Source organism: Thunnus thynnus, chromosome 20, assembly GCF_963924715.1.
Source record: "Thunnus thynnus chromosome 20, fThuThy2.1, whole genome shotgun sequence".
Lineage (NCBI taxonomy): Eukaryota > Metazoa > Chordata > Actinopteri > Scombriformes > Scombridae > Thunnus > Thunnus thynnus.
The window spans coordinates 9,710,632-9,762,743 of record NC_089536.1 but is presented as its reverse complement, the minus strand read 5'-3'; the positions used below and the strand labels follow the sequence as shown (position 1 = coordinate 9,762,743).

Here is a 52,112-nt window from a genome sequence, read left to right as displayed (position 1 = left end):
AACTGCCAGGTAACCAAATGAACATTGAAACAGGTTTTTCTTGTCATAATCATTCCTCCTGTTCATACTGACCATTAGAAGATCTCTTCATAATGCACTTACAATGTAAGTGATGGGGGTCAAAATCCACTGTCTTCCTTCAGTGCAAAAATGTATTTAAAAGTTTATCTGAAGCTTTAGCCGTCCAAATTACTCAAATTATGTAGATATCTTTCAATGTTACATCACTCATAATAAAAGTGCATTTAAAGAGGATCTTTTAACCACCAGTATGAACAGGAGGAATCATTACAGTGAGGAAAACCTCTTTCAGTGTCCATATGGACACCTGACTGTTACTGTCACTACTGGTTACTGGGATTTTATCTCATCTACCTTTTGAAGAAATCAGTTTATCTCAGTGGTGTGTTGCATCATTCTGTTTATATATGTGTTTTAGACGTTAAGGGGGAAAAAATGAACAAATGAGTGGAGAAACATAATGAATACAGATGCCTCTGTTCAGGATACGATGAATCACAACGCTACATTCTCTGTGAATAAACCTGTTCAGGCACATACCATACAATTACTGTTGGTGAAAGTTAATTACTTTCGGTTATGTTTGTCTTTGTTCGCTCAACAGTCCGCCTTCATAGTTTACATTCTTCATTATTACAATTGGTTACGTGCATGGTTCAGTCCACATCTTCAGTCCACTTTACCAACACACTGCTGGGTACAGCAGTTCATTTTACACACAGAAGCAAATCCTTCCAGCAAACACTGACACTTGATTTCAATTGACAAACTGAAATAAAAAAAAAAAACACTAACAGGCAACACATGATGCATCTTTTTATGGCAGCCTTTAATTGTGTATATATATATATATATATATATATATATATTTAATCATTGACAGTGTAAGGAACAAGTCCTAGAAATGCAGCAGGAAACGTTTCAATGGGCTTTATTTTTGACAATTTTTCTTGTTTTTTTGGTTGAATATAGATATATTTCAGTGTGGTTCTGATGATGCTGTTCATATGAATACATGTTAGTTTTTGAACATAAACTGATGAGTTTTGAAGTTAATGTGCAAGTATTTGCAAAATGGGCAGCGCTGTCAATCAAATCTGATCAAGCCACACCCAAACAGTCCTGATGAAGCAGATTAGCTGAGTTTCGGAGTGTTAAACTCATAATAAATAACAGACTACTTAAGGATGTTTTTTAAAATTTGATTGTTGCTTATTTGGTCATGAACATTTAGTGTTACAGAAAAAAACATGAACACAATGAAATAACAATACTGTAAATATAATATCTAAACCATGAATGTGAAACCTAAAAAATAAGAAGAAAAATGTATTCATCAAATCAGGTAGATATCTTTCAACGTTATAGTATTTTTAGCGCCAGAGTCCCTCTTTTGGTTACTATACTTCCACCGCAGCTCAACAGGGAAACACAAGGAGGGAATTTGATGCTAAAAAGACAGTAAATGTGTCAGTAAATGTGTCAGATATCCACTTGATATGACTAACTCAGACTGCTGAAGCCTCATATAAGCTTCAGATCAACTTTTTAAATGCATTTTTGCGCTAAATGACTGTGTAGACACACTGGATTTTGGTCACCATCACTTACTTGAAAGCATATTTGAAGGGGATCTTTTAGCAACCAGTATGAACAGGAGGAATGATCACAGCGAGGAAAACCTCTTTCAGTGTTTATATGGACACCTGACTGTTGTTTTAGACCGAGCTGGCAGGCAAAGGAGACTCAGGTGGTTTCAAAAAAGAGGGTTTTTATTTTACCGAAAAAATGCAAAAAAAAAAGGTACAAATGACAAAATATGTAAATAAAGTTCAGGGCCCATAAAAGAGGTCAAATAAACAGAACTCAACTAAAGTGAACTTAACCCTACTAACAGACCTTCCAAAATGAACACAAAGGGGAACATATATACTGGCTGATCAGACCATAACACAACAGGGGTAACTGACAAATGACAAACACTACCAACTAAGCAATAAATAACAGAATTCCCCCCAAAACAGGTTAACTCAACTAAATCAACTAAACCAAAAATACACAACTAAACATTCAATAAAGAGAAACAAACAATATGACTAAACTTGAAATAAACAGTTCCTCCCTATGAGGTGGCAGGACTTGGTATGACCCAATTGGCCACTTCCTGTATTTAACCATTCCATGTCCTGGTGCACATCCTTTGCCCAGGCCTGGCCAGATGTCCTCCAGGAGCAGCACCCCAACACTGGTAACTCAAAAAAATGAAAATTAGAACAACTTAAACGAATGACTGTACAAAAGTTAACCAAATGTGCACGCTACAAATAGAAACTAATGTACTGACAAACTGTAAAATAAAATGAGTATGATGAAACAAAATCCAGTGTGTTGTTATTTATTTGTATGTAATGTGAACCATGCGGACCTCCCTGGGGAGAAGCTTCCGACTGATGTAGGCCACGGGGTGTTGGTCCCCTGCTGGTCCCTGCAAAAGCACAGCTCCAATGCCCCTCTCAGATGCATCAGTTTGTAAGACAAAAGGTTGATCAAAATCTGGGCTGTGAAGAACTGGTTCTTACTCAGAGATTGCTGAATGTCTTTGAAAGCTGCAGCTGCCTCTGCTGTCCACTGCACCTAATTGGGGCATCGTGATCCAGTTCTGTCAGTCAGTGGAGCCGCCCTGGCTGAGAAGTTGGGTATGAACTGATGGTAGAAGCCAGCCATCCCAAGGAATGGTCTGAGCTGCTTCCTGGTTTGTGGGAGAGGATATGATTCAATGGCATGGACTTTATGAACTTGTGGTTTTATTAACCCACCTCCGATGGTGAAACCCAGGTACTCAGTTTCCCCTCTGGCAAGGACACACTTGGCTGGGTTGACCGTCAAGCCTGCAGAATGCAGACTTCCCAGGACTTCATTCAGGTGTTCCAAGTGCCCCTCCCAGGTGGCGCTGTAGATGACAACATCATCAAGATATGCACATGCAAAATCAGAAATCCCATAGAGTACCTGGTCCATCAACCTCTGAAATGTGGCAGGGGCCCTGTGCAGCCCAAATGGCAAGACTGTAAACTCAAAGAGCCCCCAGGGAGTCAGCTCCCGAGACTGCTGGGTCAGGGGCACTTGCCAGTAGCCCTTACAAAGGTCAATGGTGGTCAGGTATTTTGCTTTTCCTAGGCGCTCCAGGAGATCATCAATCCGTGGAGTGGGATATGAGTCAAACTTTGAGATAGAATTCAGATATCTGAAATCAATACAAAAATCGTATTGTTCCGTCTTTTTTTTAGGGACCAACACCACTGGGTTACACCACTCACTTTTTGATGCTTGAATTATTCCCAGGGACAGCATGAGTTCCACCTCCTTCTTCAGTGACATAAGGAGGTGCTCTGGTATCCTGTAACTCATACACCTCACAGTTGCATCACGATTCAACACAATGTCATGTTCTACCAGATTTGTGCATCCTGGGTATTCTTGAAATATGTCCAGGTCAGTGGATATTGGTGAGGGCAGGTATTGGTTGTCCACCTCCTCTTCCTCCTTCACAGCCCAGATCAGCAACACCTCTGCTCCTTTCTCAGCCCTTGGCACCCACTCCTTGAGAAGGTTCACATGCAGCACATGACTGGACTGCTGATGGCCTGGGGTGGAGACCTGATAAGTGGTGGGTCCCAGCTTCCTCTGGACTTCAAAAAGCCCCTGCCACTTTGCCAGCAGCTTGTTGTCGCTGGTTGGAAGCATGACTAAGACCTTTTGACCAGGGTCAAAGCTTCGCTGTCTGGCTGACTGGTCATACCAGGTCTTCTGGTGCTGCTGGGCCTCCACCATGTGTGTCTGGGCCAATTCACTCATCCGCTGCAGTTTCACTCTCATCTGAATGACATAAGAAATGACATTAACAGGCTCCTCCCTCCCCTGATCCACCTCCCAGGTCTCCCTTAACAAGGTCAAGGGTCCCCTCACCTCACGACCATAGAGGAGTTTAAAGGGGGAGAAACCAGTGGAGGCCTGGGGTACCTCCCTATAGGCAAAGAATACGTAAGGAAGCCACTGATACCAGTCAGATCAAGTCTCATTGACAAACCTTCGGAGCATCTGTTTGAGGGTTTGGTTGAAACGCTCCGTCAGCCCATCTGTCTATGGATGATAAGGGGTGGTGCACACCCTCTTTATGCCCAGCAGCTGGTAGACCTGTTTCAAGAGAGTAGACATAAAGTTAGTGCCCTGGCCATTTAAAATTTCACGAGGGAAACACGCTCTGGAGAGGAAATGAACCAAGGAAAAAGCCACAGTTTTTGCTTTAATGGACTTCAGTGGGAAAACTTCTGGATATTTGGTGCCATAGTCTGTGATGACCAACATGAAGCAGTTTCCTGTTTTACTTTTTTCCACAGGGCCAACAATGTCCATCCCGAGGCGTTCAAAGGGAGTACTGATGATTGGGAGAGGTTGGAGAGGGGCTCTGGTGGGGCCTTTAATTGATGTCTTTTGGCACTGAGGGCAACTCCTGCAGAACTGGGCCACCTCTGAGCGCAAGCCTGGCCAGTGGAAATGGCGCTTATTGCGAGCAGTGGTCTTGTGTTTCCCTAGGTGGCCAGCCCAGGGAAAGTACTCTGTCTCGGGCTGCTTGTGGGACCACTAGCTGCTTAACCTGGCTGTGCTGATGGTAAAGAACACCATTTTGCAGGAAGTACTCCTCCCTCCTACCATCAGGCTCCATCCCTGGCTCCCTCTCTTCAGCTCTCTGTAACAAGTTGGATCATTATGCTGCATTTCGATTATGTTAGTGGGTACCTGAAACCCTAGGGGCATGTCTGGAGTGGCCTCAGCTGATGGTTGTATAGCAGTGCATTGGAATTTCTCTTGCCTTCTCTGGCTAAGGGGCTTCCAAGACTTCCCGGGTTGTGTCTCCAGCTCGACACCATAGAATGGCAAGGCACTGAGGGCTGGAGAATCCACATCTACATGCTTAGCTTGTGCTCTGGTGAGGGCAACATTACACCTTTGGGTTGGGTTTAACAGATCAAAAAGTACTGGCAGATCATCACCCAAAATCACCTGGAAAGGCAAGTTGTCCACAACACCAACATTTAACAGATAGGCCTGACCTTGCACTTCCATGTAAATGTCAGCCGTAGGGTAAGGCTTCTTCTCATCACCATGCACACAGCAAATAGGGATGGCCTCAAGAGTGCAGATAATGTTAACTGGTACATATTGTCTGTGCACAAGGGTCTGAGTACTGCCAGTATCAATAAGGGCTTTGAGGTTTTTCCCATTAATCTTGACATTTGTCATTTTCTGGGACTGGTTACTCCTAGGTGTAATGTCGATATTTTGGCGTGGGACATAACACATTTGAGTGAGCTTAGATGGATTCTTTGGACACATCGGTTTGGTATGGCCTTCCTGTCCACACAGGTAACATGTGGGTATTTTATTTGGAGATCTTAGTGGTACATGCTGATTCTCCCTTGCAGGAGGCTTACCCACACCTGGCGTTGACCTCTGGTGGTATTGAGGGGGTGCCTTACCAGTCAGCAATGGAATGAGCTGAAAAACCCAGTCAGATTTTGGCCATTGGCATGCTGCTGCAATTCTCTCAAATGTAATGAGAAAATGTTCAACATCGTCATTTTCTGTTAGTTCCTCTAGTCTTGGCTCATGGGAGACTTTAAAAATTGTGAACATTTCCTTTAAGTATCTGCTGGTTACTGGAATATTATCTTGTCCACCTTTTGAAGAAATCAAAATCTCTGTGGTGTGTTGTGTCACTCTGTTGATACAGATGTTTTAGACAATAAGGGAAAAAAATGAACAAATGAGTGGAGAAACATAATAAATGCATATACTTCCATTCAGGATACGATGAGCATGATGCTTCATGTATGTTATGCTCTGATATGTTAGACAGTGCTCTCCAACATCATCATAAAACCAACAAATTGAAGCAAATGGAGAGATGAACACAATGCTTCTTTTGAAAGGATGGTGGCATTGTCATCAGTTTTGCAGGTATGGTGTGAATGCTCCATTGGCTGATCTGGATGTGGATGTATTTGATTGGTTGGTTGTTGAAGTTGGTTTCTCTCTTAAACCTGTTCAGGCACATACCATACAATTACAGTTGGTGAAAGTTAATTACTTTCGGTTATGTTTGTCTTTGTTCACTCAACAGTCCGCCTTCATAGTTTACATTCTTCATTATTACAATTGGTTACGTGCATGGTTCAGTCCACATCTTCAATCTACTTTACCAACACACTGCTGGGCACAGCAGTTCATTTTACACACAGAAGCAAATCCTTCCAGCAAACACTGACACTTGATTTCAATTGACACACTGAAATAAAAAAAAACACTAACAGGCAACACATGATGCATCTTTTTATGGCAGCCTTTAATTGTGTATATATATATATATATATTTAATCATTGACAGTGTAAGAAATGTGTATATTGTGTAAAGAAACTTTTCCTCCCAAAATACAGTAAGATGTTTATCTCCCAATAGAAAGTAGTACAGTGTATTCTACAAGAACGAGTCCTTGAAATGCAGCAGGAAACGTTTCAATGGGCTTTATTTTTGACATTTTTTTTGTTTTTGTGGTTGAATACAGATATATTTCAGTGTGGTTATGATGATGCTGTTCATATGAATACATGTTAGTTTTTGAACAATCAAGTTTCAATCAAATCTGATCAAACCACACCCAAACAGTCCTCATGAAGCAGATTAGCTGATTTTTGGAGGATTAAACCCATAATAAATAAAACCCAAGGATGTTTTTTCCCCCTAACTTTAAATTTGATTGTTACTTATTTGGTCATGAATATCTAATGTTACAGAAAAAACATGAGCACAATGAAATAAAAATACTGTAAATATAATATCTAAAACATGAACATGAAACTAAAACAATAGGAGGAATAATTTGTTATAAAAAACAAAACAACAGTGTTTCCACAACAACTTTTTTCAGTGTCTCTTATTTCATAGAAACAGCAGTTTTTGCAGTAAAAAAGAAATTTAGTCAGAATAATTCTACACACAGAAGAGCGAGGACTGAACAACATATCTGAGGATGTGATGTTTCATCCTGCAGGACATGTACCTGAACGCTGGTGGTGTGACGGTGTCATATTTCAAGTGGCTGAAGAATCTCATATGAGAGAGACTCAAACTAACAACCTGCTCAGTGAGCACAAGACTGCTCTTTAATACCACCTTAACCTGCAGAAAGACAGGAGTCTGCCAGGGTCATAAAACATTTCCTTTACATTTGATATTACATTTTCAACTCTTTTGACACATTTCTAAAACAGTTGATAAAAACCAGAACCATAATTTACAAAGATATACGGTACATGACAATTGTATAGCAACAAATAATAAAAATATGCATTTAATTTTACAGGAACTAGCATTGCTAGTCAGTTATTTACAGTATAATCCATATTAAAAAAATCCATATTGTTTCTTTTTTTCCTGTCTGTTTCTACTTCTTCAACAGACAGCCTACTGAAGGCTCTTTCGCTCCCTCTTATTTCTATTTTTATTGTATTTTTTTTCAGGAAGAGGGATGTTAATGTCTTCCTGCATTGCCTATGTTCATTTGTTCCATCTGTCTGGTTTATCTTATAGCTCTCACATCGCTGCGTAGTTGTCCAAAATTTTCAGCAAACATTCTACGGTTGTTTTCTGAGGCTAGTATCACAACCTTTCCACTGGTATAAACACATACAGTGCCACTGTGGAGGTCAAGTTTGATTTGATTTCTCAGTTCAGTTTCATCAGTCCTAGGGTAGCGCTGCTTTATGGCAGCTATCCACTCTCTTTTTAAATTAGTAAAGAAAATTAGGTTGCATATTACATCATCTCTTTTAGTGTCATGATAAAGAGTATCAGGATGGTTTCTAAGGTATTCATCTTTGAATATTTTCCTTCCCTCTAATCCCATTCCTTCAGGGTATGGAATACGACGAGCAGACATCTATATAAAAACAAACAAAAATATTTTTGGTAAATTAACATGCTACTGATAAATGGTACAAAACATCCAGTAATTAGACTTGCTGTGGTGTTATACCTTGTATTTCTCTTGGCGTTGTGGTTCTCTGGTTTACTTGGTGTGAAGGCTGATACTCTGGTCCTACAGCTGCTTCCTTAACACACAAGACAAACATCAGATCAGAATTTGCATCACATCGGGGCGTTATACAGTTTAACATACCCATAATATATCAAGTCTACCTCCCCAGGTTCACCCTGTCCTGTGTGAAATGTTACTGCAACAAGTGTTTGAAATTGTTTCACTACCTGCTGTAGTTGATAATATTTTATAAACCTAAATTCTGACGTCTACAGCAATAAGTAACAGCCTTTATCTTTCAATCCTTGCCTTGCAGTACCTGACTAATTTACATCACTGACAAAGTTGCTAATGTATCTGTAAATGCAAGATTGATTAGTTTTTCATTTAACAGCAAGAAGTAGAAAAATCAAACCTGTCAACAAGAATTTGAAGGACAGATAAATGGAAGTATTCTTACAGAGTCTGCAGCAGTTCAGGCAGCGTCGGTGATGTTCTGGAGGAAACTAGTGTCAGCTGATGTGAAATCTCTGAAGATGTTGAGATGATCTGTCTGGGGAACGAATCGGTTCCTTTTTTATTTCTACTCCCTCTTGTTTACAAACATTACATTTGATCACAACCAGTCATTATGTGCCAACGTGAACAGCCAATCATAAAAGAGCAGAGTCATTGGTATTGTTACATATTTGCATGTGCCAGGTTTTCAAACTAGATAAACTAGATTAGTTATCAGAGTGAATCATTACTGATATGACATTGATGCAGAAACAAAGAACACCTCTGATGCCTCTTTTATTTCTCCTTTTGTGTTCCCATATGTTTTCCCTTCTAGTGTCTGCGCAGGAAATTTGGCAAGCAGGGAGGACCCATCTCCATCGTCTCTACTGCTGACTTCCAGGCCAGAGTTGCTGTGAGTATCATCTCCTGAAGCACACACATGTATACACAGGCACTGGATGTTTGTGTTTTTTAAAACAATTCTTCATGCTGGAAGGTTATCAAGGAGCCTTTTATCAACCTTGATTGACATGTCACAAGTTGTCTTGATACAGTGAAAACTGTCCATCTGGAATAACAAACAGGAATTATGGGAATGACAAACAAACAACAAGCAAACAATTGCATCAGTGCCGTAACCAGCTAATATTTCCATTACAGATTAATTTATCACTCTCCTGATTACTTGTTCAGCCAATGCACCATCAAAAGCAAAGAAAAATGTCCATCACAAGTTCCCAGAGTCAAGTTATGTCTACAAAAGTAAAAAAGTATTTAGTCTGGATTAATGTGAAGTGACAAAAAACACCAAATCGACAATTGTAAAAGCACTCAACAAAGCTAATGCTTGCTAATGTTTTTTTTATTTTCTGTTGATTGACTGAGTGATCAATCATTTCAGGACTACTGTTCATACACTTCTGTTTATAAGAATAGAATAATTACCGATTAATAATTTGATACCTATGCTCTCATTTTTTTCACCATATATAAAATCTTTATTGCTCTGCACTAAAAACTGATTCAGCAGAGTGTTTTAATGTAACTGATAGTGGGAACACTGACATTTGAAACCATATTTAATGTGGGTAGGTCAATACCTACCCATGCATCGGCTGATAACCCGATGCATATAATAAGGTTATTTTGGCCCCTAATCTGACAGTATTGTGGTCTTTGATTGTAGTCAAGATTGCTCAGATATAGTCGTCCAGTTAGTGAGGCCACATCATGCCACCAACAAACCAACACAGATATATCTATTTTTCTATATTTCAGTGTGGTTATGATGATGCTGTTCATATGAATATATGTTAGTTTTTGAACATAAACTGTATCAGTAAAGCCTTAAAGGCTCTGCATCAACTCCTTACTAAGAGTGATGGTGTCCTACATGAACACAGTTTGGTTTATTTCACACGACTGATTTCTGCATTCGTGTTTTAGTCTGGACTCTTTTCACTGGTTTGAAGCGTGCAGGGTTCACACACAGGATTCAGGTTCATGGGGCTGTTTGCATATGTTTCCAGCACTGTCAATCATATCTGATCAAACCAAACCCAAACAGTCCTGATGAAGCAGATTAGCTGAGTTTTGGAGTGTTAAACTCATAATAAATAATACATAAGGACGTTTTTTTTTTCCCTAAACCTGATTGTTATTTGGTCATGAATATTTAATATAAAAGGCACAATGAAATAACAATTTTGTAAATATAATATCTCAACCATGAAGATGAAACCCAAACAATAATGTACCTGAACGCTGGTGGTGTGACGGTGTCCTATTTTGAGTGGCTGAAGAATCTCAACCATGTCAGCTATGGAAGACTGACCTTCAAATATGAAAGAGACTCAAACTAACAACCTGCTCAGTGAGTACAAGACTGTTCTTTAATACCACCTTAACCTGCAGAAAGACAGGAGTCTGCCAGGGTCATAAGACACAATCAGAACATAAACCGTTGATTAAAACCAGAACCATAATTTACAAAGATATACGATACATGACAATTGTATAGCAACAAATAATAAAAATATGCATTTAATTTTACAGGAACTAGCATCGCTAGTCAGTTATTTACAGTATAATCCATATCAAAAATTCCATATTGTTTCTTTTTCTTCAACAGACAACCTACTGTAGGCTTTCTTGTTCCCTCTCATTTCTATTTTTATTGTATTTTATTCAGGAAGAGGGATCTTGATGTCCTCCTGCACTGCCTATGCTCATTTGTTTCATCTTCCACATTGCCATGCCAATTTTCAACAAACATTCTACGGTTGTTTTTTGAGGCTAGTATCACAAACTTTCCACTAGGATAAACACATACAGTGCCACTGTGGAGGTCAAGTTTGATTTGCTGTTCCAGTTCAGTTTTAATGGTCCCAAGGTAGCGCTGCATTATGGCAGCTATCCACTCTTCTTTAAAAGTCGTAAAGAAAATTAAGTTGCATATTACACCATCTTTTCTAGTATCATGATAAAGAGTATCAGGATTGTCTCTAAGGTATTGATTTTTGAATTCTTGATTCTTTGTCTTCCAGTCCTTCAGTGCAGTGGACTCTGTCCATCTGGAATAACAAACAGGAATTATAGGAATGACATGCAACAAAGGTCTCTCACATATTTGTTCATACATCCTCTGAGCGAACAGCTGCACCAGGGCTGTAACCAACTAATAATTCCATTACAGATTAATTTATCACTTTCTTGATTACTTGGTCAGCCAATGCACCATCAAAAAAAGGAGAAATGTCTGCCACAGGTTCCCAGAGCCAAGTTATGTCTAAAAAAGTAAAAAAATATCATTTTGGATTAATGTGAAGTAACAAAAAGCACCAAATAGTCAATTGTAAAAGCATGGGCTATAATACAGTCAAATCTCTTTTGTGAAAAAGTACCATATTATATTGTGTGGTAAACTGAGATGAAACATACAACTTGAACTTTGGAAATTCAGAAATGTTAGTGTAGTATTTGTGCGTTTTCTTTTCTTCCCTCTTCATGGCTGTATTTTCTCTGGTCAAATAAAAGAGTTTTATAGAATGATAAACAATTTTTAGTGTTAAACTGTTTTCAGGTCAGTTTATTTGACAAAGTAAAGTAGGACATCACAAGTTGATAGATTCTGATACCTTAACTCAGAATAATTACCAATTAATAATTTGATAGCTATGCTCTCATTTTTTTTCACCATATATAAAATCTTTATTGCTCTGCACTAAAAACTTATTCAGCAGCCTGTTTTAATGTAACTGATAGTGGGAACACTGACATTTGAAACGGTATTTAATGTGGGTCGGTCACATCTGGCCAATAACCCGATCCACATAATAAGGTTATTATGTCTCCTGATCTGACAGTATGTGTTGCACAACTTATTTCTATTGTAGTCTTTGATGTCAAGATTGGTCAGATACAGTTGTCCAGGTAGTGATGCCACATCACGCTATCAACAAACCAACACAACAAATACCTTTATCATCACTAAAATCACAAACATCTAAAAAATAAATGATACATAAACAATGATAGCATTTTCACTTATGAATAAAGTCTTTATTGCACGGTGTTCATACACCAAGAAAAGATACACCATATCCACTCAATAAAATTGAGGCAACAGGTTACATGCAATATTATTAATTAAATATAACTTTGTTTGGTATTGAATACATTGAAATTAAATGAGACCCTTTATAGTTATCCATTTAATATGAGTAGATTCAAATAGAAAACAAAAAGGAATTAATTAAAACCTAAACATAAATATTGAGTTGATATAAAACACAGAAACTTTTAAATGTGTAAATAGTACGAATAAAAAATAATTAAATTCTACATATCAATGATATATAATTGAGTAATAATTATCTACATTAATCAGTGCATTGATTTTAATTTACTCAATGCATTCAATTAAATCTAAATATTTTCTTTCTTAAGAATAACCATTGCATTTCTTAATATCTTAATGTGTTTATATCATGACCTACATTTTAAGGTAAGATTAGAGTGATCCTGGTACCAAGCATTGAGTTTCTTAACAATGAAGTAAAGACTGCTTTCCAAGATCAACATCTGGATGATCTCTACAAAGTCTGGGAGCCCTCCTGTAGAACCATATGGCAAGATCATCCCAGCTGAATACCTTGTTCCATGGTATATCACAGTGTTTGACAACTGTACACTTGTTAGCTGAGGGAACGGTTTCTTAATAGACTCCTGGATGTCAACATGCAGTACTTCCAAAGGCAGAAATGAAACTTTACTGCCAATTGTAAGCCATCATCAGCTGATGTTTTGTTGAAAGTGACAGCAGGACATTCTTGAAATTGCTTGAGAACATCACAGCACGTTTAAAGAACCTATGTTTGGCCTCAAAGCGCATAGTCCACAATCCAACTAGAGGACCAAAGGCTTCTATGAGTGCATGATAATGCTCCAAAAAATGGTGTTTGGGTGTCAGTTTCAGCAGAGGGAAAACTATGACGATGCTCAGATATTTTCAGGTCAAGATAAGCAACACTTTCGAGGGAGTGGAAAGGGGCCACAGAGAACTCTACAATGTCCTTAAGTGTCATAAGAATTTGCCAGGCTGGATCATCAGAGGGTATCCTTGATCCAATGATTAGAGGCAGTGACCTTATGAGTGCCCAGTTCTCGCATCTTCTCCCTCAGAAGAGCAGTCCCACTTCTCTGTAATGAGAAATATGAAATGGAATAACAACAACAACAACAACAATAATAATAACAATAATGTCACATCCTGCCTGGACTTTCTGTTTGTTTTTTGGACTTTTAGTGTTTTTGTGTTCTTTGGGGTTTCCTGTGTTACACTTCTGTTGTCGATTCCTTTTGGTCGTATGGTTTTGCTTGTTGATATGATTTGGGTGGTGGGTTTAGAGGACTGTCTTTGTTGGTTAGCTTAGGGTGTTGTGTACTTGGGTTTGTGATCATGGTTGTGTTGTGTTTTCTGGTTTATGGGTTTTCAGTTTGCTCTGCGTTTCCCTGCTGTGTTCCTGCACTCTTCCCTGGTCCTGGCCTCATTAGCTCTGCCCTGCTCTGTGTTTTGCCCACACCTGCCCTGTGTTAGCCTCGTCAGCCCTGCCTTGCTCCCTGTGTTTCCCCTGTTTCACCACCTCACTCCCCTCTCCCCACCTGCACCTCATCTCCCCATTAGTTCAGTTAGTTTTTAAGTCCTGGTTTTCTATTCAGTCTTTGTTGGATCATTTGTTCTGTTTAGATGCCTGCCTACACTCCTGTTTGCTGTTCTGTCTTTTGTTTTTGCTGCTCACTCCAAATAAAGTTTTCTTCAGACCTGCTTCGCCTTTGGCCTCTGCATTTGGGTCCATTCCTGCTACTCATCGTGACAAATAATAGTAGTATAGACGAAACTGGTGTGGCTTACCTTACGAATTTGGGAGAGGACTCAAATCATAGTGTTTGATACTAACTGATGCTGTGTGGTAGTGCTTACCACATCTTGTACTTCCTTTTCATCCTCATCTGTGGAGGGAAGGGGTTCTGCCAAGGGCTCACTGTCACTCGAGTCACTGTCACCTTTCAGGACCTGTAATGAGAACCATTAAGCAAAAATAATACACATGTAGATGTGGACAGAAACCTTCCCCTTAAAAAGTTGGATTTGTAAGCAGTGATTGTAAGGAAGCAAGTTACATTAACCTTATAAAGCAACTATTTGAATTTGTTATTACAAGGAAAGGTGACTGGGTCCCACCTAAATCTGGATTTCTGGAACAATTTTATTAATTGGTGTAAAATACACATTTAAAGAGAATGAGAATAAATAACAGTATAGGCAAAACTGGTGTGGCATGCCTTGCATGATGTCAATCGTGAGCTTGGTCCAGGCTCATCCTTGCTGGACTCAATCACTGGCTGTCGGCGTTTCCGCCTCTGGGATTTATGTGGGGAAGGAGCAGCATCTACCAAGTTTTCCAAGAGACAGTGGGTGGCATGTGTGTTTTGAGGGGCAACCTCGAAGCAGAACCCAACACCAACTGTATAAGTGTTGCAATTGAGGAACAGATGATTGTGATGGTTATATTTGTTACCACACACTCCTTCCAGACATTTGTATCCAGTTCCCAAATCTTATTTAACTCTCCCCTGGCGCTGTTAAAAAAAAAAGGACAAAATGTCCTTGTAGCCAGGTAGTTTGGGCGGAGGTTGGAAAATTCCCTGAGCCAGCCATATTCCATATTGTTTAGGGGCAGCTTGACCTTGCCATATGTTGATGCCGTCTTATAGAATTTAGCCTAGAGTTGTACATAAAAAGATGTAATATATTACAGCTAAGATAAAATAAAGATTCATGAAGGTACAAAAATATTTAAAAATGCATCTGATGCTTTGGTAAGTTGACATTTGCTTACATTTATCACATACTCTTCATTAATTCCGTCACAGAAGAGGACCTCGTCCGTCGGCAGAGAGACGAGGACCCCTTTTCTTTGGCCAGTTAGCGTGTAAATGTAAGCTTCAATTAGACCCATGCATCTTTTTGTCGCACACTCCTTTGAGGGGTGCTTCTTTTGTGTTTCTGAAAGATAAATTAGAAAAAAGGTAATTGTCTGTAAACATATGCATAATCCTAATGTAGCCTAAATGTGGAAAAAGACTTTTAGTTACTTACTCAGACTTTTTGGTATCTCTTGCATTGCCCACACCTTGAAAGAGTTGCTTCAGTGACAGAAGCTTTTCTATAAAGGAATTCTATCAATCACAGAGAGTCATAAGTTTTACCCAGTCAGATAATTACCATTAAAAAGCCAAGTGACACATAAACTATGAAAAGAACAAAACTATTATATAAAACTTTCTACTTACTGCACTCTTTTTGAATGTACCTCCTGGTGGTGGGTTACTATTTCTTTTGACAGAGAAGACAGCTCCCGCTTGATCACCCTCTCCAGGGAGTATAACTTTGAGTGAGACAAACTTGAGGAAGAAATAGACACATCCAAAAGGGTATTTTAACACCTGTTCTAGACAGAGCTTGATCTTGAAAAAGATAATTTTGCACACAGAAAGTAGCTCCCATACCTGCGGGATGTTCTCCCTGAGAAAAGTAATAAACTTTCTGATGTCCAGCAAATATATAAATGCCATAAATAGAAATAAGTTTAAAACCTTATTAGTAAATATTATTGAGGAAGTTTGTTTAAAAAAATTGGGTTCCAACCTTTAAAAGTTCCAAGTCTATGCAAGTTATCACTGTTGAGTTTTTAGGGTTATGGTTAAGGTGATATTTTAGGGGTATGGTTAGGGTTAGGGCAAGTGGGAGGACAGTGTTTTACATGGACAGGAATACTAATTTTGGCAGCTGTTTTTGGCTGCATGGTCAGCCAAAGCATTGCATCATGAGACAGGATCATCAGTAATGCATTGGTTCTGGGCATGCATTTAACAATAGACCAAACAATTTGCAATGTTGAATGGGTGTACCCGAGGATGTAATGAATCCTTGGTTTGCTCACAGTATACCAAAGTCATGTGAACATTCAAAAGCATATCTGAAGTAAATGTAAATGAATATTTTTCCTTTTGCTAGATATGAATGCCTTCTTCAACCTGTTAAATGACTCATCGGCTTGTTTTCACCACGTAACGGGCTGAGTACAGGCTTAAGGTTTTGGATATGTCTTGGAGTGGTGCTGCAAGTGATGCATAATCCATTATCCATTGTCTACAATAAGCCGTCATTCCTAAAAATATCTTCATCGGTGACATTTGTGGGTTTGGGCACTTCTAATGTGGCTTTTACTCTGGAGGGAGTAGGGACCCTTGTAGAACCAGATAATGTGTGTCTCAAATACTGGACCACATTCTGGTGTGCAATATATGGTACAGTTTAATTTACATAACAAATCTCACCCTAATAGATTCATGGGTGTGGTGTCTGACAGAAAAAGGAGTGAAGCTTCATGCTTTGACATGCTTTCAGATCAGATCCCTACAAAAAATGAAATATATTCCTGTCATGTAGGTGAATGGAGCAGGTGCACCCAAATGCAGGAGACAGCAGGCAGGATCAGATGCAGAATATTTAATGATTAACATGAAACACTGACGATAAACGCAGACGACTCGACAAAAACTGAACTGAAACCCAGGACTTAAAAAGTAACTGAACTAAGGAGGAGATGAGGTGCAGGTGGGGAGATGGGCGGAGAACTCAGGAGAGGGGAGTGAACAGACAGGGAGCCGATTGGCTGGGGAAACACAGGTAGCGGGGCAGGGCTGACGAGCAGGTGTGGAGAGAAAACAGGCCAGGGATGAGTGCAGGAACACAGAGCAAACTTAAAACCAAAACTCAGAAAACACAAACTCTCAATACAACCTACACTAACCCATCCAAGAATAACCATGACCACAAACCCAAGTACACAACACCCTAAGCTGAACAACAAAGGCAGTCCTCTAAACCCACCACCCAACTCATATCAACAAGGAAACACATATTACCAAAATGACTTAACAGAAGTGTAACACAGGAAACCCCAACGAACACAAAAACACAAAGAGTCCGAAAAACAACCAAAAGTCCATTCAGGATGTGACATATAAGTATTAGGAGACCAAATCATATCCCTACTTCTTCCTACCAATCATGCATAGGTGTATTTCTCACTAATCCTCCATTAGACTAATTTTCTCAGTGTTCCAAACATTGTGAACCGGCCTTTTCTTAAAAAGAAACACAGGACTTGTCCTACCTGGTCATTTTCCATTTCCTATCTCTGTTACCCAAAATGTTGAAACCTTGAGAAGAGAGAGTCAGATTGTCAGTTTTTACAACCAAGTTAAATTCCTAGGTTATGAAAATGCAGTCATTCATAAACATTGTTACAGAGCAAACCTCTTGGCTTTTTCATTAACCCCCTTTCACAACCACACAGCAAACTTACTTAAAAATGATAATCGCATCAACTTCTTTGGGACTCCAGCTTCACAGACCTCCCACAATACACAGTACTTATAAGTGGGTTTTCAAAAGGTTTCTTACCTCTAGTGTAATTTTGTATTCTCAGGTCATTGGTATGTCTTTGGTCTGGAAAAGGAGTCTCCTTTGTTGCCATCCAGGTCATGGCACCATTTGTTAAAGAAAATCACTCAAGTCCTCATTCAAGTTTAATGTAGTGGTGTTTTTTTAGTATTTTGAAATACAGTGAGCTTACCAACACAGAGTGAGTCTGAGACAGTACAGAGGACCCAGAGCAGAGGGCAGAGGGACAGTTATATGCTGGGCTGAGGGGCGATGATCAGACCGTATGCGAATACAGTTGTGATTAATGGGTAAAGGCATTGTGATCAACTGCGTGTAAGCAGGTTAGTTTTCACTACGATCCAGTCTTTATAATCTTTACACAATAAACAAAACATCTGTTCTTTGCTTTCATGAGTTTGTCCTCCTGTCATCTCCTGTATTGAGTCAGCTCACAGCTAAACAACAGCTAAAATATAAGATGTTTTGTTCATGAAGCCTAGTGTGACTGATGTCAAGTTGAAGTTTGCTTAAATAGTTTTTTTCTTGCTATAATCATTCTTCCTGTTCATACTGACCATTAGAAGATCTCTTCATAATGCACTTACAATGTAAGTGATGGGGACAAAAGCAAATCCTTCCAGCAGACACTAACACTTGATTACAACAACTCATGTGTCTATCCGAAAAATACTGATATAAAAAACACCATCGTCAGGTAACACATGATGCATCTTTTTATGGCAGCCTTTGAAGTCGACTTACATTGTGATCTCTAGTTTTAATTGTGTATATGTTGTATTTTAATTATTGATAGTGTAAGAAATGTGTATATTGTGTAAAGAAACTTTTCCTTCCAAAATACAGTAAGATGTTTATCTCTCAATAGAAAGTACTACCGTGTATTCTACAGGATGAGTCCTAGAAATGCAGCAGGAAAAGGTTTCAATGGGCTTTATTTTTGACAATTGAATTGAATTGAATATACTGTAGAGGTATTTTAGTGTGGTTATGATTTAACAGATTGCTGTCGATATGAATACATGTTAGTTTTTGAACATAAATTGAAGAATTTTGAAGTGATTATGTAAGTATTTGCAAAATGGGCTGAAGTTACTGGATGCTTTTTGTGTGAAAGCAATGCATAGTTTTGTCCATAATTGTTGCTGTTGTGTTGACTGTGTGAAGAGTTTCACACTCAGCATTGAACCAGGCACATAACCAATCATTAAAAACTGTAAATTAAATGCACACATAAAAAATTCTGGACACAGTAGCTGGATTTCAACAAAACCTTTTTAATTCCACTGGTACTGTTTATAAAATCAGCAAGTCTGCTTTGATGCCAACTTAAACATGGTGCATGATTTGTGTTTGTGTGTTTGAGGTGGGATTTGTGATTGTGTGTTGTTTAGAGTGTGCTGTGTGTGTGTATGTGTGTATGTGTTAGTACAAGTGTGATGTGTTGGTCTATGTGTGTGTGTGAATGTCAGATTGCTTGATAAGGCAACATGCAGTCATCAGTTTCCATTGGCCTCAAAGTAAAAACACACAAACCTGCTCCAGACACAAACACACACACACACTTTGCTGGCTGGACCTGTTCTATGTTAACACACACATATACTCACACACACATACAGTGCATACAGACACACACACTGATGCTGGGCAGATTAGCCATGGAGAGAGGCGTCACAGTGAGTGACAGGAAAAGGGAATCGTCTGATTGGCTGAGACAGTTGGTGGGCGGGAGAATAGCCAGACTAGTTTGTGTGAAATAAAAACTACCCTAAAACAACTACAGTACATATCCCAGAATTCAAGCTGTACACAGAGCGACACATAAAGCTGATCTATGATAAACCTTCACTCTGATGTCTTAGCGGACTGATTCCCTCACTGAATTAATGTTTTTTTATCACAGAAATCTGAATAAACTAACTGACTTATGTCCAGACTGCTGGTTTCTCTCGATGACATGCAAACCAGTTTCACTAAAAAGCAACTACACGATAACAAGAGGTGATCATCATCAGCTACTCATAATTCCTCCTTGAATTGAGTTTAGTTGTGCAATAAATGCCACATTGCTTCTGATTTTAATATTTAAAATCCCCGAAAACCTTTTTTCTTTACCCCATAAAACCCAGTTTTCCCCTTTAATTTTGACTCAAGTTGCTTTAAGATTGAAAAAAAAATCTTACTCCACAGCTTGTCCCAACTCTGAACAAGTTGAAACTATTTCCCCTGACAAATTTGGAAAGTTTGGGATCTCCACTAGAAGTTAGAATAAGGTTTGAACAGAGTTTAGCTGTGCAGCATGAGTTTATAATGTGTGGTGCTCCTGTGGAGTTGAAGACAATAATCGGCTTCTTAAATACTATAAGTGATGAGGTCCTCCATACATGAACACAATATTTTCTCCCAAAGTTAGAGCAACATTTGTTTGTGGTCTTGACACTGCTTTAAACTGGGCTGGGTTGGGAACAGGGATGTCCATGAACTAGAATCTAACAATTTAAGAATCACAATCTGGTTGTTTGCTTATGATTCCTGGGAGATTCCCCTGTCAATCTTATCTAATCAAAACAACAATTCTTCACTTTGAACTCTTATTTATATTATATATTAATTTATAACTGATGATTTTCTTTCTTCTTTTTTTACCTTTGATCTTTGCTTATTTTGCCACAAATATTTAATCCTATGAAAAAAAGTGAGAAACTGCTCTTTTTCGTTTTCATGCATCACATGAACACAATTCAAGTTGCCACTTTAACAGCTGAGAAAAATGAGCACTGTGTACTGCTTCCCGGTTAATAACCCTGTTTCTAAACGTCGAGGCGAAACACACACTAAGCCATACAAAGCTACACAGAACAGCTGCTACTCTATAGTTACAACACATCACAAGTCATTCTACACATCTGTGCATGCAGTCTACTGTAGCTAACTAACTACTGCACACTTAACAGAATGATATCTGTCTTCCCCGCACAAGCCTCTGGAGCTTTTTTTATTTTTTTGGTACGCCAGCAGCTATACATGCACACACATATATAAGCTCCCATGGACACACACGCACACAAACAGTAGCTCACACACCCTCTCGTACCATGCCTCAGTCACACAATGAGTAACTGTTAGTGGACTGCAGAGGCTTAACTGTACTTGTCAATGTTTTGCCCAGTGTGTGCATCTGTGCTGGCATTCGCGGTATGTACTGTGTGTGTGTGTTGCATGCATGTGCCTAATGAAGGTGTGTCTCTTTTTGTGTGTGTGTGTGTTTGCGCGTGAGGTTTCCCTATAGGTTGGTAGGCGTGGGGGGGCGGTAACAACACCAGGATTCATATCAGGACGACACTAACACACAGGTGAGGCGAGGGAAAGACGGGCAGTGGAAGAAAAAGCTACAGGCTGCGGAAAAATCAGAGGGGAGGAAAAGAGGTGAGGACGGGTGACAGAGGGTGTAACAGAGGGGAGGCATCAGGGAGTGACGAGGCAGAGAGATGGGGATAGGGGCTGAGGTGCGGCATCCGGAAGAGTCTGTTTTAGTTGATTTGGTTTCCGTAAAGTCACAAAAAAATATGTTGAACATCTGGAGTCTGGTACAGCGAGGCGAGGGGAGCGAGGGGCCACTGGAGAGGACGGGAGGGGAGGTCCTTAAGACAACTAATACCCCTGGAGGAGGAAGGAAATAAAGATAGAAAGATACATCAGTCATGAAAAAAAAGTATTTAGATCCTTTACTTGAGTAGAAGTAGCAATACCAGCATTACAGGTTAAAGGAGCACTCCACTGATTTTACACATCAAAATCAGTTTACTAAAGTTTTACTGCAGGTTTTAAAAAGTCATCGGTTTCCTCAAAAAAGGCCTCAAAAGGTATTAAATTGTCTTAAACAGTCATTTTCACTTTTTTACAATATCCTCTCTTTAGGTTCTGATTGGATGTTCCTGTTTTAATGACAAATGGGAGTTTCTTGTTATAACAACCTACCAACTTATCATGTTAGAATGAGAAAATTTAGTTTTGAGATATGTTCATTATGTGAAATAGCGAGGAAGTTTTGCGATATAACAAGATAAAGTGTTGTGTTGTTATTACAAGAAACTGAATAATTTAGTATCTAGTAATAACGAGAGAAGTATGTCATTATAACACAAATCTACCTTGTAAAGTAAAAAGGATCTTGTAACACAGAAAGGATCGTGTCAAAATGAGAAAAGTGTCTTGTTACCAACCTTCTCAAACCTGAGCAAATACTTTTTCATCAGGGTGGCAGCAATGTGCTGCTGAAGACAAACACATATAGGAGGCACTGCCACTACTGCTAACTTCAGTAGCTAGAAGAGTCATCGCCTCATAATGGGCAAATATCAATATGAGCAAAATGTTAAATGAATTAATCCATTTTTAATTGGTTAATCCATCCATTCATTTTCTGCTGCTTATTCAGGTCCAGATTGCATTAATTGAATTAATTACATAATTAGAAATTATTGTTATACACTGCTGGGAAGTACTGAAAAAATCATATTGTTCTCTACCGGCTTTCAATCATACTTTCATACTGTGATCAGTATGGTCATGAAACAAGGTTTAAATTACATTTAAAAGGTCTTCAAACGTCTTAAATTGAACTTGTTGAACCCTGAAGAAATGCTGCACTAGTCATGAGTGTTACTCATGATGTTGTTGATGCTTATCACCTCTACTAACAGACACGCATCACACCTCTGCACAATGTTGGCACCAAATCAATTGTAATGCACACTGAGGCCCTTCCCACTGCCTGTCCGAGTTTCTGGAATGTTGTATATTGTTGTTGTATATTCAGTCATGTCACATTTATCCCTGATAAATCACCTGTTGTTTGTCTTGATTTTAGAAAATACCTGAAACCAACTGATTTGCTTTGAAAACAAGCAGGATACTGCACTTGTTGATTATTTCACTTGTTCTGAGAAGTCAATTATAGATTAAAATGATTTGATAAGAATGAGATTGTTTGTTGGGAACAAATGCATCACAATATAAAAGGTGAACATATATGTCAAATAGTAAAGTAACTAAAGCCTCAGAAGTAAAGAAATAAATGTAGTGGAGTAAAAAGAACAATATTACCCTATATATAAGGTATATATATCCACCACTGCATCAGGATTATTTCAACTTCACTTAGAGACACAAATTTATAACAAAAAGCCTGCTGTACAAAATTGGGGAATGCTAAATATTAAAAAACATATATATGGTAAACATTTTGTCCTTTGCTACATCAATTTTGACCAGTGTTTTATTGTAAGTACCACTTTAAAGTCCTGCATTCAATATCAAAAGTGAAACCACTCCTTTCAGAAGCACAGTCTGTACTTTATGTTCATAGGTTTCATTTCACTTATTCACTTATATAACTGAAACTTTTGACTTGAAATTGATAGAAAAAAATCATTTTGTGTTTTTGTCAGCTTATAATAACCATATATATATATATGTATATATATATATATGTATATATATAGGCCTATTTCCCTGCTGTTTACAAATACTACTGAGCTTATGAAAACTTAAATAACTTACATTTAGTTGTAGTCTCTTACGCTTTCCTGTATTACAAAACCTGTCAATTAAATTTTGGGTGTTGTAGTATCCACTCCTTTAAAGTTTGGGGGGCAATGATTTGGTTTGATCTTGGATCACAGATTCATTCTTTAAATTTCTAAATTATTGATGATTCAATGCTATTTCAATGTTGTATCTGACCCAAGTGGTGCTACTAAACTACTGCATCTACTGTTTAATCATTTTCATCTAAAGCAATTTAGTGCATTTATCAAGCAGCCACATACTGCAGCCATTAGATAAACTGAAGAATATAATATTTCCCTCAGAAATGTAGTGGAGGAAAGTATAGGTCTCACAAAAATGAATACCTGAATCGATAATGAAAATAATTGTTAGTTGCAGCTATATTTCCTACTCATGCTGCTCTTAGCCAAAAGTGTAACACATAATTTGATCCGACTGATCTTCTTTGCACCAATACCGCCCTCAAGGTGTTTCCTTACCTCTCCTCCTTCTCCACCTTGCTCCGCTCCTCCATATTCTCCCTGTATGAGGAGAGAGGAAAAGTGAGAATAAATTACACAAAAAAAAGAGGTGAAGTAGACGTTTCTGAGAGGATGACAGGATGAGGTGATGGCAGGGTGGAGGGCCACAAGCACCAATGGCTATCTAGCTTTCGTTTTCCTCCAGCTCTGATTCGGTAAAGCAGTTAAGACTCTAAAGACCATGCTGTATAAACTCTACTCGAAGTATCATGCATAAAACTCTCCAGGGGAAGGGGTCAGTTAGTTGATTAGAGCTTCACAGCGTGTAAGAGTGAAGTAAAGGCTCTCATGTAGGTGCACAGGCCTCGCTCAGCCTGAGATGTGCATTAAGCTATTTTGGTACATGCCATGAATATATTCACTGACTTATCTGACGTGCTAGAGATGTGGCTGAGAGCTTGTATGTCACTTAATGCTACACAGGGGAGCTACATGGTTAGAAATGGAGAAGTTTAGTATCATTGTAGCCTCAATCACATGAATGAGTAAGCATCTGAGATGTCAGGAGGAAGTGTTGGCAATAGTCAGAACTTATTTTATTTGAATAAATACAAAGTATCTTTGGAAATAATGAATATTTACAAAGATACTTATTTGATAGAAGCTTCTATCCAAAACTAAAAATACTGCATTTGAATTTGGGAAGCATCACATTGGCTTCTGTTTCTCTGTTCTCCTGTTGATGCTCACTCAGTCTGTTGCAGGCCATTAGATACTATACACTGAGTTATTAGTTACACCTGTACAATCAATACAGCAGTCCTGCAATAAATCCCACCTTTAAAGGGTAGGTTCACAATTTTTTTTCAGTCTGTCTTAAAACAATAGTCAAGCACCCGTACGAACACTGAAACTAGTTTTGCCTGCTCCTGTTCATACTGACCATTAAAACATCCCTTTCAAATATGCTTATAATATAAATGATGGGGGACAGAATCCACAAGCCTCTTTTTGTTAAAAAATGTATTTAAAAGTTCATTTAAAGCTTATATGAGGCTTCAGCAGTGGAGCTGAAGGAGGACTGTTGATTTTGTCCCCCATCACTTACATAGTGAGCACATTTAAAAGGGATATCATAATGGCCAGTATGAACAGGAGGACAAACAAGAACTTATTCCAGTGTTCATTTGGGCACCTGATATTGTTTTAAGACAGACATGAAAAAATAGTGAGGATATCCTTTGAACATGAAGATTCTGCTCAAAAAGTCAGATTTATTGCAGGTTTTATCAGATTGGATTTAGAGGTGTCTCTACTACTTAATATATGGGTAACTTGGTGCATATAGCATGCAGAACATCCCCTCGCTGTCTCCTACTTCACCCCATCCCACCCTAGGATGACCTATGACCCCCCTCCCCCACAGCCATGTCCAACAGGCACCTCGTATACAGGCTCCTCCTATCAGGGGAACACAGATGAGACACAAACAACATAAACAAGAAAAGGTAAGAACAACAGCAACACAACACAGCAACAATACACAGGACAGAAGCATTGCCACGATATTACAACAAAAGAAGCAACACAGACACAGAAAAACTATTAGAGAGACATGCATGAAAGACACAAAACTACCCTGGTTCCAGACCCCTGAATCACACAGCGATTCAAGGAGAATGGTAATAACTATGGTAATAATGGTAATTCAGTCTGATTATCAGTGTTAAGTTTTGTAAACTTTAAGTCACATATTAAATTAAACAAATATCTTTAGGTAAAAATTTCAAGAACTCTAATAGATAGCTTGAACCCTGGAACAAAATTCATACAATATACATGCAACCCTAATCCATTTATCTATAATAGATAAATGTATGAAAAACATTTAAATAAAATAAGAGTAAAAAGGATAGTTAGTATCACTGCAGCGCTCTGATGTGTTGGATATGGAGAAAGAGCTCTATCTAGTGGCTGGCCTCAAACCAGCTGTCTACAAAAGATCAGTCAGTATCAGTTTCAGGCTGAATCTTACTTGTGGACCTGTGAGTGTCCTCAGGATTGTCTGAGCTTGTAGCACTATGACATCAGATATAGTTCAAATCTTTGGCGCGCTCTCTCTCACAAAACTCTTCCCTAAAAATAATGTGTTTTTTTGGCGTTTGGAGTGCAGCTTCTGTATATAAGCACTCCTACACCTGCAGGAGTGTTTCTTTCCTTGTTCTGAGGTGTTGTCTACAGTCCAAAGGTGCTAAAGCAGGTTTGAAAAAGCTCAGACCTTCTGGAAACTGTTGATGTGACCCAGCATTTGCACAGTAACCGACCTGGTTGATGAGCCCGGATGACGCGGCGACGTTCTCAACACCCTCCACGCCTGCCTGTGATGCTTCAGTAGCCCCAGCAGCTGCTGCGTCTCCAACGATGTTGGCCTGATCCACAGTCCTGTTGGCCACTGGGGCGCAGAGTGGAGGAGGGTTAGTAGTGAAATTGACACACACACACACGCACACTCACACACAATCGTGTTTCCATCACTTCAGAGGACATTACATTGACTTACATTCATTTCTTGGTGTCTTATCCTAACCTAAACCATAACCACCATATGCCTATCCTTAACCCTTACCCTAACCTTTGTATTATCTATTTATTCATTTAACAGGTACAATGAAATACATAAAGGACTCATTTTTTACATGTTTGTCCTCCTCCTTCTTAACATAGTGGTTAAGTCATGTATTGACAGAGTGTGCATCTATGGTGAGTGCTTCATTGGTCCTGTAGAGTCTCTCAAACAGACTCAATTTTCCAGATGTACTTAATTTTCTCCAGGTTTAAGAACATCATGAGGTCTTTGAGCTATAGAGATGCTTTGGGTCTTGTTGTTGACTTCCAGTCCAACAATATTCTTCTACAACCTTTACCCTAACCTTAACATAAGCTAAACTTACCTTAACGTTAAACCAAGTCTTCACCCTAATATGAATGATTTATGTTAAGGGGACATGCTTTTTGTCCCCATAAGGGAGGCGAGTCCATACAACTACATAAACAGATTTACGTCCCCATAATCTGAGGAATACACACACACACACACGCACACACACACACACACAGCTTTTCTTACCTGTGTTTACTGATGACACAACTCCCTCCTTTGTCTTACTGCCTGAGAATCAAAGAAGGATAACACAATCACATTCAAGTACAGTACATGGTTAAAATGAAGCTGTCAATGTTTTTACTGCTTTACTACTTTATAGCAGATGATAATCGTATCATGCATATTTTTATTACTTTGGTTATCTTATATTTTTTGTTCATTTATTTTTTATTCTGACAGTATTTATTTTTGTGTTTTAATCAGTATCAGTGAGGGCGAATAAGGATGCGAGCTTGAAATGTCCATGATTTTATTGATCCATGAATCGAACCATGATCCTGATGACATTATGCATCTATTTATTCATGTTATAATAATGAGAAGACAAAGTAGTAAACGTGTAATCACATCACAGTTATATCCTTAGATTAAACGGTTTCACGGTTTCCTTTTTGACAATGATTGCATCAATGTAATATCAATGTAATGTTGGTCATGGCTTTAACACGTTTTGTATAAACACATGTTTACATTCCCATATTTTTATATTATGTTAAATTTCCAGTCAGAGAAACATCTCTAATGTTAAAATTGAGTGATAACGTTCAGTATTTTGTGTTTGTTGTTGCTCCCACTAGACTGTGAGACAACCTTCCTGAGAGCGTTAGGTCAGCAGTATCCATTCCTCTTTCTAAAAATACATTTAAAGAGCTACTTTTACTAATGTCCTTTCAGTGTGACTGATGTCCTTCCCTGGCTGCTTCCTGGTCCTTTTTTTGCCTGTGTGAGTGGTTAAATGTTCTATTATCTTTCCCTTTTAACCTTGAGAACTCAGTCTTTGGTGTTTAAGCGTTCTATGAAGCTCGGCTGGCTTAGAGTCTGTGTTTTATAGATATTTTTATAGGAAAACATCTAATGATCAGCAGCTCCTCTCTGTGTATCCCTCTCTGCTCTACCAGCCCTGTGCTCATTACAGTATGATCCTAAGCAGATTAAATTGTAGTTATATAATCTGCCAGGGATAGAACGAGAGAAATATCTGCTGTAAAAGACGAAAGGTAAAACTAAAAGAAGGTAGAAATGAAAGGAAGGGAAAAGATGGGAATAAATGTGCAGAATAATAGAATAGAATTAGAGCACAGAGACTGTTCTCTCTTTATACTTTCACACAAACGCAGATGATGCCTTTTACAGTATCCTGCATACATCCGTCCTCTCTCCATCTCCTGCTTACCTCCATCTCTCTGCACGCTCCCTGTGCTACATGAGCCACGTGCCTGACTACTGAGCAGTGCTGCAGTACAGCCCAACACACACTCACGCTGCAATGACACAGCTTCTTTCTCTCAGTCAACAGAGGGAGCCCCCCCCCCCCCTCCCCTGAGTGTCAATGCACTGTGTGAATATCTATATCTGTCTGTCATCATCACATAGAACACACTGTATTTAAGAAAGAGTGATTGACTTCTGATAGAACTTCCTTTTTAATGATCAAATGATTTTTTTTGGACAGAAGCAGCTGAGCATAAGAACAAGAACAAAAGAGGAATTTTTGAAATAATCCTGATAATAAATAATCCTGTTCAAAAGCTTGCTGCAATAAATGAATATTGCACAGATTAGAGTGTGTGAAGGCTTTTTCCTATTATGAAATAATGTATTAGATGCACAAAGAAGTGGCTTAAGTCAATTTTTCCAGACAAGGATTTGTGCTGTAGCAGTCCTGATGAGATGGAGGCTCGGATATCACCCATATATTTAACGAAAACTTCTATCAATAGCGATATTTTTCATTCGCTTGTAGCAATAAAAAAATATATAAGATATACATGGAGACATTCACATTGCATATACACAGACACACTTACTACCTATGCAAAAGAAACCTGTGCAGGAGAGCAAGTTCAACAAGTTCAGGCCTTGTATGAAAACCTCTGCGAGAGGCAAGATAAGCGAATTATTCGATATAATTAATAAGGGGTGGAAAGATGATTACAGGACAAAAAAAATGTATAGCTGCTAGATTTTGATCATTATTAAAGAAGAGAGACAACTAAGCTTTTCACACAAATCTTTCTCTGGCAAAATGATTAAAGCCATATTTTCATATTGTTGAAAATCAGCATCTAGAACCTTTTTCTTGCATATTATTGATGAGTTCCTCAAAGAAATATCAGACTTTTAGGAGTTCTTTGTGGCTGCTTGTGTTCAGTGTCCCGCTATCTATCTGTCTATCTGTCTATCTGTCTATCTATCTATCTGTCTATCTGTCTATCTATCTATCTGTCTATCTGTCTATCTATCTATCTGTCTGTCTGTCTGTCTGTCTGTCTGTCTGTCTGTCTGTCTGTCTGCACAGGTTTGGCCTGCATGAAAGCGGCCATGCAGACCTTGATACTGTGTACCCACATTCACATGCTGCCGTTTGCACTCTGCTGCAGGCAGATACAATGGTTTATCTGAGCCATCGACCCTCTTCACTTCAGTGATCACATCTCCTCTCTCCTCTCTGGTTCTCTCTCTACATCTTCCTTTCCTCCCTTACTGATCTGCATTTGCATTTTCTTTCCCTCTTCCCTTTCTCTCTGTCTCTCAGTTCACTTTTACGTCCTCCACCCACCTCATCCCCCTACCCTTAACCTGTCACTAGGCTGTACTCTGTGGAACATCAAGGTTTCATTTTCCATCCTCTCCCTCTTCTCTCCACCTCCATCATCCCTCCATCACTACATGTCACCTATCTCTCTCTCTCTTTTCAACCGTCCATCTGTTCATACAGGAGCCACGAGACTAGAGGCTTTTTCTGACATAACACCCCTCCCTTCTCCCTCCCTCTTTTTCCTCTCTGTCTTTCCACTTGCATCCCTCTATCCTTCCATCCTTCCCTGGGGTGGGGAAGGTGGGGGGTGCGGGTGGGCAGGAGGAGGAGGGGGGTTTAAGAGCTGTGGGGGGATGAAGGTGGTTAGTCATCAAAGCAGCACGCACTGGCAGGCAAATCCTGCTGCTGCAACGCCAAAAACGCACTCACACTCTTGCATCTACACAAGGATGGTGTGGAGGGTGGAGGGAGGGTTGATGGAGAGCAAATTGCTGCAGTGCTCAAGTGATCCTTGCCCCGTACACCTCACCTCCCTCCCCCCTCCTTCACGTTGTGACATTGAGTCTGGCACGCAGACAGTTACATCTTTTCATTTTCATTTTCATCATCATGATTAAGATTTGAAACTGCCAGGAGCAGTTTCAGAGCTGTCAGTCAGAGCTGCTGAATGGATGGACCGCAGATGATGACGAAGATTTCCACTCCTCTCCCACCCTCCAAAATTTTGCACCCCCTCCCCTCCTCTCGCAGAAGGCCCAAAAGCCTGGTACTTGGGGTAACCTTGAGATGTGACGCAGTCACTGTTTAAGCTAATGTAATATAGCATGAGTATAGTAAGTATCTGAAGGAACAAATCTGAACAACCACCAACCAATTACACTTAAAAAAATATACATGTGTATTTTTTATTTAAAATTCCCTGTCTATATATATTTATTAATTTATGAATTCATCTCACAAAATATTTATGGCAGCCTGTTAAATGTAGGTCATCTCTGTTCTGTAAATTTAAAAATGGCAGGTAAAATGAGTTTTTTCCCCCTCTACTACACTGCTGCATTGAGTCTATAACCAGACATCCCTTTGCAAACTGCTCCACAAAAAACTGAACGTGAATAAAATAGGAAAGATGAAAAAAGCACCATCCTGCAGTGCCCCTCTTCACTCCTTTCCTTTTTTCTTTCTCTTTAATTATCATTTTTTTTCACCATGAGACAGACCAGTCCTCCACCAGTTACAGCCAATTACAACTTCTTTTTTTTATCTCCCTCTCCATCTATCACCCCCCAGTCTGTCTATCTCTCACTCTGATAGACCCCCACCCTCTGCCCTGCACCAGTCCTGCAGCAGTATCCTGCCAACGCTCACTCCATCCCCTCCTTCCTTTCTTCCTCCTCTTCCTCCTCCTCCTCCTCCCTCTGTTCCTCACTTCTCACAAGTGTCCCAGACATGGACACCCATGGGACCCCACCTCACAGCCCTGGAAAAAAGACATGATGTAACCACACACTCACACCCACACACACCAAAAAAAAAAAGAAAAAGAAAAAGAATGCATCTCACCTAAACTAACCAACTTTCTTCCTTTTTTCCCCGTAAGTCAGTGCAGCTCCACAGACAGGAGGTTACATACCTACATACATCACCCCTTCCTTGGTCTTGGCTGCTGCCTCCTCCATTCCAGCTTTGGTCTTTTCTGCGGCGGCCACCACTCCCTCCTTGGCCATAGAGAACCCCTTCATCAGTACATCCATCTTGGGCGACGAGACGGCTGGGCTCCCCTGCTCCAAACGGGCCTGGCTGGCTGGCTGGCTGGCTGGCTGGCTGGTGCTTACAGTGAGCGTGCAAAGGAGATGATGTGAGATGCCCAAGTGTGCGGCTGTGTGAGTGTGCTGGTGGCTCCTCCTCCCTTCGGTGCTACAACAGAGAGCTGAGAGGACCGCACAGCAGGGCTACAGCAGGCAGACTGAGAGAAAGAGGGGGGAGGAAGCAGCCGGTATGCACGAGATGGAGAGAGGAGGAGGAGGAGGAGAGACAGCCGGATGCTGCAGCATTTTTAAGTCGTGCTGCAGCCCCGCCCCTCAAACACCACTCCATCCCATCATCCATCTTTCTCCTGATGGCTCTCACTCATGCTCGGTGCAGCCTCTGCTCCGTTTGCATATTGTGATTGGCACGCTGCTCTGGACACACCTTTTTGGAAGCTGAGCTTGTGAGCGCTGTTACATAACCAGCAGGGCTTCAACACTATGGTGGAGAGGAAGCAGGTTTTTTTTTTTACATCATATGCCTTGAGAGATTTTTGTCACGTCGTCTGTAATCACACCACACAGCTTGCAAAGATATAATTCCCTTTTCTGATTCTGAGTATTTCTCACTGTAGGCTACTTAATATCACATTTTTATTTATTCATAGTAATATCATGCCTCATTCAACTGAATTATTTGGGAGAGACGACAGCCCCTGCAGCCATTTTCATTACTGTGTGAGGAGAGAAACTGCTTTGTCATCTCAACCTGAATGAGTCACAACTGCACCCCCCCACCACCACCCCCCACCACCTCCTCCTCCTCCTCCTCCTCTTCCTTCATCCCATTCCTCCCAGACATGCCGACTCAGCAGCACAGCAATTCGGTGGATGATTTTGATATGGCAACAGCTCCATTTTTCTTTCCTATTGTGTTAACTCCACAAAATGGGGACATATATACAACAGCTGGTGCATCATTATATTTTTTTGCCCTTGGTCCATGCACCTGAGCAAAGGTGAGGGAGGATATATTTTGGACACACTGATATATGAAAGGCTGGTTTATTGTTGCAGAGAGGAGCTTGTCTCGTTTTATGGGTCTTTGACATTCCAGGATCACACTGCCCCCTGTGGCCACAACAAATATGACATCATGACGCAGCATGATGTCAGCATGGTGGTTGAAATGAAGGCTGTCTCTATGTAAAAGGACTATTCAAGCATCAAATGGACAACTTGTAAGCTGTAAAATCATCACTCACATGGACTTTTTTCAGTTTTTCTGGGCTTGTGAAGGAAAATAAAGATGAAAGTCTGTCAGGTTTCTAAATGGTGACCATTAAACTGACACCACATTTGAACACCTGTATTGGTGTTAAAATACCTGAGAACAAGTCCTTTCAGTGCTTATATGTATTTTCTTTCAAGTCTCAAGTCAAGTATCAAGTATGTAAAGTAAACGGTCAACTTCTAGTCAAATCTTAAATCCTAATTTGATTTAAAGCTGCTCTAATCAATATTTCTAAATTAAAGTGGGTCCAATGATGAGGTGCAATGTGAAAGGGATCACTCATACTGATGAAACCACAAATACTTATCACCTGACTCTGCAGTTCCCCTCACCTCTAGCCTCTGGAGCCAACAGAGGCGTCTTGGCTCTAACCAATCAGAACAAAGTGGGCTCATTAGGAGGGCGGCCTTAAAGAGACAGGAGCCAAAATGGCCTGTTTCAGACAGAGGCTGAACTGAGGGGCTGCATAAAGGACCAGTTTAAGTTAAATAAGGAGTTTTTTTAAAACTGTAAATCATGCAAAGATATTCCAGTAGAGCCCCAGAATTTAAATATAGACCTGAGAATGTGTATGATACATCCCCTTTAAGCAAAAAACAGCAGACAAATGTTAATGACTATGTCGAACACAATGAAGCATCTAGCTTTTCTCATTTTTCTCAAAAAAGAGCTCAAAGCAGAGTGAAAAGTGGATTTAGTTTGATTGACAACTCCAAATGAATGCTTAAGGTGCCAGTATATGTCATCAGAAGATAGGTTGTAGTGCCCCCCCCCCCCTAACACACTCACCTTTTTGAATGCTGGAATTGGGGGGCAGGGCTGCGTTCAAGAATTTCAAGATGTACAAACTAGTTACTTTCTAGTATAACCCAGTCCTAATGCTATGTTTGCTGGATGTTTAAACAGACAACCGCTTGCTACATTGTTCACCATACCAACTTTATTCAGTGACAATCCGCTAATGTTGTGTTTTACTTAATTTTACTCACAAAAATGTATTTTAATATAAGACATCGGAAATATTAATCAGTTATTTATGATTAGCAACAACTCTCACTTGGAGGTAGAAGGTCCAATAGGAGAAATCATCCACTTCATCATCAACTGTCTTTTATTTATGTCATATATTTGATCAACAAAAAGAAACATGACTAATATTCAGCTCCTCGTGCAGGGTATTTGAGACTTTTAACCCTTCCACCATAGTTGTGTCATTGTTCATGTTGCCACCAGCTAATAAACAGTCATATTAATCTGTCAAAAGCTATTAGATGCTCCATCTGAATGATGTTCGTCTCTGCAAAGTCAAAACACCCCCTACGCCTTTCCGACGGCACTAAAAATGACAGGAAATGTGACTCATTGATTGAAGAATATCCCTATCAACCATGACACAACACCATGCCTCCAGTTTTGATTCCCTAAAAAGACAGTGACACACGTTCCATACATTTCATTTTTGATTTTGCAACAGTTCACTCAGCCATATAGTTTTAAGAAAACATTTATTCACATTGATATCAGTACATTTTTGAGTGCATTTTATACATACTGTATTTGTGCATGTAGATAAATCTCTATGTGTGTATTTGTCCTTGTGTGCCTTCTCACAAGCATGCTCATAGTGTTAAATTTCCTACATTTGTGAATGCCGTTTATGTACTGGGGCATAAAAGAAACATTACTCTGCATTAAACTTGAATACTTATTATGTTTTGTACAATTTCCCTTTCATTTGAGAGAGACAGAACCCAAACAAACAGGAAACAAATAAAGAAAAACCCAAATGCGAGATCAGGTCTTAGCAGCGGACAGATACGTTTTGACAGGTAATATCGGGCTTATGAACACATAGCATTCTCACACTAACAATTAGTCTCACATTCTACTTATCTAGGCTACAACACTACCTCACATTCTTGAGGAGTTTACTCCTCCTCCTTCTCTTCTCTTTTTTCTCCATAATTTTTCCCCTCTTCCTGTTTATCTCCTGTGCTTTTGTCCATGTCCTCTTTTATATGTCCTCCTCCTCTCTGTCTCTCTCTCTCTTTTTCTCTCTCCTGCTCCTCTTTATTCCTGGATGTTGAGGATCTGTGAAGACAGTCCTTGGTGCCAGTTCTTCAGCTTGGCAAAGCGGGGCCCTTTCACCTCCGACTCAAACTTCTCTCTGATGGTGAGGAAGGGAAAAGATTCTTACATCAAGTAATATGTAGATTTTTATTGCCAAGAGTTAGATAATAAGATCAATATAGTTTTCTGTATGTATTCAATAACAAAATGCACACTGAGCTGAAATGCTGCTGTCTGTAAAAGTGAGGAGACTGATAACTCCTCCTTAAAAGTCCACTCTTACCTCGACCTCTGCAGGGCTTCCTCATCTGGGTCTTGCACTGCATAGAGACAAATGGACAGGAGATTTTGGTCACTAATGAGATGATAACAGAGTCTGAACAAGAAGTGAGGATTAGTAAAGATGAGAATCAAGAAGATTAACAGTGAAAGGCCACAGGAAGGAGTGAAGGACAAAATAAATGAACCAAGGTACTGACGGTATTCGGTGCCAGTGATGTGGGCCAGGATCCTGAAGCTCTTGGACTGCAGGTTAGCAGCACGGCGAGCCCATTCAGACATTTCCTGGGAGGACTCGCCTGGCCTGATCACTGCCTGGTACACTGGAGACGCACAGTCTACCACAGGGTCCTTGATAGGCAGAGCTCCGCTGCAGGTCAGAGAAGACTGTTAGAGCTCTGAGTTTGTAGTAAGTACTGTATGTAAAGGCCCAAAATGTAAAAACTGATAATTATGTAATTAATGCCCATGATTTACTATCATCTATAGCAGCACTTAAAACAGCCTGTCAACATTTCCAGTTATATTGACAGCTGAGCCGCTAATTAGCTATCTAGCCTGCTTACTAACAGTGCCGGTGCACTTTACCCCGGTGCACTTTTTTGTTTGGTGGCTCGTTCAGCAAGCTAAGGTGCAGGACAAGACCGGTGTTCATGTTTGTAGGTTAGATAAGAAAGATAAGAAAGAAAGATTTTAGCAGGAAAGCTAATTTGGGTTGAGTCTGTGGCTCTTGTGTTGTGTAGCCGGATGCTATCAGACTCAGTGTGACGTCTGCTATGATCAAACACTATGTTCCTGCTTTATGCAAGATTTGATTTGCTATATCAAAGTAAGGTATCCACCTTACATAACCAGATGGTGAAAAGGTATTTAGTCAAAATAATGTAAAACTAGGGGGCACAATCATGAAATCAAAGAATTTAAAATATAAAATGGAACAAAGGAGAACACATGACTAACTATTAATTTACAGAGAAAAAAGGGCAGTAATGGGCAGTTTTTACATTATGGCCAATTGTTACATTATTGTTCCTTTACATACAGTATGTGTGTTCATTGTTCATATTCAATGTCTTTACGCTGACCCATAGTTTGAAGGTTCTTCTGTGTACAGAACATATCGGAGTGAGTTTACACAGCAACATGACTTGATCGTTTTCATTTAGCATTCTTTAATAAGTGTTAGAAAAGTGAGTCAATACTGAACGGGTAGTCGTTTGAAAACCTGTGATCGGATACTCAGAACATTCCCATGCCACGAAATCCCATCAGGTTCCCAAGCTTGCGACGGCTGCTTTTTCAGGAGAGGACGAAAACCCCCAAAAACCCAGTAACACAACTCACACTCTCATACTTTCACCAAAGTACCTATACATGTAAGTACTTCCAGACACATAACCAAGTCCATCAAGGGCTTGTGGTTAGTGAGTTTGTCCATCAAATACTTTGGTTTGACATATAAACACGTCAGAAACACAGATGAGTGTTAGTTTATGAGACATATGGAGCGACGCACAAGCTGTTATGAAATCATGAGACAAAGGAGACACATGATAGGAGACTGTATGAGGAGAGGCGGGATAGAATAGGAAAGCTGCTGTACTTACGCCAGGGGGGAGCCCGCCTCCTCACTGAGGTCACAACCAGGAGGGAAGGATGGGGAGGGATGGGTGGAGGACAGCACAGGTGTGGTTGGTTGTGGATGGAATGAGCAAAGGAAAGTGGGTGAAAGGCACAGAGGAGTACATGGCACGGACACGGACAACAAGGAAAAGCCCGGGCATCCGATTTATAGCAGGTACGTTCAAAAGCCTCTTTATGTGCTTGGGCTTTTATTTTTAAAGGTTTGTTCATTCAAATGACCAAAAATACATACTTTCTCACTTACTGCTGGTGGTATATAGCCATGCTGATTGTGTTTTTTGCCCAGGTTTTGAGATTCCTATTCTTTGAGATTTCTGCCGCCACTGTTTTACTCATTTTTTATTCGGCAAAGATACACAAAAGTCTACAGGATACAGGATTTATATAATTAGTCATCGTTTTTTTGTGTGGTGAAGGGCTATAAAAACTATATAAATAATTGTTGGCTTCATTTTGCCATTAGTTGAGCTTGGTGATTCAATGTTTCTTGTTGAAATGTTCCTTAGGAATCGTGGGTTAACCTCTCTTCTTAAGTTTTTATGTACAAAAACTTGTATCCTTTCACTTTTTATTATTATTTTCTAATGCAGTAGTGGATCTCTTATGAATCAATCAGGAGAGTTTCATGGCCATCTTGCTCCAACAAGACTTTTACTTCCAAAAACCTGGACACCTGAAAAAAAAACTCCAAATTTTGGACAAATAAAACCAAAACAATCGACATCGATGCTACTAGCAGTAAGTGAGAAAGTATGGATGTTTTTATTATTTGGGTGAACCGACCCTGTGGGCTTTGGGAAAGGTTTGATTGGTGTGTGAACAGTATGTGGTTGGAGAAAGCACAAAGTGTGGGGAAGGGATTAGTTTAGTTGTGTGACCTCACCTGTCATGTCCCTTGGCCTGCGACTGCCCTGCGATGGCGTCCATGATGGCGTCCTGTGAGTACATGCTAATGGGTGTGTTGTACTGGGCGTGAACGATGGTGGCCTTTCCCCCTGGACCCCTAACCTCAATGGGCTTGTGGGTGGACAGGGCCGAGTCTTTCAGAGCTATGGGGTTGAAGCTGGGAGTGTACTCCACACTGTCAGTGACGTAGGGAAGGGGTCAGAGGTCAGTGGGTCGAAGAGGGGTTTCAGGTGCAGGGGTGAGGGGTTTGAAGGTGAGAGGTTAAAGAGGGAAAAGAGGAGGAGCGAAGGAGAGAAATAACACAGAGAGCACCAAAGTGAAGGGAGGAATCCAGGTCAACATGTAATAATGCACCTGACAGATAGGTGGAGCTGTTATACCACTGAATATTAGCTTTTGGAAAGACCTCATGTTCTACGCAGCGCTTTTACACATCACATTTTACAATATCTGTGTCCCACCTCCATACTACATACCACTACGTTCTAACTAATTCAGTTTTTTTTTCTTAAGGATGCAGATTAATTCCCCAGACAGCAATGAGAATAATAATAAAAGCAAACAAAATTGAAAACAGAAGATTAAAAAAAGAAACTTCAATAATGTTGGCTAATGATTGTAGTGACAATTTATATTAATAAGCAATAATTACAAAACCAAATCGATTTGCTTGATTTTTGAGCTGTTTATGGACACAGTTGTCCCACAATGCGATGCTCAAAGAGAATCAATGAGTTACACACAGGGGAGGGAAATGTAATGATGGACTGGGGACATTGGCGAAGCAAAAGCATTTTTCTCTCGCCTCATTAAAGCTGCTGTGTGTAAAAGTGGACAATTTTTGACATTGGAGCCCCCTAATGGATGTGCTGAAACTGAAACCAACACATAAACTGTAGTAATTTCCCCCATTATTGTCTCATATTTCTACAAATAAAACTTTATGGAATCAGAATAAGTGAAACAATGATAAAATAACATTACAATTCACGCATAGTGGCTTTAAGTTTAATTAGGAGAGTCATTCCAGTGTTTCTGTTTGATTTACTTATCATTTTCATGTAAAAGTGTAAATGACATACACTGCTTGTGTTCTAACTCTGGAAACTTTATAGTATTACTACGTAGTGTGGAACTGGGACAGAGGCTTCATCATGACTTGCAGCTGAACAAAATACAAGCTTTTACCAACAGTTAAGTTGACATACCAGTCCAAAGAAAACCAAACATGCTAATGTTTAAAACAATTGCCAGGCAAAACTGCCAGAATATTATCTGCATGACACAGTAAAACACACACGCACCACCACAGATATTTCTTTTACTGATACACGACTGCCAAACATGAATGTATAGCACACACATACGACTTGTTCATGCACTTATAAATAGTCCATTCATCATTTTCACATGATGAATATGGGCGATTTAAGAGGACCAGCAGAGGTGGAAAACATAGGTAAATATCAGAAAATTCTCCATTAGAGGTATAAGTTCTGCATTAAAAAGTTTAGTTGAGTAAAAGTAAATAAGTATCAGCTCTAAAATATACTCAAGTGTCAAAAGTACTCATTTTGGTCCTTTCATACTGTGTTTGTGTTCACTCCATCTACTAAATATTGTGTAGTTTAGCATTACATTATATTATGAACTCTTCCTAAAATAGGTTTTGCAGGATATTTAATCTCTTTCTGTAAATTAACTTGTACTATAGCTGTCAAATTAATATAAAGCGATGAAATGTTGTGGAGGAAAAGTAGAAAATCTCACAAAATTTACTCAAGTAAAGGAGCAAAACCATGAAACTATAGTTAACTAGAGTGCTTGAGTTGAGTGGGTGTAGTTTTTTACTTTCCACTTCTGGGGACCAGATGTTAATAACACATCTTAAATTCTCAGCCTGTGAGTTATTGTTGCAGGTACCTGAAGAGACAAATGATCATTACACTCAATATGCTGTTACAGTCACAATGAGGCATAAAGCTTTAGCTTTAGCTACACGCACATGAATCCATGTTGGCCACACCTTCACTCCACACCATCACTAAATAGTCTCTACTGAGGTACACTTCATGCACATGAAATCCTAAAGAAATGTTCTGGTACTGACTTTGCAGCTGTGTTTGCGATAACCTGAAACACACCAGAGAGGGACGGACAGACAGAAAGAGAAAGAGAGAATGTAATGAATCACCGGGGGTATTTTGGTTATAACAATGGCACTGTGTGTTTGTAGGAAACTATCCAACTACAGTGCCATGCAGTAATCCCATCTACAGGTCAGAATAGCAGCCGTTTGTCATCACTGGGATATTTCCCAGCTTCCCCTGCATCATCAGGGGTGACTGACAAGAGCAGAAGTGTCTCTATCACATGACACAGGAGCGACGCATTTAGCACAGAACAGCCACAAATACATACACCCACAAAAACACAACACATACCACCTGATCCACTTATGTCAGAATTGCAGCCGTGACACACACACACACATACATACACGGTACATGGATGTGTTCAGGGTACAGTAGGTGAAGAGGAGCGTGCTCGGCACACGTGGGACGTCTCCCTACAGACGGGGCATCCTATCTCAGGTTTGGCAAGGAGGCATCGAGGGGATTCAGGAGGATGGTGTGTAACAGGAGCAGAACATTCCATGACCATGTGCAACAGCTGCTCTCTCCTGTGTGTGTGTGTGTGTGTGTGTGCGATCCGGTGGAATCAGAGTCTCCATGTACTCGATGAGGTGGGGCCGCTGGCATGATACAGGCGTCATCGTCCTGCAGTCTGCCTGCAGCACGTTTCCTGACACCTGACTTACCACTGGCAGTTACTGTAAACCAGCTCAGCTCCAGCGGGGGAACACATTAGTGAAGACTGATGCCTGGAAGTGATATGTCAGAGGCCAAGCACATTACGTCCATAATTAGAGTAAAAGTCTTGAAGATTTTCATTTCAATAAATGTCTGTTAAGTCACTATCTCGCACCAAATGAGGTAACACAATGGTGATTGAGCCTATGGCCCACTGCTGAAAGCCCTTGCATTTGCAGTATCAGGAACTGAGTGTCGGTGGCGACATTCCCGGGAAAAATCACAAGCAGCGCACAGTTAGTTTTTCATCACCCAGCAGTGGTTGGTCCGCCGAAGAGGGTTTGAGGCGCTAACGCAACAGACTCTTCAACTCACTCGTGTGTGAAGCCGCGTACCGTTTTTTCTCATGTTCTCCCACTGAGGAGAATTCCCTCAATGCTGGCCACAACAACTCTCTGAACTCCCGCTATATTGCAACATATAGTTCAGTCAGAATAAAGATATTGTGAGACAAGGATGCAATAAGACAAGGCTGACGCAAACCTTTTTGAGAGCTCCAAATGTGCAGTTCTATACAGAAAAATGCTACCTGGTGAAACTTAAATAACACATGTTTCTTACAATGTCATTCTGATGGGAAGTATAAAATGTGCAAACTGGAAAACATAGAAAAGACCAAAACCAGTATTGTTTTGCACATGTTCCTTCATTACAATCAATTTTGAATCAATCCCACATAAACTATAAATACCGACTAGCACATCAAATCCGTAGCTGAAACTAGTCCCCAACAAATGCACCATTTTATTCGTATTTGAGTAATATTTGCTAAAAACTACGGTGCCCAGCAGTTTCAGGACATTATTCTGCCTTTTTTTAAAAATTAAGTAGAAATTTGTGACCTGATATATATGAAATATTTATGTCTTCAGTAGGAACTATTGGTCTTATCATGGTATTAAATGTCAAATTGTCAGTTTGCCCTTGCACCAACCGGACTCTGCTATGGTAACAAATCATCACCCCCCTGTAACAACCACCAAAAAATGCTTTACAACCAAGTTTCTGGTTTTCCAGGCAAAACCGGAATAAGATCTGCTTATTCTTTTATTACTCTTGCCAGAAGATAAGAAGCCTCAAAGAAGGAAATCAGGGAGCTGAAACAGCAAAGAGAGTTCTTTAAAATTATTTCCTTTTTGCAACATCATCTCCCTGGTCTCATTTTTATTTAACAGTAAATGAGTCTTTACCGTTCACGAGGACTGAATAAACCAAAAGCTCATTGATATCTTCCTTCTCCCACAATGCACGTGAATCTCACTTTATTCTGAATCACGTTTTGGACGTCTGACACATCCGAATGGGGCGCTGAGGCCACTCGACCTTTAGTCAAGTGTCTCAGGTCTGCCTGTAATAAAGATCCCCAAATGACCCCTGTAGTCTGATCTCCTGCTATTCTGTTACCTGGAGGTCAGCCAGGTATGTTTGTGTGTATGCTCCAGAAATAGCACCATGCGTGAGAGGAATGATCAATGCTGGGATAGCTATGGAAAGTTCTGAGTATTTTTTTTTTCTCATCACGGTGCTGTTAATGTGAGGTTAAACGAGGTAGGTGTGATGTGCATTTCAAACGCTTCATGCCCCCAGGGTGAAAAACAGAAAGTTCGGGGGAATGTTGTGACTTATTAAAGATGAACTTGGGTTGTTGTTTGTGGGTAGTTAAACCTTCTTCACTCAGTATTACATAACTGGAGGGTATTAATCGCTGTGGTAACCTACCCCATCACTGAAAGTCCCTGTGTAGCTGCCGACCCCTCTCTTAACTTGCCCTGCATCAGCATCATCTCTCTGAGCGTGTCCTGAGAGTAAAGGCCAATTGGGGAATTGTACTGCCCCAACTGGCCTCCTGGAGAGCCGGGAGCTGGTGTCAAGGAGGCAGGACGTTTGACCGGGGTTGAAAGTTGGGTCGGAGAGGCCGGCGGTATCTCTGGATCTTTTTTAGGGACTTGGAAGAGATTCCTTTTGGAGGGTATTTTATCCCCTGTCTCCCCCATGTGAACCTCCTCTTTTAACTCCTTAAAAATGGGTGAAGGTCAAGATAGACAGAAAAGAAAGCTTAAAGTGAAATGAGACTAAAGTTGTCAGCTTGTTTTGGCTCCATTTTCTCGTCAGTTGGCTGGTGTTTGTGGTTTTCTGACCTCTGACCTCTGTATAGAGCTTGCTGCAGCTGCACTGTGAATATTTTACACTAGAGGGCAGCAGAACACTGTCTGTGGTTCTATGGCTCCATTAAAGAAGGGGACAACAAGACAAAATACTTATGACAGACACATATACAAGCATGTACAAGTATGCACACATACAGCTTATGTTTGCAAGGATAGATTTCATTTTTGTGTGTGTTGATTTGTGAACTTATTGACACTGTGTGGGTGTTTTTTTACCTTCTGGTGGGGGATGACTGGCATGGGTGAGTCCATTCTGGGAGTTGCTGTGGGAACTGGTGCAGGGCGTCTAGATCTAAAGATTAAACAACAAAATATACCTTTTAAATGTAAAAGTACATTTAATTTCTGAATATCATTCGAAGCACCATGAGTACCCATTTTGATTTCCTCCCCTAAATGTCCAAACTTATTTGCTCTTATGTTCTGTTCTTTCTGATGGTAATATTATCCAGCTCCAGTACCTTCTTCATCATCTACTTAAGTTTGTTGGGACAGGTGTGACGTGTAAGTGTGCTGGTTGTTTACTTATGCATGGTGAGTGCCAGCTGAGAGGTGGCACACTTGATCTTGTTCTGGGCCTCCAGGTGCGTCATCCCATCGGTGCTGACCCCATCGATGGCTGAGATAATGTCTCCCTGGGCCAGGCTGCCGCCTGCAGCCTTGCTGCCTGGAGTTATCTATGGAGAGGTTAAGAGAGCAGGTCACACTGACACGAATTCCTCAGGAAACGCAGAAGCAACTGAAAAACATGTGCAGTCACACAAACAAATATTACAGACTGGGGGAATAGACTGGGGACTGGGGTTTATTGCCCCAGACTGGCTGTGAATAAATAAATAAAATGTAAACTGAAATTAAAAACTTTGTTCATCCGACTGTTTTTGCCTTAAACCTCAAAGGCACAAAGCAGCGCTACAGCTCAGCCGACATGTGACTTCCTATGCGCTTCACTCCACACAGTTATGTATGCTGTATGAGTAGAAGCTCAGTAAATAAGCCTGCTGTATCGAGCCTTAAAGGTAGAGAAAAGCTGATGAGGCAAAATAAACTAATCCATCCGTTCTGCAGATGAAGGGCTGGATCAAAATTTCTGTGTTTGGCTGATCGACAGAGTGGAACCGCATTTTACCTAAGACTCTAATCAGTCTTCACAGCAGCAAATAACGCTGTCTGACACCAAAATAAATGAGTAAAAAAGCAGCAGGACGTCTGGTAAATGAAGCCATACAGTGTTCAGGACAGAATAATCTTATTTCTGATGTTAAGAATAATGTTTTGCATCTCTGCGTTTGCTACTGGAATGCACCGAGCAAGTGAATATGAAATGAATGCAGCAGTAGAGATTAAGATTGGCTAAAGGTGAAGTGAATGTGGCTCAAACTATAATACAGTATACAGTCTGTATAGTGGCTGAATGGTTAAATCAAAGAAAGCTGAAAAAGAAGTTTTTATTGTGGAGATATAGTGAAAGGTTACCCTGTAGGTCTTTATTTTTAAACTTTTCAAATTGTCAGGCATTCTTTGACCTTCAGCTGAATACTCACTCTCCTGGCTCTGCTACAAAGCCAGACTTTAGTGGTTAAACTACACAGTGACAAGGTTTAAGTGAGCTCAGAGAGACCTGGGCCATACAGCACTGGGTCTAGGCTTACAGTCAACCCGTTAAAGAGTTAAAAATAAGCAATGCTAGTGATGCCTGCGGCTTCACTGTGATTGACCCTCCTGAGCCCCCCTCCATCCCCCAAACACACACACACATACCCCTCCCACACACCTGCTACTGACATTCACACAAGACTTCCTTGATTCTAGCCTCTCTATTTACATAAAGGTTAGCAGTCCTCGCTACATTCCTACAACCATAACGTAGTTTACATGCATTATGTCACCTTTTTTACATAATTTTTAATAATGTGTCCTTGTGCTTCTTCTTAAGGCTGATTTATGGTCGGTCGCTCTCGACAGAAATTAAAGAGACGCGCAACGTTTTCAATTTATGCTTCGGCGAGCTAGCTAAACTAATTAAACAAGGACGTTACAAGTTATCTAAAGTTACAGATCAAAATATCAATAAGGAAGTTCAGTGAAAACCACAATCTCCATGGCGACAATAGCAACAGCACTCAATCACATTGTGCGACAAAATACGACGGTATCCACGACATAACAAAATTTTCTAGGTGCGCAATACTTTTGATAAATGTCACTTGATAAAAATGACGTATTTTCGAAAGACAAAAGTCTCGCTGAACATGTTCCTTTCATGTCGCGCACCTGGAGAATTTTGTTATGTCGTGGACAACATCGTATTTTGTCGCGCAATGTGATTGGGTAGTGTTGCTATTGTCACCATGGAGATTGTAGTTTTCGCTGAACTTCCTTATTGATATTTTGGTCTGCAACTTTAGATAATTTGTAACATCCTTGTTTAATTAGTCCCAGTTGGGATGATATAATGTAACTAAACAAGCCAGTTGGAGGATAGCATCTGGTTATGATGGACACGACTGAAACCTTTCGCCGAAGTCACATGACTCTTTAATTTTGGTTGAGTGACACTTAACAAAAGTGTCGACTGTTGAAATCAGCCTTTAGATTGTCATTTGTGTCCTTGTTCCTCCTGTTTCCTTTTTTGTCTGCTTTTTGCATGTCTCTCTCATCCTTGAATAGTTGAATTCCAGTAATTATGTCTGTATGCGGGTGAGTAACAATGTGTGTGCGTGTGTGTGTCCACACTGAAGAACTGGGCTCCTCACTCAGCCGCGGATGGAAGAACAAGGTGTTATCAGGCGGAGAAAAATTATTTCTGCATGGCTGCTTCAGTGCAATCAAACACACATGCAGACACATCCAATCCATCATACATGTTTTCATACACATCAAAGACTTCATATATAAGAGATGACAAAGATACCATGCACTGGAGATGAAGACAGATTCCTCGAAAATTGGATATTAATAAAAGAGTAGCCAGAGAGTTTTCTTTTAAAAAATGTTTCTTGCATGTTTTAAATCTATTAGATCAGTCTATAAAAATATTGTGGATATTTTCCCCCTAAGGCATACTTCTCCCATGTGCACCAGCTTATGACAGAAGCCAATCAGAGACCAGAGTGCTGTTTTCATTCATTTAAAAATATCTCAGCCTCATGAGAGCATGTAAATAGAGTGAAGTGACATTGATGACACATATTAAGATAATTATTTCAGCAGTTTTTCTAAGTTTGAACCTCACTAATGATCACACAAAATGACATGTGTCACATATTCAGCTTGGCTAACAAGATGTGAGGAATCCAATGTCTTCATTCCTCTTTCCTTTCTTAGTTCTTGGTAAAAGTATGTCGAAATCCAAACCGTGGGGGTGTTATGTCAAACTGTAATCGCACCCTGACTTGTCACGTCAAGCACCAGTGTTTTATGTTAACCTGTCAGAGCCCATCACAACCACAGGGTGAACACAAATTCAGTGACACAATGTCATACCAGACGTGGATCAAAGCTCCCCTGGTTGCCTGTAAGACTAGGATCAGAGAACAATAAACTAACAGAAGTCTGGAGCTGTGAATCAATGAAACTCAGCCTGATCACCAGCTGAGCATCAATCAGGAGCTGAAAGTGTCAGATAAGCATCACCTCTACACTTTCCTTCCCTCCCTCTCTCTCATCTCCTGCATCTATCAACCGTCCAACACATCCATTCCTCTACAATGACGCTGTCCTCTCAGGAGCAGCTCCACAGGTTGAAATTGAAACTGACCCTACGTGAGGAATAAAGCTTACTAAAGGTAACACAAGCTGCCGTAGGCTTCCTTGCTCTCCTCTCTTCTTTTCTGTCCCGTACCCACCCCACTCCATCCACCTCTCCTCTATTGCTATTTAAAGGAAATGCTGTAAATACACCAGCAGTCCTGCCAGAGAGAGAGAGAGAGCAACCCCCAGCCTCTCTGCTGCAGAAATTAAGAAGTTATAATTTGCCACCTGAAAGCTTTTATAGTTACCTCCACAGAATGAAGTTTATTATACATATAAGAAAATAAAGTAATTATGTTTTCATCTCGTTTGCTTGCTGTCATTTTCCAATGTTGAACTTTTCTGTGTTGTATAGTAGTAGATGATTATATCTTTGTCAGCAAATGTCATTTCTTAAAGGCTTTGATCAAATTTTAAGGTATTTGGTAGTTAAAATTAGTCAATCTCAGTATCTCAGTATTGCTTTCCCAAAATTGATTATTTGAAGTGCTGTGCTGAGCAGTTCCACTTCAATCATGATTAATCAATGACCTCTCATGCTAAGATCTGGGTGCTGATGAGACATTTGAGTTTGCACGTAAAGGAATCAAAGCATTTATTAATTTTCAAGTAAACTAACAGCAATTAAAGGTAACAAATGCTCCAGTCGAACTATTCCAGTCTTTCCACTGCTGCTCTATTCTAGAAATCTCCCCGGAGATTACATCTGAGCCTCCCTGTCATCATCACGTACAACGATATTACATAACTGCTGCTCAGCCACCGCGCACACACACACACAAAATCCCACCTGCACACACACATATCAGACACATATGCACACGCACAGACACCATAATGAAGTTTGAACATGCAACAAGTTGTCAAACCAGGTGAAAAGGTGATTTTCAGGTGAAAGGGTTAAAGCTGGGCTTAATTAGGCTTTAAAAATGAAAGGTTTCACTTCTCCAGGTTACATTTAGTTATTTCGAGGACTATATTTCTATAGTGTAGGAGGTCCTATAATAAACCTGCTGCATTTATAGTCATTTAAATGTACCTGAAGTGGAAACATTAGAAATCTGAGAAAGCACACTTTTCAAACTAATTTGGTTTTTACCAAGACACAATGAGACACCGAAATTATACATATTCTTATATTCAAGCAGGAAAATGTGATAAAAGTGAAGCTTTTTGGAGTTAGAAGGTTAAGCATGGCATGTGTTTACATTATTGCACATTGTGTATGTTGGTTTATCTTTGAGTGTATCAGTTTGCCAAAGTCAGTTGGTCTGTGTATCATTTAGTCTCACTGGATATTAGACTGTGTTGAAGACCTTCAGTTGCAGTGCATTTCCTCATAATGTGCCAGTGCATTGTTCTGTCACAGTGGATTATCGGTTTGTCATTGTCTGTGAGATACCTTGTCACACTGCTTGTTACTTTCTCTTTATTTGTAAGTTGCTTTGTCACAACAAATCTCAGCTTGTGAGGGCGACTTTGTCCTTACCCTGGAGATGGTGAGTGGCATGTTGAAGTCCTTTCCTCCCTGTAGTCTGAAGCCCCATGGAGCAGGGCCATTCAGTGTCACTGTGTACGTACTCATCTTCGGTTAAACGTCAACACTCCTCCTGTTAACAACTCCTGCTGGCTGGCTGTGTGGTTTCGCCTCTTGCTCGGCGTGCCCTTGTTCTCCGTCCTCCTCTGCTATCCTTTTGTCCCAGCCGGTACCTCAATGGCCCTGGCTTCACTACCGTCTCTCCCCGTCTGCTCCCAGTTCTCAGGACAAACACCCAGGGGTGGTGGTGCTGGTGGTGGTGCTGGTGGGTGGGTCAGATGCTGTGGAACCTCTGTGACACACACACACACACACACACACACACACACATAGGTATGCATTCATGAACACAAATACACACAGATATGTGTAGAGTCTCTGCACACTGTCTCTCCTGACAAGAGCCACCAAAAAACATCCTCAAGCTCTCACCGTGAAATCAACCTCCCCCCAAATCCTCTCAATAAACCTTAAATTTGAGAATGTGAAAAGTCTCTAAAATCAACATTAAACTTACTATTAAGATTGAGAAGAGTTGCTTGCCTGCAGGGTTGCTGAGGGTGATGGACAGGCAGCCTAAGAATAGCAGAGACGAGTAGAGACACAGGGGCCCTGGCCCTTATAAGGCCTGTAACACGAAGCCCCAGAATGCTTCACTGCCGATTCACATCGCCAATATAGACCCCTCTTACTGCAACACATTCTCTCTCTCTCTCTCCCCCCCCTCTATCTCTCTCTTAATGCTATCAGTGCATACTGCTAGCACCCTATTATCTGTAATCAGCCTCTGGTCAGTGATGTCATTTGCTTTTCTGTCTCGCAGTCTTTCATTGTGCTCGTGAAGGAAACAACAAATTACCCAGTCCTGATTCCCTAGAAACACTCAACCAGGCTGATTGAGCTGCCAGTATTATATGTGAGTGTTTGTGCACATGTGTACAATATGGAGCAATTCAATTAGCAGCCAACCACAGCTGTTAAGGTTAAACGAACACAAACAGCAGATTCAGAAATTGTTTAATTGGTAGTGACAGACTTGTTGCGTTTTTTAAAATCACGTCCTGATATTTTTGTGAATCAGTTACAGTATGAGTCACAAACTCACCTTAAAACTGACAAGTTTGTGTACTAAATGTGATACTAAACCCCTTAATTTAAATGTGAAAAGGAAACAAGATAGTGTGGTGTTTGATCCCAGTAAATTAACATCGATTGCAAATCTATCACTCGAGACAGCACTCATCAATACCAAGGGCTAAAGGTCTATATTGTGATGACGCACTCAGTTAGAGATTCGATATCGAATACCTTTACTCCAAACATATTCCAGTAGATGTGGTTTTTGGGAAACACACTTATTACCATAGTTTTCTTGCCCAGAGTTTCAGTGGATAAGACGATAGCACTCTCAGTCTGACTGGGAGTGGAGGGAACAGCTAGCTACACTATGAAACAAGAATCCCTTAAGGTACCATTTATTTACTCCTTAATTTACCCCTGAAAAAAACTTTTTAAATGGATCAAAACCCATGAAAACCTTCCATGAACTTTCCCTTTAATTAGAAAATTAAGGCATAAATTAAGTTTTTTTTAAAAAAAAATAGGTTTTGGTCCACTTTAGGGTTAGGTTAGGTTTTTGACCCCTTTAAAACCCTTTAACTGTGCCAATAACTTTAATCCATTTATTAATTCATTAATTATCCCCTTAAAAACCTTACCTAATAGGTAAATTAATGAAATATTAAAGTAAAACATTAAGGCATTTGGTTTTATTGTGTTTTCTTAAGAAAATCTTTGAAGCAACTGTACATTTCACTAATTAACATTTTTATGCCCATGGCTACAGCTGTGGCCAGAGGCATTGTGTTTTCAGGTTGTCCATCCCATTCTCATGAACGTTATATCTCTATTAGGTGTAATGGAGCAGGTGGACCCAAATGCAGGCGACTGCAGGCACAGCAAAGCTGAAGATTAACGTATTTATTTAGGCTTGTGCAGGTAAAACAAAGCTGGCAGGTAAAAAGCAAAATGCAGAGCAGAACAAACTGAGCAATCTGAACAGAACAAAAGATCCAACAAAAACTGAACTGAAAACCAGGAAATCAATACAAACTTAACTAATCAAATAACAAGGAACAGGTGGCAAGACACACGGACAGGCTGGGAGCTAATTGGTTGGGGAAGGCATAGGCAGCAAGGCAGGGCTAAGGAGACTGAATGCAGGGCAGGAGTGGAGGGAAGAGCAGGCTGGGAAATACAAGAAAAAACACAAAAGGCAACAGCTCCTCTGTGCTGAGGACACATCAAAAACAGAACTTCATCCATAAGCCAAAGTTCACAATATAACCATGCACAAGGGCAAGTGTCCTGGTGACAGAACAAGGGCAGAGCATGAGGCCTCAGGTGGGTGGCCTGGGGGCTGGGCTGAAGGACATAACAGATCTGGAGGGCGACCAGGATGCAGGACTGAAGGCCTGTATCACTCCAGAGGGTGACCGGGGACAAGACAAACAGACAAAGTCTCTTGGGAGGGTGACCAGAAGGCAGTACAGATAGCCTGTATCACTCCAGAGGGTGACCAGGTGGATGACCAGACATGCAGGGCCGCTCTGGAGGTCGGTAGTGAAGACTGGGCTGATCTGGAGGTCAGCAACAAAGGCTGGGCTGATCTGGAGGTCGGCGACAAACTGGGCCGATCTAGAGGTCGGCGATGAAGCCGGAGGCCTAGAGAGGGGCAGCTGTCACCAGAAGATTCGGCTGCTGGTCGGGACAGGGTGCAGAAGAGGCAGACCGCTGGGGTGCATAGTAGGAGGCGGGCAGCTGGAGGTCTAACTTGGTGTTGGCAGATATGGCTGAATGATGATCTGGGAGGTCTGGTTGTGGGTCGGCGGGGACTGTCGACTGCTGAAGCTGTGGGAGGAAGTCGGTGGAGATAGCCAACTGCTGAAGGTCTGGGAGGAGGAGGTCAGTGATGAAGGCTGCCTAGGAGTTTGTCAGGTAAGCTGGAGGAGCCAGGGAAACAGGCGGCTGTTGCAGCTCAGAAACAGGGAATTGCTGCAGCCCAGCAAGAACAGGAGGTTGCTGCAGCCCAGCAAGAACAGGAGGTTGCTGCAGGTCAGCAGGGACTGGAGATTGCTGCAGGTCAGCAGGGACTGGAGATTGCTGCAGGTCAGCAGGGGCAGGGGCTGAGTCTTTGTGGCACTAGGCAATGGAGACTCTGTGACGCTGGGGAGTGGAGACTCTGCAGACACTAGCAAAGTGGGGACTTCAGATGGCCTGTTTGCAGACCACTTGCTCTGGATCCAGACCTCCAGCCACAAAGCTGCTCTGCTGGGTCCATACTTGGTTGCTTCGTCCAGTTAACGGTGTCTGTGGGGACTGGGGCTGGACTTGGAGGGGTATGATGAGGCAGGAGGCTAGCCAACTCAGAGGCAGAGGTAGACTGGAGGCTAGCAGTCCCAGGTGCAGGCCGAAGTGCAGAGGAGGCTGGAGTGACAGGCTTGGAAGAATCAGGATGGCATGGCTGCTGGTGGCTGACAGGTTTGGAGGCTCGTCAAATCAAGGTTCCCCCAGTGCTTGACGGATTCCCAGGAAAGGGTTTTGAGCTGGAGTCGGCTTAAGACAGGCAGGCTGCAGACTCGCGAAACCGAGACTGATTGACTGAGTGACAGGCTGGTTGTGAACAGACTGGAGTGCAGGCTTGGAGACTACAGGAGAGTCAACTGAGTTGGTCTACAGGAAATGGTTGAGTTTATCATGGTTGACATCCAGGTGGGGAACAAAATGACTCACCCATGGTCTCTCCTTGAAATACTGCTGCTGTACAAAGACCTTCTCCAGGAGCGGTGTACTCTGCTGGGTCCATGACTGGTTGAACTGGCTGGTTCACCCAAATGCAGGTGACTACAAGCACAGCAAGCAACCTATTTATTTAGGCTCATGCAGGCAAAACAACCCTGGCAGGTAAAAATCAAAATGCAGAGCAGAACAACCTGAGCAAACTGAATAGAACAAAGGATCCAACAAAAACTGAACTGAAAACCAGGATATATACAAACTGAACTAATCAAACAACAAGGAACAGGTGGCAAGACACAAGGGGCAGGTTGGGAGCTAATTGGCAAGGAAGACACAGGGAGCAAGGCAGGGCTAATGAGACAGAATGCAGGGCAAGTGTGGAGGGAAGAGTGGGCTGGCAAAAACAAACAAAAAAAAAACCCACAAAAGGCAACAGCTGCTCTGAGCTGAACCTCTTATCTGTCCTTCTTCCCACTCAGTCCAGTCTTTGGCAGAAAAGCCTGAGGGCATCTGGTGGACTGGTGGAGGGACATAGAGCCAGACTGGAACCAGAACCATAACAATCTCAGGAACGCCTTCTGGAAATTTCTTCAACTTTGGCACAAACGTCCACTTGGATTCAGGGATGAAATGATTAGACTTTGGTGGTCAAA

The 52,112-nt window shown here is 40.6% G+C and overlaps 2 protein-coding genes and 2 long non-coding RNA genes across 8 annotated transcripts; 1 reads left to right on the top strand and 3 right to left on the bottom strand.

Annotated features, from left to right (window-relative positions):
- Positions 1–7,196: 7,196 nt before the first annotated feature.
- Positions 7,197–8,692, bottom strand: LOC137171915 (uncharacterized). The gene is made up of 3 exons (XR_010924839.1): positions 8,578–8,692; positions 8,115–8,190; positions 7,197–8,018 (listed from the first exon to the last, which is right to left on the bottom strand). It is a non-coding gene; the product is annotated as an uncharacterized lncRNA (long non-coding RNA).
- Positions 8,693–18,909: 10,217 nt separating this feature from the next.
- sncgb (synuclein, gamma b (breast cancer-specific protein 1)) lies at positions 18,910–31,157 on the bottom strand. Of its 2 annotated transcripts, XM_067576112.1 has the most exons (6): positions 31,023–31,157; positions 26,815–26,856; positions 26,012–26,139; positions 25,131–25,148; positions 23,706–23,747; positions 18,910–21,315 (listed from the first exon to the last, which is right to left on the bottom strand). In XM_067576112.1, exons 1-6 carry the CDS (start codon positions 31,141–31,143, stop codon positions 21,307–21,309), a joined length of 360 nt encoding a protein of 119 aa, XP_067432213.1. In that variant the 5' UTR covers positions 31,144–31,157; the 3' UTR covers positions 18,910–21,306. The 2 variants fall into 2 exon arrangements, with proteins under 2 accessions (XP_067432213.1, XP_067432214.1); XM_067576113.1 differs by lacking the exon at positions 25,131–25,148.
- On the top strand, positions 26,023–34,598 carry LOC137171919 (uncharacterized). The gene is made up of 2 exons (XR_010924843.1): positions 26,023–26,161; positions 30,990–34,598. It is a non-coding gene; the product is annotated as an uncharacterized lncRNA (long non-coding RNA).
- ldb3b (LIM domain binding 3b) lies at positions 33,920–48,336 on the bottom strand. Of its 4 annotated transcripts, XM_067576110.1 has the most exons (10): positions 48,179–48,335; positions 47,614–47,953; positions 42,897–43,048; positions 42,588–42,663; positions 39,441–39,463; positions 37,308–37,505; positions 36,388–36,411; positions 34,981–35,150; positions 34,785–34,821; positions 33,920–34,598 (listed from the first exon to the last, which is right to left on the bottom strand). In XM_067576110.1, exons 2-10 carry the CDS (start codon positions 47,707–47,709, stop codon positions 34,502–34,504), a joined length of 873 nt encoding a protein of 290 aa, XP_067432211.1. In that variant the 5' UTR covers positions 47,710–47,953; positions 48,179–48,335; the 3' UTR covers positions 33,920–34,501. The 4 variants fall into 4 exon arrangements, with proteins under 4 accessions (XP_067432211.1, XP_067432212.1, XP_067432209.1 ...); XM_067576111.1 differs by lacking the exon at positions 36,388–36,411; XM_067576108.1 differs by lacking the exons at positions 36,388–36,411; positions 37,308–37,505; positions 39,441–39,463 and adding an exon at positions 41,923–42,218 and having other exon boundaries at positions 48,179–48,336.
- Between the last annotated feature and the right edge of the window lie 3,776 nt (positions 48,337–52,112).

What these genes read in the sequence shown, in the direction of transcription:
- ldb3b (XM_067576108.1), bottom strand. Translation starts at nt 47,709, where the DNA reads ATGAGTACGTACACAGTGACACTGAATGGCCCTGCTCCATGGGGCTTC. An exon ending in CAGTCATCCCCCACCAGAAG is followed by an intron (nt 42,219 to 42,587) that starts GTAAAAAAACAC and finishes CCCATTTTTAAG; the next exon opens with GAGTTAAAAGAGGAGGTTCA. An exon ending in CATCACTGGCACCGAATACC is followed by an intron (nt 34,822 to 34,980) that starts GTCAGTACCTTG and finishes GTCTCTATGCAG; the next exon opens with TGCAAGACCCAGATGAGGAA.
- sncgb (XM_067576112.1), bottom strand. Translation starts at nt 31,143, where the DNA reads ATGGATGTACTGATGAAGGGGTTCTCTATGGCCAAGGAGGGAGTGGTG. An exon ending in GGAAGGGGTGATGTATGTAG is followed by an intron (nt 26,857 to 31,022) that starts GTATGTAACCTC and finishes TTTGATTCTCAG; the next exon opens with GCAGTAAGACAAAGGAGGGA. An exon ending in TGTGTCATCAGTAAACACAG is followed by an intron (nt 26,140 to 26,814) that starts GTAAGAAAAGCT and finishes TCTGCGCCCCAG; the next exon opens with TGGCCAACAGGACTGTGGAT.